The 72089-nt window shown below is 35.2% G+C and overlaps 2 protein-coding genes and 2 long non-coding RNA genes across 5 annotated transcripts; 1 reads left to right on the top strand and 3 right to left on the bottom strand.

Moving 5' to 3' along the window:
- Positions 1-32755: 32755 nt before the first annotated feature.
- Positions 32756-34751, bottom strand: LOC149612802 (uncharacterized). The gene is made up of 4 exons (XM_089858172.1): positions 34190-34751; positions 33437-34035; positions 32896-33075; positions 32756-32815 (listed from the first exon to the last, which is right to left on the bottom strand). The coding sequence occupies exons 1-4, from the start codon at positions 34749-34751 to the stop codon at positions 32756-32758; spliced, it is 1401 nt and encodes a 466-aa protein (XP_089714298.1).
- A 6197-nt stretch (positions 34752-40948) lies between these two features.
- Positions 40949-41637, top strand: LOC149612801 (uncharacterized). Its single transcript, XR_016376287.1, has 2 exons — positions 40949-41267; positions 41425-41637. It is a non-coding gene; the product is annotated as an uncharacterized LOC149612801 (long non-coding RNA).
- A 10434-nt stretch (positions 41638-52071) lies between these two features.
- LOC149612800 (uncharacterized) lies at positions 52072-52822 on the bottom strand. The gene is made up of 2 exons (XM_089858170.1): positions 52322-52822; positions 52072-52251 (listed from the first exon to the last, which is right to left on the bottom strand). Exons 1-2 carry the CDS (start codon positions 52820-52822, stop codon positions 52072-52074), a joined length of 681 nt encoding a protein of 226 aa, XP_089714296.1.
- Positions 52823-53128: 306 nt separating this feature from the next.
- Positions 53129-54346, bottom strand: LOC149612799 (uncharacterized). 2 transcript variants are annotated; one of them, XR_016376290.1, is made up of 3 exons: positions 53800-54341; positions 53480-53738; positions 53129-53416 (listed from the first exon to the last, which is right to left on the bottom strand). It is a non-coding gene; the product is annotated as an uncharacterized LOC149612799 (long non-coding RNA). The 2 variants fall into 2 exon arrangements; XR_016376289.1 differs by lacking the exon at positions 53129-53416 and having other exon boundaries at positions 53800-54346.
- Positions 54347-72089: the final 17743 nt, after the last annotated feature.

Raw genomic sequence — 72089 nt, 5'->3', positions numbered from 1 at the left:
ATAAAATGTACCCAAGTTTTTTAATGTGGGTCAACTTTAATTATAGTCTAGATTCGAAAAATGCTCTCACGTTCAAATAACACTTCTTCGGTGGGGCGGGATGACTGAAGTGTCATGTCATTCAATTGACGACAAATGGTGCATAAAAACAGCCATTCTTGGTTTCATCGGCGACGAAGCCAATTTTGAGGAAAACCTTTTGACAATGCTTCAAAATGCGCAAATCAATGTAACCGAGGTATTTTAATGTTGTAGTAATGTGAAGTGTTTTAAATGAATCTCAGAAATTTAAAGGTCAGGAAATGTTGAAATATTATATTTTGAAAATAGTTCAATTTATGGAAGTTTTATTATCCCAGATGGTATTTAGGAATTGTAGGTTAAAATAATGTTGATTAATATGAATAATCTCAGAAGACTAGATTTTTGAAAATATATCTTCTATAGCGTAAATAATAGCTTTAATAGATAAAAACTTCAAAATGCCTGTAGAAGTGTTTGACTCGTATGGCATCTATTCTTGAAGAGGGAGTTCGAACTGTGGGACAATAGATGATCATCCTCATGGAGCTAACCATAGCAGGCGGTTAAAAAAAAAAGATAACTGGCTTATTCACGTTATGGTAGATACCTTATATCTCTTGTTTTCGATGATATACACGAAAATCTAAAACTTCTGAATTGAAATAACGCATGCAACATTATTGATTTGATTATGTTGGAAACATTAATATTTAGACACTTCTTGCTTACTGTTACGGGTCTTACTTTGAGTTTAAATTTGAACACAATATTTTTACAAAAAATTATTTTCATGCGTTCAAAGGTTTTTGCAGCACTGGATTTCGATGCATCGCGCAGTTTTAATTTAAATAGGCCTTGGCCATGTTTTGGGGGTTTTTTTAGCCGAACAGGGTAAATGCAAATGAACTTTGAGAGACTACTGTCTCTGTCGCTTAACTTTGACATTTCAATTTCAAAGAAACACAAACCATGGAAAATTTATTTAATCTTGGCTGTAACGACACCGAATGGGAACATGCCTGGAACGTGTCACTTTGCCTACCATCAGAGGTTTTTAGAGCCTTTTTCGAAAAAGTTGAATTATCGGAGGATGTGGTTTTAATCTTAGAAAAGGTTGAATCCTGGATAAAGTTCCTTCAAATTTCTGGAAAATTGGCCAAAACGTTTGTGACCAATGCTCCTGATGGAGCTAAATTATTGAAATCAAAGGATTTTCGAGTAACAACTCTTTTCCACGGAATTTACTCTGTAGTTGAGGTAAGAATTGTGAAATATAATTCAGTTCCCGAAAATCTGTAATAGCCTTGCTGTTTAAACAAGGTGTTCCAGAGGGGGTGGTGTAAGGCCGAAGCGATTTTGAGACGAGTTTTACACATGACCCCTTAAATTTCATTCAGAAGAATAAAAGATAATGATATTTAAGGAGTCATCCATAAAACACTCTTTAGGGTGATATCCCATTGTCAAAATCGAACATACAATTTATTGTACTTCGGTCCTACCACCCTTTTCGGAACACCCTGGATTGAACAGCCATTCACCGAAATAAGATGCATAACCGTTGATTTTTCAGAATGGAGACGTTATAGACTCTTTGAGGTCAATTCTGATGATGGCTAAGAGCGACATTCCTCTGCCAGAGGATGATGATATGGAAAAACTGAAAGAACTAAATGAGTTGTGGAAGGCCTTGAGAATAACAGTAGAGTCATTGTGCTCCGAAGGCCCAACTGTCTCCAAAGTCATCGGCTTGCTAATGGGATTGTTTAACAATCTTAAAAAAATAAAATCTATTTGGTTTGAAACTTTTCGAACCAATCTTTTAAAAACTATGGAAGAAAGGTTTTCAAATCTTTTAATAGGAGAAAGGTTTGTGGTAGCGGCTCTACTAGATCCAAGACAAAAACATTCATCTTTAAAGGTTAGATTTTTCCGTAATCGTATCTTAATTTTCAATGCCAATTGTCTAATAATAAATGGAATGGTCACAGGCTACAGTTTACCGGTATGGAGGGATGGATATCCAAATTTTTGCACTGTCAATGAGGATCAAGCTACGCTCTTGACCAACATGGTTCAAGATTTAGGAGACGAGTTGGAGGAGACTAGCTGCTCCCTATTTGAAGGCTTGGAAAGCCCACGAGAAATGTGCTCTATTTCATCCACAAAAAAGAGCTTCGACGAATATTTGAAAGAGCGCCTAGTGTCGACTAAAGAAGCGCAACAAAACAACAACTTTGTTGTTGACTACTGGAGAGACAAAGAGCAACGATTCCCAGAGCTTGGAAAAATTGCTAGGAAAGTTTTTTCAAGAACTATTTCATCTGGATTTGAAAAACTGGCAATGGAAAGGGCAACGTCAATCAAAAAATATTTGAACTCGGGTTATAAAATAAGCGACATCGTCTCACTCTTGACCCTAAAAGTTAAATTGCAATAGCTTCAGCGCGCTTATGATAATTATTTCACCACTAACATGTCTTGAAACCAAAAATTAAATACAGATTTATACGTGAAACTCAAAATCCAGGGTATAGACTATTAGGGAGACAAAAGGATCATACAAATCATACATCGAATAAATTTAGTTTCGATAATAACGCCGCCACTTTACTCTCGAGACTAAATTAACTCGATTCTATTGTACCTCTTGGGTTGACGTGGAAACAATAGGTTGAAATGATAGAGTTGTTCTTGGAGGGTTACATACCACTTATCTATTTTAGCGTTCTGGACAATAAAACTCTCGCAAATGTCTTGTTTAACACGCCTCGAGTAGCGCGAAAAGCATGGTTCATAGAATAAGTGGTTCGCATTGGAAATTTAGCAACTTCGAAAATCACCACCAAAATTAAGCCGCGTTTACACGAGCTTGCCCGAACCGTTGCCAACGCATTGGAAACGATTTGAAACCATGTGTAAACACAACCGTTTTTAAACGAACCGATTCCGAATCGCATTATCCAAACCGATTCGGGAAGCGATCTGAGTACGGTTTAAAGCGTTTTGACTCTTTTGAGAGTTGAGGTCTCGTGATTTTTTAAAGGTTTGCGGTGGTTTTGTTTGATGAAATTGTTCGCTCTTTTTTTTGAGTATTTTGAAAGAAAAACATGTTGTTTCACAACTTGATAAGGTGAGAATAAATGACTGACATAAGTTTATTAAAAGATTGCATGCTCATACGGAAATCTTGTAGGAATCGTATTTCCGTGTAGGTGCTCAATACTCGATCTTCCAAGAAATCTACATGTATAGTCGAGGCCTAGACCAAACTGACCAAGGCTTAAGCTCAGTATTTCTCATAATGAAACTTATCATAAACAGGAAGTATTTTCTAATTCATTTAAGAATAATAATAACCGTGGCATATGTTTTTTCCGATGAGCGTTATTTTTCACTCTTTTCTCTTTAATCATCTGAAAAGAAGCAAAATAGCTTCGAGTTGACGTTGATCCGCCATCATGAAGCACTCGGTGCCGGTGGAACTTTAAACTTATACTAGGTGCGCATGCGTGAAAACCCAAAACGCTTCGAATCCGATGTCGTGTAAACAAGTAGGTATCTAATCGGTTTGAAAACGGTTTCGGGAGAACCGTATTCGAAACGGTTTCGGCTTACGTGTAAACGCGGCTTTAGGGAGGTCGATTATAGGTTGCTGGAGAGTTAAGTATGCCGCGGTCTCTGAGTATCACTCACCAAAGGAAAAAGGCCACTTACAATACTCCTCTATTTTTATAGAAGATACATTCAACGTACCCAAACAAGCCAGTGCATTTCTTTGCCTTTGTTATGTCTGCCAGCGATATTTATTGCACGGAAAACGATGACTTCTGTCAGCTAGTTAACCTAGACAAAGGTTTTAAACTCACGTACGATAAAATAATTCTTGATCAAAGGGTATGAAGGCTGTATATACTATCACTGCTGGTCGCTCTTGAGTCATCCATGATCAAACTTGTACATGATACTTAACACATTCTACTTTTTTTATTGTACCTTTTTACTACGCCGACACATTAACCTTAGTATATGCACGGGTAGTTAACTTCCAAGTTAAATTTGTCGCCACCCCGGCTACGCGTTTCTTTTTTATTATTTTTTTGTTTAATTTATTTTGGTAAGGGGGCTCTGGCGTGTAACCAGGTATAACCTGTCAACACCACATTTGTTTTATATAATTCAATTAATTTTAATTTAAAGCTGTATGCTTATTTTAATGTGTGGTTTCTCCCGGATGCGTTCAGTCTCGGTCTTTGTTTAAAAATTAATATCCCCCATTGTACTCGTTGCAATCTCAATGATAAAAGTTTCAATAGCCAAATGCCTCGTCATCTAATTAGTGACGCGCATGAATGGATTAACGAGATTCCCGCTGTCCCTCTACACATACGGAAGTAAATTCGCGCCATTATGTGTCTACAAATAAATTTAAATATATCAAAATCAGCAACAGCACAATAGGCTCTATTATAAAAATTTTTGGTCTTGTCGAACTTGTTGAAAGTTTTCAGGAACACGGCCAACTTAGATGCTCGTAAAGTTGGCCGTGCCAGGAAATACGTCATAAATCGGTTGTACATGAAAGCCAACTTCCTAGTTCGTAGGGGCCATCTTCACCAAGCCTAGGTTAAAGACTATGAAAACTGGAAATGGAGTAAATTTACAATTGAATTTGATACCTTCTTTTCTTATAGATATTGTTCACATTTTAATAGAATTCTTTTGCTTAGCAAAGCTAAAGCTGTTAATAAGAAATTTAGTGTACCAAAAGGGAACTGGACAAACAGTTAAAATTTGTACCAAAAACGTTTGATGAAACTGTCATTACCAAGCATCATTGTGATTCTTTAGCTAAAATACACTTAACACTCGTCTATCGGAGGTTTAAAGCACATAAAGTGAATGAACTATTTATAAACCCAGGAGAGAAAGTTTCAGATGGCTTTAACATATTTATAAAAGCTAAAGTTGAAGCTTCATTTACGATATCATTCTAGGAGAGCGATGTATAAGGAGGGTTTTTTGTTTGGATGTAACTTTTTTATATTGTTTCAACTGTTTTGAAAATATTCCACAGAACTACAATTCGGGCCCTCAATATGTGGTTAAAATTTCAAAATGATTCACCCATTAGTTAATTTTATAAAAAATAAAGTTGCTAAGGGTGGTTTTCATTTCCATAAAATGATTCAGCCCTTTTGGTGAAAAAGTTAAATTTTCCCATAGAAATAACATGGAGTTTTTCTCAAATTTAGGCATTTTGTGGCCACCCTTTGAAATGAAATATTCGTTTGTTACGTTTGGGAACGGTTTTATATCAAAATATAAACCTTTTTCTAGGACCATTTTTAAGTTTTTTGAGAAAAATTAAGTTTAAGTGCTAAATTTCATGTTTTTTAATCATGCTTTGACTTACGTTGTTGCACCCTATATGTCATACTGTTGGATTTACGGCGTTTTACCGTGGATAAAGCCGAGGAGAAAGCCACTCTTGCACATACGCTGTTTTACCGCGGACTTTAATCAGATTTTACTCTCTTTCGTTGCAAAAAATAAATGATTTTAGGTAATTAAGCTAGACTAACGTTACAGGTAATTAAGCTAGATTAACGATTACAGGTAATTAAGCTAGATTAACGATTACAGGTAATTAAGCTAGATTAACGATTACGGGTAATTAAGCTAGACTAACGATTACGGGTAATTAAGCTAGACTAACGATTACGAGTAATTAAGCTAGATTAACGATTACGGGTAATTAAGCTAGATTAACGATTACGGGTAATTAAGCTAGATTAACGATTACGGGTAATTAAGCTAGATTAACGATTACGGGGAATTAAGCTAGATTAACGATTACGGGTAATTAAGCTAGATTACCGGTGGCGGGTAATTATGCTAGATTACCGGTGGCGGGTAATTAAGCTAGATTACCGGTGGCGGGTAATTAAGCTAGATTACCGATGGCGGGTAATTAAGCTAGATTACCGATGGCGGGTAATTAAGCTAGATTACCGATGGCGGGTAATTAAGCTAGATTACCGTTGGCGGGTAATTAAGCTAGATTACCGATGGCGGGTAATTAAGCTAGATTACCGGTGACGGGTAATTAAGCTAGATTACCGATGACGGGTAATTAAGCTAGATTACCGATGGCGGGTAATTAAGCTAGATTACCGATGGCGGGTAATTAAGCTAGATTACCGATGGCGGGTAATTAAGCTAGATTACCGATGGCGGGTAATTAAGCTAGATTACCGGTGGCGGGTAATTAAGCTAGATTACCGTTGGCGGGTAATTAAGCTAGATTACCGGTGGCGGGTAATTAAGCAAGATTACCGGTAGCGGGTAATTAAGCTAGATTACCGATGACGGGTAATTAAGCTAGATTACCGTTGGCGGGTAATTAAGCTAGATTACCGTTGGCGGGTAATTAAGCTAGATTACCGTTGGCGGGTAATTAAGCTAGATTACCGATGGCGGGTAATTAAGCTAGATTACCGATGGCGGGTAATTAAGCTAGATTACCGATGGCGGGTAATTAAGCTAGATTACCGATGGCCGGTAATTAAGCTAGATTACCGATGGCGGGCAATTAAGCTAGATTACCGGTGGCGGGTAATTAAGCTAGATTACCGGTGGCGGGTAATTAAGCTAGATTACCGTTGGCGGGTAATTAAGCTAGATTACCGTTGGCGGGTAATTAAGCTAGATTACCGTTGGCGGGTAATTATGCTAGATTACCGTTGGCGGGTAATTAAGCTAGATTACCGATGGCGGGTAATTAAGTTAGATTACCGATGGCGGGTAATTAAGCAAGAGTTCCGTTGGCGGGTAATTAAGCTAGATTACCGTTGGCGGGTAATTAAGCTAGATTACCGTTGGCGGGTAATTAAGCTAGATTACCGTTGGCGGGTAATTAAGCTAGATTACCGATGGCGGGTAATTAAGCAAGAGTACCGTTGGCGGGTAATTAAGCTAGATTACCGTTGGCGGGTAATTAAGCTAGATTACCGATGGCCGGTAATTAAGCTAGATTACCGATGGCGGGTAATTAAGCTAGATTACCGGTGGCGGGTAATTAAGCTAGATTACCGGTGGCGGGTAATTAAGCTAGATTACCGTTGGCGGGTAATTAAGCTAGATTACCGTTGGCGGGTAATTAAGCTAGATTACCGTTGGCGGGTAATTATGCTAGATTACCGTTGGCGGGTAATTAAGCTAGATTACCGATGGCGGGTAATTAAGTTAGATTACCGATGGCGGGTAATTAAGCAAGAGTACCGTTGGCGGGTAATTAAGCTAGATTACCGTTGGCGGGTAATTAAGCTAGATTACCGTTGGCGGGTAATTAAGCTAGATTACCGTTGGCGGGTAATTAAGCTAGATTACCGATGGCGGGTAATTAAGCTAGATTACCGATGGCGGGTAATTAAGCTAGATTACCGATGGCCGGTAATTAAGCTAGATTACCGATGGCGGGTAATTAAGCTAGATTACCGGTGGCGGGTAATTAAGCTAGATTACCGGTGGCGGGTAATTAAGCTAGATTACCGTTGGCGGGTAATTAAGCTAGATTACCGATGGCCGGTAATTAAGCTAGATTACCGATGGCGGGTAATTAAGCTAGATTACCGGTGGCGGGTAATTAAGCTATATTACCGGTGGCGGGTAATTAAGCTAGATTACCGTTGGCGGGTAATTAAGCTAGATTACCGTTGGCGGGTAATTAAGCTAGATTACCGTTGGCGGGTAATTAAGCTAGATTACCGTTGGCGGGTAATTAAGCTAGATTACCGTTGGCGGGTAATTATGCTAGATTACCGTTGGCGGGTAATTAAGCTAGATTACCGATGGCGGGTAATTAAGTTAGATTACCGATGGCGGGTAATTAAGCAAGAGTACCGTTGGCGGATAATTAAGCTAGATTACCGTTGGCGGGTAATTAAGCTAAATTACCGTTGGCGGGTAATTAAGCTAGATTACCGTTGGCGGGTAATTAAGCTAGATTACCGATGGCGGGTAATTAAGCTAGATTACCGATGGCGGGTAATTAAGCTAGATTACCGATGGCGGGTAATTAAGCTAGATTACCGATGGCGGGTAATTAAGCTAGATTACCGATGGCGGGTAATTAAGCTAGATTACCGGTGGCGGGTAATTAAGCTAGATTACCGTTGGCGGGTAATTAAGCTAGATTACCGGTGGCGGGTAATTAAGCAAGATTACAGGTGGCGGGTAATTAAGCTAGATTACCGACGGGTAATTAAGCTAGATTACCGTTGGCGGGTAATTAAGCTAGATTACCGTTGGCGGGTAATTAAGCTAGATTACCGTTGGCGGGTAATTAAGCTAGCTTACCGATGGCGGGTAATTAAGCTAGATTACCGATGGCGGGTAATTAAGCTAGATTACCGATGGCCGGTAATTAAGCTAGATTACCGATGGCCGGTAATTAAGCTAGATTACCGATGGCGGGTAATTAAGCTAGATTACCGGTGGCGGGTAATTAAGCTAGATTACCGGTGGCGGGTAATTAAGCTAGATTACCGTTGGCGGGTAATTAAGCTAGATTACCGTTGGCGGGTAATTAAGCTAGATTACCGTTGGCGGGTAATTATGCTAGATTACCGTTGGCGGGTAATTAAGCTAGATTACCGATGGCGGGTAATTAAGTTAGATTACCGATGGCGGGTAATTAAGCAAGAGTACCGTTGGCGGGTAATTAAGCTAGATTACCGTTGGCGGGTAATTAAGCTAGATTACCGTTGGCGGGTAATTAAGCTAGATTACCGTTGGCGGGTAATTAAGCTAGATTACCGATGGCGGGTAATTAAGCTAGATTACCGATGGCGGGTAATTAAGCTAGATTACCGATGGCGGGTAATTAAGCTAGATTACCGATGGCGGGTAATTAAGCTAGATTACCGATGGCCGGTAATTAAGCTAGATTACCGATGGCGGGTAATTAAGCTAGATTACCGGTGGCGGGTAATTAAGCTAGATTACCGGTGGCGGGTAATTAAGCTAGATTACCGTTGGCGGGTAATTAAGCTAGATTACCGTTGGCGGGTAATTAAGCTAGATTACCGTTGGCGGGTAATTATGCTAGATTACCGTTGGCGGGTAATTAAGCTAGATTACCGATGGCGGGTAATTAAGTTAGATTACCGATGGCGGGTAATTAAGCAAGAGTACCGTTGGCGGGTAATTAAGCTAGATTACCGTTGGCGGGTAATTAAGCTAGATTACCGTTGGCGGGTAATTAAGTTAGATTACCGATGACGGGTAATTAAGCTAGATTACCGATGGCGGGTAATTAAGCTAGATTACCGATGGCGGGTATTTAAGCTAGATTACCGATGGCGGGTAATTAAGCTAGACTGCCGATAAGCATATGACTTGTGTTGGTGCACAATTCTTTGACATCTGTTGGTGCTCAGATCTATGGAATGCTCAGGTCTACTTAAACTTTTTGTGGTATAACTACCGCTTGCTCTGTGATTTGCATGTGAAAATGACGGGAAAGCAATTTTAGTTTGACTGGACGTTGATTGTCAAGTCAAACAGTGAGGTTTGAAGTTATGTAATAGATGCTTGGTCAGTTCAAAAGCTTTAACCAATGTAAGTGCAACGCCCTAAAACGTTTTGTCTCCTAAGGTTTCTAAACTATTTTAATTAATATTAAGACTGAAGTAACAGATATTAATAAAAACTGTCTTTGTAGACAAAGACGGGAAAAAGTAAGAGATAAGTGTAGAAAATTAAATGCCTGAAGTACAGATATTAAATTTTCACTTTTGAACACATGATTATAAAACATCAATTATTTGAAAAAATTCTTATCTTAGTTTTTTTCACCAAAATTTCATATGCGGAAAATTTTTTTAACATTATTTACCCTAGTATTTTGCTCCCATATTAGCTCTAGAAAAAGGCTTCTTCAAGAATTTTTTAAAGGATACTAGCTTGATACTACGATTTACCAGGGAGGAGAGACTGACATAGTCTTTAAGAAGGTTCAAATACTTGCATATCTGAAAAATTGAGATTTACGAGTTTAATTTTTATATTTTTAAATGACAAATATTGCGAAGCGGAAAGTAACATAGGCAGTTTTATTGTGATGTTGATATTAGTGTCGAAAAGATCTGTAGATTGATCGTGATCTTTAGAGAGCTATACATTACGTAAATTTTTGAAACTTCGAAAACTTTAAAACTAACTAACACTTCTTGTTTTGATACGGTTTTTACTTTATCAGCTATTAACGTTTTTCAGTCCATTTTATTCTCCTTACAGGGCTCAACCTGATTGGAATATTTGAGAGAAAAAGTGGAAAACGCGTATTATTTTTAAAATGATATATAAGTGTCATATTTAAGTATTTTTACTAAAGAAATTTTGGTGAAAAAAACTAAGATAAGAATTTTTTCAAATAATTGATGTTTTATAATCATGTGTTCAAAAGTGAAAATTTAATATCTGTTACTTCAGGCATTTAATTTTCTACACTTATCTCTTACTTTTTCCCGTCTTTGTCTGCAAAGACAGTTTTTATTAATCCAAGTATGATGTGGCAATAAAGCTGAATGTTATTGGACAAGTTAACGTAGCCTGGTGTGCTTGTAAAGCGTAGTGTGTTTGGAAGTGTTTCCCCATATCGCAAGGCAGTAAGTGAGATTGGGGTAGATAAACTAATAGTATAATTGAGTTCTGGTTTTTTTGTTAAAGATATTTCTGTTCTGACTTAAAGTGTAGAAACCATATGCTACTTTTTTCGCTATATTATCTACATGGTCGTTCCACTTCAAATGCGGGTCAAACAATTGTTACGTATTAGCGATTAAGGTGACGTCACTCGGTAGAGGGCGTCATTGTCAACCAGAGTTGTAATCTGGGGCAAAACAATCCTTGTAGGGCAGAAGCCTCTAGGAGCTCAATAAAGCTAGTTCTGCTTTTTCACTTCATGAAGTCGAATCAATATATAATCAGGACCCAAATCAATACGCAATAGAAGAGCCCGATTATCAAGAGTATTCACAGACCCAGCAAGCCGATACGAGACAGTACTACTCACCAACTTGTACCACAGAAGACGAATACCAAGATACAGAACCCTTCTTCATCAACCTCATAACGATAGATGCTACAACGGTCACGAACACAAATCAGGACTAAATGACAAGGGTAACAGTCCACAACAAATCAGTACTCTTTAAAATGGACACTGGTTCGCAAGTCAATGTCTTGCCGCATTAACTGTACAAGAAGCTCTTCAACCCATCACCAATCATACCAACATCTAAGAACGTTATGTCATATACGGGCCACAGAGTCCCGATGGTAGGATCAACTAACCTCGTCACCACCTCGGAAAACTGTCAACGAGTCTGCGAATATTACATCACCAGACAGGACACTATCCCGATTCTAGGCGCAACCACCCTACGGCAACTTGGTCTTATTCAGCGTTTGGACTTGAAACACCTGGAAACCCACAGCTTACAAGTAACCCATGAAGTCACACCTCAGAAGATTATAGAAGAATTCAAGGACGTATTTGGGCCTATGGGATGCCTCCCAGGAATACATCACATCACTCTCAAGAATGATGCCGAACCTAGAATTGCACCAGCTCGGACCATACCTCACGCTCTTCGGGAACCACTAAAAAGGGAACTGAAGCGAATGCAAGAACTGAAAGTAATCACTCCGGTTACTGAACCCACGGACTGGGTGCACCCGCTGGTAGTGGTTCCCAAGCCCGAAAAACCACTGAAACCTGATCAACTGCCCTCACCAGACAGCCTCGGACACCCCAGAGCTCCAGAAATCCGTGTCTGCCTAAATAAATCCATCAAAAGGGAACACTACAAAGTACCAACATCACAGGAGATTTTTAGTAACTTCCAAGGCTGTACAGTATTCACCGTAGTCGATGCAACAGCAGCCTTTTGGCAGATTAAACTCGATGAGGCCAGTTCTCGTCTATGTACTTTTGCCACACCCTATGGACGCTTCCGGTTTCTACGCATGCCCTATGGTATCTCCAGCGCTTCCGAAATATGCCAGCGAACAATGATGGAGATATTCGGAGACGTGCCAGGGGTTGATATTTCCACTGACGACTTGGTGATAGGAGCACCTAACATGACGGAGCATAACAAGAGGCTATATGAAATCCTTAAACGAGCAAGAACCGCTGGAATCACCTTCAATATAAAGAAACTTCAACTGGCTGTCCCCATCATCACCTATTTGGGACATAAAATATCGCGACATGGAATTCAAATTGATGAGAACAAGATCAAGGCTGTTAAGGCGTTGAAACCTCCAACGAACAAAAAAGAACTGCAAAAATTCCTGGGAATAATTAACTACTTGAGTAAATTCATCCCATATCATTCAGAAAAGGCAGCTCCATTGCGGCAACTTCTTAAGGAATCCGTAGAATTTACATGGGACTCGAATCCCCAGAAACACTTCGATCAACTCATAGAAGACATTCTGCACGCCCCGGTACTGAAATTCTACGATCCGAACAAACACAATGTAGTTTCTGTCGACGCCAGCCAATACGGCATAGGAGCAGTATTGCTACAAGACGGACATCCAGTACAATACGCTTCCTCTACTTTAACAGAGACTCAAAGACGATACGCTCAAATTGAGAAGGAGCTCCTAGCCGTTGTCTATGCCGTAGAACGCTTTCATTACTACCTGGTGGGAACCAAGACAACTGTTGAAACCGACCACAAACCCTTATTGGCCATAGTTGAGAAGCCTCTCAACGTCCTTTCACCACGTCTTCAGCGTTTAGTATTGAGGTTGTCACGATATGACCTCACACTGAAGTACGTCCCGGGCACGCAAATGTACATTGCGGACGCACTCTCGAGATCGCCACGGCAACTCAGTGAAATAGATACGGACGACCTAGAAGGTACATCGGCGTGTCTCCACTCGATGACTCTACTATTCGAACATAAACTAAATCAATTCCATCGAGCAACCAAAGAGGACAAAACGATGCAGCTTCTACGCACATATACCGATAATCACTGGCCAAAGAAGCAGACAGCTATTCCGCAAGAGGTTAAACCATACTACCCATACAAAGATGAAATTCACCAGGTTGAAGGCCTGCTATACAGAGGTGAACGTCTAATAATACCCCCAACGCTGAGACCTGAAATTATCCATCAATTACATCAAGCTCACCAAGGGATAAATGCATGCTTACGAAAGGCTAGACTACACGTATACTGGCCGAGCATGACTTCTGAAATAACAAGAACAATACAAGCCTGCACTACATGTCGCACAAGAGATAGAGCCAACTCTCATATTACAACTACGCCACATCCGGTGCCTTCGAGGCCGTGGGAAACCATAGCAATGGATTTCTTTCACGATGATCAAAAAACCTTCTTGCTAATAGTTGACTATTATTCCAAATTTGTGGAAGTTGATGAATTGAACTCAACATCTGCCAGGGCACTGATAAAGGTTATAAAACCACACTTTGCAAGACATGGGATACCCCAAAAACTAATCACGGATAATGGGCCCCCATTTAATTCAATGGAATTTGCTGGATTTCTAGCTGACTGGGGAGCGGAACACGTTACATCGAGTCCTTACCTGCCGCAGTCCAATGGAATGGCCGAAAGGCATGTACAGACCATCAAAAACTTACTAGTGAAGGCCAATCAAGCAGGTGAAGATCCCCAAAAGGTTCTGCTGGAATACAGGGCAGCCCCCCGGCAAGATCTTCCGTCGCCCTCCGAAATGCTCATGGGCCGCCTTATCAGAACCCCTAATACAATGTCTACCTCAACATTGAAGCCAAGGTTCTCTGTCAAATCCATGGACGAATCGCTTCAGGCTCGCCACAACCGAATGATGCTAAGCAACCAGTCACAACACCAACAATACACGGCAAAGACATATCGAGTTGGATCTCCTGTTCGCTATTTCGCTGACTCAAGAAAGTGGCTACCAGCGACAGTTATTTCCGAATCAAAGGAACATCATTCGTATATAATTAAAACGGAAAACGGCGCCTGTTATAGACGGAATAGGATTCATCTACGACCAAGGATAATTGCTCCATCAGCAAGGACGCCAGCCCAGTCCACTTACCAGCAAACTCTTATCCAACAAACTCCCCGAACCATAACTCAAAACGATAATATTCTAGGAGAGCGGTCGCTCTCTTAGATAAGACTTGATACTGCCTCTAATGCTAAAGGAGGGTTCTTTGATTGGCCGTAACTTTTTTCGTATTGTGTTTGCTGCTTTGAAATTTTGCCAGTGATCTAAAATTTGGGCCCTAATTTTGTGGTTAAAATTTCAAAGAGATCCAACTAATAGTTAATTCTATGAAGAAAAAAGTTGTTAAGGGTGGTTTTAGAATCCATAAAATTAATCCGACATTTGGTGAAAGATACAATATTCTTCCATAGAGATAACATGGGATTTTTTTGAAAAATGACCTTAATTGGGATCGTGTATAAAGAAAACTATTCATTCGTTACGTTTGGGAACCATCTTAATTGAAAGATAACAGTCCATAGATGTGCCTTCCCTTAGTTTCATAAAGATAAATTAAGTTTAAGTATTGATTTTTATCATTATTAACACATACTTTGACTTACGTTGTTTTGGGTATTGGAATTACGGCGTTTTACCACTGTTAGAGACACGCATTTTAGTACTCAATTTTTATATTGGACTTGCGGCGTTTGTGTCGTGATTCACGCCGCTAGCTGGATATTAAACAAGAAAAACATGGCGTTTGAGCTCTCGGTTAAAATTAAAATTTTGGAATTGGAATTAAAGTGCTGGCTAATTAGGTATGATTTTTATTGTTTTCACAACAAAAAACGTCAATGAAATTTACTAAAATTAAATTTAAATTTAAAAGCCAACAGAATATTTTATTATTAACCAATTTCGCAAAGCCAATTTCGCTAAGCCTCGGTCAAAGTAGCGTTATGTTGATGTTATAGGAATAGGCAACATTAACTTCGGTTGAGATAAAAGCCAGACATTACGAATACTGTTGGTATGTTCAAATTAATTATTAATCTTACTGGTAGATCAATTAATTACTACATTATTATCTGTGACAGCTAGGAGACATCAATCAGCTGTAGGGAACTAGGGATAAATTTTACACCTTGATGATGAAACCTCCGTTGGCTGAATGCTAGCGACAACTTTTCAAGGGAAATAATGACAAACAGAACTGTATATAGTCTTTCATTTAATAACATTTTATATTTGCATTATATAAATTTAAATTTCGTATTAAACGTGCAAAAGATTGCTGTTCATTGGTTCTCTAACATGTTTTCTTAATTTTCGACATACTAACGTAGCTTTTGTATTTTGAGGGCGAGTTTTTTTAAAGGCGCTTATAACACGATGTATAGTTAAAATTATATTTATTTTGGTTTATGTTTTATGTATAACACACTGTTCAGTGTTACAGTGGTTCTGCAACTAAACCTTGAAAGTCTGAAATTATTGTAGGTAAATATCAAAGAAACGAAAGTGTTCATTTTCAAAACTTCTTTCAAACTTGGTTCTGGTTTTAAGGGGATCTATTCTCAGGCTCTTTATTTCTTAACGTTTTTTTGTTTGGTTAATTAACATAAATTTTGGTTAAATATGTAATACACTAGTTTTTGGTAAGTTTCAGAAATTAACGGAGCCAAATGACAAAGAGATGGATTTAATAGCTTTCATTTCAACATAATTATAACCATATAGATTTATTCATTTAATAACTTTTTTCGATTGAAATTAGCCTGCCTAAAAAGTCTGGGGAAAGTCTGGAAAATTGAAAATGGGCCTAAAAAGTCAGGGGAAAGTCTGGAAAATTTAAAATGGGCCTAAAAAGTCGGGGACAGACAAGTCTGGGAAATTGAAAATGGGCCTACAAAGTCAGGGGAAAGTCTGGAAAATTGAAAATGGGCCTAAAAAGTCAGGGGAAAGTCTGGGAAATTGAAAATGGGCCTACAAAGTCAGGGGAAAGTCTGGGAAATTGAAAAAGGGCCTACAAAGTCAGGGGAAAGTCTGGAAAATTGAAAATGGGCCTAAAAAGTCAGGGACGGACAAGTCTGGGAAATTTAAAATGGGCCTAAAAAGTCGGGGACAGACAAGTCTGGGAAATTGAAAATGGGCCTGAAAAGTCAGGGACAAGTCTGGGAAATTGAAAATAGGCCTAAAAAGTCAGGGACAAGTCTGGGAAATTGAAAATGGGCCTAAATAATTCGTTCAAGCATCTTCAGAATTTATTAATGTCACATTGACTTTAGAAGTAATAAATATTGGGGGTTAAGAGTTTCAAATTCAATAAAATTCAAAAAATGTTTTTTAAATTTCTTTTACTTTTAAAGAAGCATTAAAACAAAATGAAATTAACTTTGAACATAAAAAAAAAACAGTTTTTCAAAAAAATCCAGGGTGTTTTTGAACCTACACAAAACATAATCTCAACATTATTATTTTTGAAATAAAACTGAAATGGTATTCAAGTAAAAATATTAACCATGACTTACATAATTTTTTTTTTTTAATTATTTCCATTTTCATTTTTTTCACTTTCCACAGTGGTGGTTTCCTCCATTTTTTCATCTTTTTTTTCATCCTCTTTTTTATCGCCCTTTGGCTGTTTTTCGTCTACTTTTTAAACAATATAACTTAATTAACATGACCTTAGATTACTTTCCTAAAGCCCAGTATATATATAAGATTGCTGAAAACTACACTAAAGTTGTGAAAAACTGGGGGAAATCTAATAATTTCAACAAAGTCAGGCAATTTTAATCATTTAACAAAGTCAGGCAATTTTAAGAATTTAACAATCTTAAGCATTTATATTAAGTCAGGTAAAAGTCAGAAATCACGCAGCTCTTACGTATACTTCAAAAAGTTTTACCATGGATAAAGAATGTGAGCGAGGAGATTTGTTTTCACGCTATAGGATAGGCAACTCCCTATCTCGAAAGATAGCTTATTCTGTATATACTCTGTTACAACATCGGTTGTCAGAACGCGCAAAGCTAGGACTATATGTAACCTAGTTTTGTGTGTGCTGAAAATAGACGAAAAACTTGAGGATTTTAGCGAGTTTTTTTAGCTCAAATGCACGGACCTCTAGGCCTTTGTTTCAAATACGTCTGAAATTGCTTACAGGCTACTACACGTAGTATTGTCAGCACACACAAAACTAGGTTACATAGAGTCCTAGCTTTGCGCGTGCTGACAACCGACGTTGTAACAGAGTGTATACAGAATAAGCTGTCGTTCGAGATAGAGAGTTGCCTATCCTATAGCGTGAAAACAAATCTCCTCAATCGCATTCTTTATCTATGGATTTACGTTAAACATTCATAAAATGGGTTTTAAACGCGATTGTCTACTAATATAACCAGAAGTTTATAAGATATGTTCCCTTAAGTATATTACTTCATATACTTCGAAGTGATAGAGGTTTACTGAGAGGAAGCTCGAGAAGGACGCGAAAATTTACTACATGCGCTTTTGCACTTCAACCTCCTATTTAGTCTGTACTAAGCTTTTGATAGCGCCTCATTAGGCGTCGCTTTATCTATGACGTTTCACCTCCGTCTTTCATGAGAAGCTCTCAGTAACTAGTGACAAACTTATGGAACATATGTTATGAACTTATGCTATCAGAAATGTTTATATTTAAATCATTAACAGTTGCGTCTAAACACGTGAAGAACCACAGGAAAATCCATATAGATATTTTTTTAACCTACTTTTTTTGTTTCTGCAGTTTCGGGCAATATGCCCGGGTTTTTTGCAAACGTAACAAATTCTTTTGCCCCGGGCCTTACCCCCTCGCCCTTTTCCACCCCGACCACCACCCCTTCTGCCGCGTCGTCCTCCATCGTGACCTCCTCCCCCATAATAGTTCGTGATTTTACAATTTTTGATAATGTTGCCACCTTTTTCCATTTTGCTAAGCCTAAATCAATAAACGAAAAATGATTTATTTGAAACCATTTAAAAATGTCTTTATTTCTCATATATTTTTAAACTCGGCAACAAAATTAAGTGTTCTAAATTCTAATTTTAGGCCAAAGTTTAAAAAAATGGAAAATTATGACATATTAAATAAGTTATATGTAAGAGCTTACTTTCAATGAAACAGATTATTTGAAAATTAGGGCTAAATAACGTCTCCCTCATGATATTATCTTATTGGCTGTCGACAAAGACTCCCTATTGGCCATCGCCAAAGAGTGACGCGACATCTAGCAGTAGTTGTGGTAACTGCTTTAACGGAGTAATTTATGTATTCTAGGAAGGCGAACCTGTATATTTCGTTAGGCTTAAGATATTATAGGATCATATTCGTAATGGCGCCTAGCAAAAAGTTTTGTTGTGTCCCACAATGTAATTCTAGATTAAAACTAAATATCCCAGGGTTAAGTATGCTGTATGCATAGTTTCCCTAAAGAAATCAAGTGGCGTATAAAGAATGGCAACGCGTCCTAAAAATTGGAAAAGATATTTCAAATCACATGGTTTTATGCAGTTTACATTTCAAGAAGACTGATTACTTTTTTCCTGGTAAGTGCGTTTTTTTAAGTTTTAAAAATTTAAAACCACGATTTAATGTACTTGTTACTTCAGATATGCCGACAGGGAAAAGAAAACTAGGGTAAATTGAAGAATAGCCCCTGCTCTTCCACACTTAATAAATCATATACCAAAAGAAAGCTTACGTCTTCCTCTATCCATTGCATATCATTATAGTGAGCGCAAACAATAATTAATGCGAATAATTAATAATATTTATTTAGCCTTGTCGAAGGCACGGCTTTATTGAATGGAGGGTTAAATAAAAAAAACCTTGATATAGGGGCAAGTTTTGAATGGCCGAAATTTTGGCTTAATTGCATATGGTTTTCTTTGGAAAAGGAAATAACAAAAACATGTGAAAATGGTTTTCAACCAAGAAAACCATAAACTACCTCCTTTTCCAGAAATTTGCCTTATTTATTTCGTAACTAAAGCTTGGAACTTGCCCTTCACAATGTTTGCCTATATTGATCCACGAGAAAATAATTTTTGAAGATACCAGAAAGAAAGTTAATGGAAGGAAGAAAAGGGTTGATAATCGACAAAGAAACTTTAAAAATGATACAAAACCTTCAACTTATAGCCAGTTGAGTTCGGAAAGAGAATTAGAAGATGCCCCAGAATCCACAGACAAACAAGCAAATATTGAATTTGGTTTGAATGCTCTCGAAACTGAGGTTTGTGAGCCTTTGCACCAAGAGAGAAAAGATGTTTCAGTGCAAGTAAACACTTACTTTTCTGAAACCTTTAGTATTATGAATTCAGTTAAAACTGACACGTATTTAAGCCATATGACCGGAATCTTCAATTTCAAACAATTTTCCGCCATTGTGGAATCTATGACAATGTTAATAAATTTTAAAGCTCAGATCCCAATAGAAGGACTTTCTCTTCTCGTTTTAATGAAAATTAAACTAAACTTGAAGTACGGGGTTCTTTCTACTATGTTTAATATGTCTGATATTAGTTGCCGGAGATACTTTAAACAAACAATGTTTATTGTTGCGTGTGTTTTTAAATGCGCAATCAAATGACCCTCAAAGGAAGAAATCATTAATAGCATGCCCCAATGTTTTAAGGGCTTTGGAAAAACTGTGGTGCTTTTGGAATGTTCTGAAATTCCATTCGAGAAACCTAATTGCCTTAAATGTAGAATTTCTTCTTATTCTTATTATAAATGTAACCACACTCTTAAAATTTTGGTTGGCATTTCTCCTGTTGGTTTGATTTCTTTTTTGAGTAGAGCTTATGGAGGAAGACATCTAACAAAGTTATCACTTTGCACAGTGGAGTATTTGACAAATTAACAACCTATGTAGACGCATGCATGGTAGATAAAAAGGATTCAGAATAGAGGCTGAATGTTTAGAAAAAGGTATTGAAATTTTCATCCCTCCATTTCTGAAAAAATCTAAACAGTTTACGGAAACGAAATCACTCGATAACTTGAAGATAGTAAAAGCAAGAGTGCACATAGAGAGTGTGATACAAAGATTAAAACTTTTTTCAATCTTTAGTGAAAAACTGGATTGGGAGATGTCTTTCATTAACCCAATGTTTTTAATTGCAGCTGGTATTGTAAACTTGTCATCACCAATATTAGATTAAGTTAGATTTTAATAAAATGAATATTTGGTTTTTAAAAAATTATTTTAATTGTAACTCAGTTTTACAATTTTATAACATTAAACATGTTTTAACTTTTTTGCTACAGTGACTAGTATGTTGTTGTGTTTCTTGGTTCAAGTGACCAAGACATTGTTCCAAATTTAAAAATGCCATAATCCGCCCAAATGTTCCTTAAAATAAAATTATCTCCTTACGCTTTTAAATATGGAATCTGCGCGTTTCATTAACTCAGCGATTGAAATGGTGCACGGCTCCTTTTGTGGTGTCTCAAACAGAAAATAAATATCAATATGGCATCACCTTTCTTATTATCGCGAAAAAAATAGACTTAAAAGGAATAATTCTTGATTAAGTCTTGCTTGAGTAGATCTGTTAGAGGTGATGACAGATACAAAACTTTCAAGAACTGGATCACTTGTTTACTCTTCAAAATAAATGACTTTCCAGTTTGCCGCTTTTATACACTAGGCACAGTTTGAACATCTACCTTTGATGTTTTTCCTATGCGTTATTGTACATTGTTGTTAAACTGTTGCTTCCTTATGCACAGGGTTGACTTCTTTAAAATGGCAACACTCTTGAAATGGTATGGGTTCATGATAATGTTCACTTTGATTTTAGCACATTGTTACTTCAAATCAGTTACTCTTGCGTCTTCAAGACTCAAGAGACGCTACGCCTTCATTAATTATAAGTAGTAAAACAGCCAAAAAGTGTTTACATTTTCTGCTTAATCCTGCATCACAATACCACTAAGTAGTTAATTTATCTTCACCTTTCAATTGACCAATTATTTGATGAGGCTAAGCTCCTTGAAGAGAAGTAATAAAGCTATACGATTGTTAAACCTCGGTCTTCTCTACTTTGGCATGCTTGTCTGTTCTCCTTGTATTAGACACCGTTTTCCGTCTCCTTCGTTTTAATGCGCGAATTTATAAATTTCAAACAATGTTACCTTAAACTTGTCAACATTCAACATTATTAATTTTTCTATTGCAATATTGTGACTATTATCGATCGATAAACAGCATCGTACGTACCCCGTTGAAGCGGCCATTTTGAAAACACTTCAGCTCCCAGTGACGATAGCCAATTAGTTCAGTTCAGATCTGCCCCATTCGTAACCAGTCCAAGTCAGAAAAACCAAATACTGTAGAAAACTTTGCGCGAGATTCGGCCAAATTCACGTGGCCGCGTGGTTCACCCATTAAATTAGCTTTTAAGCCTAATTTTGTACTGTACGTTTTGTCAAGGGATTTGGGTTGTTAAAACGCAATCTCATAGTAAGTTTAAATATTCTTTTGTTTAAACTTTAGAAACGTATTAAGACTTTGATTATCCTTTTTTTGGTACATTAATTGTACCAATTACATTGACTTTGACTCAAGTGTCATTCTTCCATTTGAGTATTTCATTCGAGTGTTTATCATTGCACTCGAGTGTATTGTATTTATAAGTTTTTTTAAGTATATGTAATACATTGTATTACGATATTAAAACGTAATTTTTCCTTTGTTTTGTAGTACATCATCTAAATCTGAGTGTACTTTGGATTCACAGTTTTGGGTGTGAAGCGTGCACCCATTTATTTTGAATCTTTTGCAGGTACAAAGTGTTCTTTGTGAACCAATCTATTGGATATCTTTGTGTTTCCAAACTCTACTGTGGGAACCATCTAATTGGATTCAATATTCAAAATGGTTTCTCGACAAAGAGTTAAGAAACAAAAAAGGCGTCAAGAATTTTTAAAGTTGCAAGTTGCTTTGAAAAAAAAGCAAGCTAAACAACTTGTCGATATGAAATACTACTTGAAAAGCAAGGAGTATTATCAGAAAAGAAATTCAAAAAACTATGCGACACACATATCTCTGATTGAGAGAGCAAACAAAAATAAGAGAACTATGCCACCAGGTGGCGCCACTAATGTTCAGGCAAAAAAGAAAAAGCCCAGTAAGAAACATTTTCCGTTGGGTAAAAAGGGTTTCCCGAAAAAAACCCTTAATAAAGGAATTTTTAAGACAAGGAACAAGAAAATCATTGCCGAAAGTTTCAAACAATTTTTAGTGACAAGGCTCACTGAAAGATTGTCTGCGACAAAATCTTTGGACAGCTTGACTAGAGAGGGGAATTCAAAGTTACTCTCTCGAAACCTAAAATGCCAATTGTTAGCGGGTAGAATTTTGCATTTGAAAAGGCAATTATATACGGCATACAATTACCATCTTACAAGGACTATTAGTGAATTTAAAGATATTGCCGAGAAAGTCCAAGAAATTGGGTCTGTTAATCAAGACAATTTCACAGTAGTCTCAAAGAGGCCTATTTCCATGAAACCACCTATTACCCAATTGGAAATAATGGAAAAATATTGAAAAATGACCACGAATTACGCTATGCCAAAGTTATCCAATTGGATGCTGATGGTCATGTACGTAAAGTGCTGAGAGACCGCGTTATCAATGGCAATAAAGAATTGTTCGTTGACAATATGGGCAATTTCGTTGACATTAAAAATAACAACAAACCTGATGATGTTGAGAGAGTCTTTCAAGTAAATAATTCGGGAGTGGTTACGAATCTTTTAAACATTGTTGAAACTGAGGAGAAGAATCCGAAAAGAAATTTCGTGATCAATGAAAGTGGTCTTATTGAAACTAAACCCAAAACCGTTTATTGGGAGTGCAGTGATATTTGTAATGTTCGAGTTCGAGCCATTGCGAAAGTGCTAACTTTCATAAACACGGTTGCAAATGCGAATGAAAAATCAGTGACTAAAATTTTTGAGTCGGGTTTGGACCTTTGCGATTTTGGAAATAAATTTTGCTCTAAATCCAACGTGTCTATAACACCAGATGGTGCTGAGATCGTGGTGAGAATAGTTCCTTTCCTGGGACACACGGCTTATTGCGCTGATAGTGAAGATTGCCAAAGCTATTTACGTTCTTTTGCTGAACTGGCTCCTCATTATTCGGGAATAAGAACTATTTTGAATAATATTTATCACGTGAAGGCGTTGCTTAACGCGTTAACAAAGATTTCGAATGAAATTGAAAGTGGTGATTACGATTCTCTCACCAAAATCATGGGGGAATTGGGAAAAATCCTTGCCTCACGAGGAAAAAATTTAAATAACGAGCAAAACAACGCGTCCACAGGGAGCGAAAACGCTCCAAGACCGAGTCTCGATGAAAGCGAAATCTTGAATCTTTACGAAACTCAATTCGTTCGAGCGGCGCTAAATAATAAAGAATTTCACGACACTCCCTGTGACTGCTGCTTAAGATTGTACAAAAAATCGGATTTGAGATCAATAGAAAAAATGGTAGACAGTGCTGTTTTCGATAACGAGGCCTATCTGATTTTAAGAGCTGGCTGGATAATAAACAATTCAGAAACAAGAGAAGCAGAGAAGCTTCTATGTCGTTACTGCTCTACGGATTTACGAAAGGGAAAAGTTCCCATCAGATGCTTCCTGAACAACTTGTTGGTTGACAATCCTCCGACAGATGTCACTGACTTAAACATGTTTGAGAAAGTTTTAATTCAGCTTGTGAAGCCCTTCCACACTGTGGTGCGGTTAGGTACTAAAACCAATTCCAACATGCAGTTCGGTACGGTTAAAGCTTTAAAGGGAAGAGTAATTTATCTTCCAATACCAGTGGAGAAAAATTTGAAGATGATTCCCAAGACTTTGCCCAAAAATCACGAATTGCATATCCTAGTGAATGGCGTTCCGACTGCGGACAAAAAGGTTTGGCAACAGGTTGTTTGCCTCGAAAAAGTGTTGAAAGCGTTCACTGTGCTGAAAAAAATTAATCCTTTGTATAAGGACATTGATATTTCGGCAATGAGCGAGGAATATATTTGTGGAACGCAAGATATTGATGGAAATGAAAATTCATTGACTCCCCATGAATTACTGAGCGAAACAGATCCACTTGCGTTGCTTAACGATGGATCTGATGCGGTGACACGCGCTTCCGCTGCGGTTCCAACAGAAGGACCACCGGATAGTCCTCACGACGGTTAAGGTGACCAAAACGCTTCTAACATGCAGGAGCAGGATGAAAATCAGTCTAGCCTTGCACCAGGCAACGTCTACAAAATTTTAACACAGCCCGAGGCTTTGTTGCGAAAACTTTCTGAGGGAGAAGCCAATGATCTGTACGATCACTACTCTATTCATCCGGTGAACGTCCAACCACCGAAAGATTTATTGGCCGCTTACCAAATGAAGCGCGTCGAAGCCGCGCCGATTAATACTTGGGACAAAAACTTGGAGTACTTGAGCTTCGTTCATTTGTTCCCCAAGGGTCGCTACGGCAAGCACGATGATAGACCATTTGGGAAATTAACTGAAACAGAGTATCGTTTATCTCGTCTTTTGAACAAAAGTCCAATTTTCAGACGAGATTACGCCTATATGTTTCATTCTTATCAAGAATGCGAAATGAAGGCGATCTCTAGCAGTTTGAACTACGTTCTTCGTGTTAAAAAACCCCATGAGCAAAAATTTGACGCAAATTTTCTCAACTAAAAAGTCAGTGTTAGAGTCGTCGTTATTCGGTTCGCGATCTACTCTTAGAAAAATACCAGTAACGGTTCGTTTTCTAGCCCTTGCAGTCTCCTGAGAATGTTTTTATTCATTTTTCTGCCATAGTCAGCGAGTCTATCCTGACAAGGAATGACTTCAACTTTCTGGCCGTTTTTTCGCAGCATATCAAAGTTGAATTTTACGCACATGGCTAATTTAGGCATCAAACAAATTGGGTGAAACCCTTCATTGGACAGCTTAGTGAAAAGCTCCATAGCCACCTCGATGTTTTTTCCTCTAGCAACCAATCTAGTTAATAAGGTTGCAACATCAGCTTCGGAAATATTTCCAATTCTAACTCTGCTTAGAATGTCGCCGTAACTTTGGTCGTTGGCTTGTCTAACATTTTGCGTTAGTTCATCGTATTTAAAAAACTTCCAAAGATCACTTCCTCCGATGCAATTGAATCTAAGTCTGGCTTCTTCGGAAGTGATTTTGATAAACGCGGGATTTCCTTGAACCGGTGGCAATTGGAAAAAGTCTCCCAAAACAAGAATAAATACAACTCCACCAAATAGTTGGTTCATTTCCCAAAATTCGTTCAGCCTCAAGTGAACGTGAGTCAGTAAAACCGATGAGACCATAGAAATTTCATCAATAATTAACATTTTTAAATTACCCAAAGTTTCTTTCATAATGCTTATATTCTCAGAACTCAGGGAATGGTATTCGGCGATACGCCCATGATCTACCGGCAACATTAGTAATCTGTGTAACGTTTCGCCATTAACATTCAACGCTGCCAAACCCGTTGGCGCGGCAATGGCCACGCTAGCAGGATTTTGAAAGCGTCGCCTTACGGCGTTGGCGAGAGTGTCGATAAGAAACGATTTGCCAGTTCCACCAGGTCCCGACACAAAAAGGCACTTGTTTCTAGATTTTTCTCCCTCTTGGGAGAAGTGATTCATTATCTGATCATAAATTCTCTTTTGATCCGAGTTTAGTGACGCCACATTGTCAACATCAGTCTCGAAATTCATTTCCATGGCAGCTTCCACATCAGCCATCGATAACAATTTCTTTCCCTTGCAGCGCATTTTCATCGTCCTCACTTTCTGCCTCCGAAATTATGGTTTCTGGCTCTTTCGCCTTTTTGGAAGCCTTCCGTTTCTTTTCAACTTCTTTGGAAACCGAGAGTTTCTCGTGATATTCTCTCATGTCCTTCAACACCGAAAGCGAGTTTTCGAAAGCATCGGCGTATGTTTCAAAAGCGCCCAATAGCTCAGTTTCAGCACGCCACGGTTTGAAGAGGATCAATAGAGCGTGACAATACTGTTCTTTCTCCTCTATCGGGTCGTGAATAAAGTGCTCTATTATGTAGGGCTTAATACTCTTTCTCATGAAACCCGGATTGTTTTTCAACTGGATTACATTCGCATTTTTCTCGACACCCTCAGAGCGCATCGCATAATCGTAAAACTGACCAAATTCTCGCAAACTAAGATTTTCCAAGCTGTCAGGACGATTCGGATATTTGTCGTCGACGAACCCTTTTTGGCAAGTGTCCTTGCTTTCGGGGTCAGTTTCCCTCAAACGCGCGAGTTCCTTGTAACCTTTCAAAACTCTCGATCGGTTTTCTTTTAAGTTAGTGTTAATAAATTTAGTGCTGTCGGACATCTTGTAAAGGTCTTGGCCCAGCATCATATCGAGAGCTTCATAAATTCCTATTTGCTTGCACGTCAAAGATTTCAATCTATAGGCAAAAAATTTTTGGGACAAACTTTCGTTGCCTAACTCGGCAAAAGTTTGGTCCATGTCAGCCCGGTCTCCCTTTGTCACGTAAGCCGTGACATAGTTTGCCACTATTTCCGATTTGTCAGCGACAAATTGCAAATCCATGTTGGCTTTGGAAGCCAAAAGTAGCGTGGGATTGTAATCATTGATTAAAACTTCGTGCTGTTTTCTCGGCAAGTCGTACAGTCGTTTCTGCACCTTTTTCATTTTAAGGTGACGAGTAACTGATCTAACAGAATTCATAGTGGCAATTTTGTTACGTTTCGAGGGAAACCGTAACGACACACTTTCAATCCTTTTTTAGAATTTTTCACCTTCTTATAACAACTGGAGGTGCATTTGTGGGTTTGGAATTTTTTTACCAGCCGGTGTAGTTCCGGACTTACCGATGCTCTTGGCATCGAACACGTGATGTGTTTTTGCATGTAATCCAAAATAGTCTCGGTCGAAGAAGTTCCAATCTTTGGAGCGTCCTGGGCCCACAAAAGCATATGGTAGTGAGGTAAACCCCGAGATTGGTATTCAACCCTCCAAAAATGATGTTCTATCATGCCAAGAACTGGATTTTGCTTACACAAGACGAAGTTGTTTAACAGCGACCGCACTTTGTTGTGAAAGTGCAAATTGACGCTAAGTGGGTCTAAATTCAACAATTCAGCCACCGTCATCGACTCTACTCCTGGAACGTCTGAATTCACTTTTCTCAAGTGATCGTGCAGTTCCATATCATCGTACTCGGCCGGATTAAAAGTTAAAAGCCAGGTGGGAGGACCAAATTCCCGAATCATCGCTAAAACGTCCCTAAGAACTTTATACCAGTAGTCCTTCGTTCCTCGAATATGACAAAAGAAAGTAGCTAAATTACTCTCAAGTTCTTTATCGCCAGATTCAACTCGATTGAGCAAATTTTCAACACCAATTGGCATGAGTTTTTTAACACGAAGCACGTAGTTCAAACTGCTAGAAATCGCTTTCATTTCGCATTCTTGATAAGAGTGGAAGAGATAGGCGTAATCTCGTCTAAAAAATTGGACTTTGGTTCAAAATACGGGATAAACGATACTCGGTTTCCGTTATTTTCCCAAATGGTCCATCATCGTGCTTGCCAAAGCGACCCCGAGGGAACAAATGAACGAAGCTCATGTATTCTAGTTTTTTGTCCCAAGTGCTAACCGGCTCGGCCTCGACGCGCTTCATTTGGTAAGCACCCAATAAATCCTTCGGCGGTTGGACGTTCACCGGATGAATAGAGTAATGATCGTACAGATCATTGGCTTCGCCCTCAGAAAGTTTTCGCAACAAAGCTTCGAGTTGTGTTATAATTGCGTAGTCATCTGCTGCATGGGTCAACTGATTTTCACTCTCAACGGTCATATTTGAAGCGTTTTGGTCAACTTGCATGTCATGATTGCAATCCACTGGAAGCACAGCGGAACCACGTGGCACCGCATCACAGCCATCGTTGATCAGCGCAATTGGATCTGCTACGCTCAGTAATTCATTGGGAATCAATGAATTTTCCCCGCCATCAATATTTTGCGTCCCACAAATATAATCCTCGTTCATTGCCGAAATATCAATGTGTTTGTAAAAAGGATTAATTTTTTTCAGCACAGTGAACGCTTTCAACACTTTTTCGAGGCAAACAACCTGCTGCCAAACCTTTTTGTCCGCAGTAGGAACGCCATTCACCAAGATATGCAGTTCGTGATTTTGGGGCAACGTCTTGGGAATCATCTTCAAATTTTTTTCCACTGGTATTGGAAGATAAATTACTCTTCCCTTTAAAGCTTTAACCGTACCAAACTTCACGTTGGAATTGGTTTTAGTGCCTAACCGCACCACAGTGTGGAAGGGTTTCACAAGCTGAATTAAAACTTTCTCGAACATGTTTAAATTGGTGACATCTGGCGGAGGATTGTCAACTGCCAAGTTGTTCAGAAAACATCTAATGGGAACTTTACCCTTTCCCAAATCCGTAGCGCAGTAACGACATAGAAGCATGCCCGCTTCTCTAGCGTCCGAATTATTCATTATTCAGCCAGCTCTTAAAATCAGATAGGCCTCGTTATCAAAAACAGCACTGTTTACTAGTTTTTCTACAGCTCTTAAATCAGTTTTTTTCAGTAATCTAAAACAGCAGTCGCAAGGCGTGTCGTGAAACTCGTTGGTATTTAGCATTGCCCGAGCGAATTGATTCTCGTATAAACTCAAGATTTCACTTTCATCGAAAGTGGGCCGAGGAGCGTTAACGCTTCCTGTGGGAGCATTGTTTTGTTCGTTACTTAAATTTTTCGCACGTGTGGCTAGGATTTTTCTCGATTGCACGATAACAATCGTCAGGGAATCGTAATCACCACATTCAATTTCAGTTGAAATTTTAGTTAACGCGTTGAGCAACGCTTTGACTTGATACATCTTATTCAGAATAGTTCTAATTCCCGAATAATGAGGAGCAAATTCAGCGAAAGAACGCAAATGACTTTGACACTCTTCGCTATCAGCGCAGTAAGAGGTGTGTCTTAGGAACGGAACTATTCTCACCATTACTTCGGCTCCATCTGGTGGTATAAACACGTTTGATTTTTTGGAAATTTTTTTTCTTAATTCGCAAAGGTCCAAATCAGACTCAAAAATTTTAGTCAAAGATTTTTCATTCGCATTGGCAACTGTGTTTGCGAAAGCTAGTACTTTTGCAATGGCTTGAGTTTGAACATTACAAATATCACTGCATTCCTAATATACAGTTTTGTTTTGGTTTTCAATAAACCCACCTTCATTGATCACAAAATTTGCTTTTGGATTCTTCTCTTCAGTTTCAACAATGTTAAAAAGATTCGTAACAACTCCCGACTCATTAACTTGTAAAACTCGTTCAACGTTACTAGTCTCGTTATTGTTTTTTATGTCAACGAAATTTCCCATTTCATCAACAAACAATTCTTTTGTCGAACTGGTAACACGGTCTCTCAGAACTTTTCGTACACGACCATCAGAATCCAATTGAAAAATTTTGCTGTAATGTGACTCATCGCCATTTTTCAATATTTTTCCATTATTTCCAATCAAATAATAGGTAGTTTCATGGAAATAGGCCTCTTTCAGGCTACTGTGAAGCCTTTTTCCACCCACAACGTCTGCCAAATTGTCAGTATCAATGGACCCATTTTTTTTTATTTTCTCGACAAAATCCTTAAATTCACTAACAATACCCGTTAGATGGGCGTGGTAAGCGGAATACAATTGCCTTTTCAAATGCAATATTCTACCAGCTAGCACTTGGCATTTTAGCATTTGAGAGATAGACTTTGTGCGTCTATTTTTAGTCTCACCGTCAAAAGATTTCGATGCCGTCAGTCTTTCTTAGGACTGTTCACGAGCCGAGCTGAGCGAGCTTTTTAAAAGCTCGGCTCGGCTCGAGTCAAAAAAACGGCGGCTCGGCTCGACTCGAGCCGAGCTGGGTCTTGGCTCGGCTCTAGCTCGGCTCGACTCGAAAATGATCGAGCCGAGCCGAGCTGGCTCGATTAATATATACATGTTTAAAAAAATTGCTTCTACGAACGTCAACCTTGAGAACGACTATAAATGCCATCCCATGTTTAGAAATGTAGTGGTTCAATAAAACCCGCTCTTAAAAATATGCTCAAGGTCAGAGACGAGAGATTTTTCCCACGCTTTATTTCATGTAAAATTACAACGGAACGCTATTGGTGGAGAGAATAAAGACTAAAAGGAAAGCACTATATCAGTGACTAAGCTCGCGAGCCGGCTCGCGAGTCGTAGTGGCTCGATGCCTGTCGGCTCGGCTCGGCTCGACCATAAAAAAGCTCGCTCGTTAATTAATCGAGCAGCAAAAGTGGCGGCTCGGCTCGGCTCGAACTCGGCTCGCTCGTCACGAGCCCGAGCTGGCTCGAGCTCGTGATCAGTCCTAGTCTTTCTGTTAGACGTTTTACTAGAAACCTTTTATAGCTTTCGGCTATAGTTTTTTTGTTTTTGGTTTTGAAAATTCCCGCATTGAGGAGCTTTTTCGCAAAACCAAATTTATCTTGTTTAGTTGGTCTATGTTTGGGTTTTATTTTTTTAGAGCAAAAATCCACCTGGTGCCATAGCGCTTTTACAACCTTTTGCTGTAAGAGGCGCAGATTTACGCAATACATAGTTATTTGCATTTCTTTTCTGCAAATTATCTTTGTTTTTCAAATAATATTCCTTATTTTTAACTCGCTTAGCTTCCTTTTTTCGCAAAACTTTCGTTTGAAATTTTAATTTCAACTTAGCTAGCGCTCTCTTCTTTTTCTTTATTTGAGTGGCTAATTTTCGATTAGCTACTTCTCAGGAAACCATTTGAAATAGTCAAAAATAGCTATATTACAATAGATGACTCGAGTCAAATATTTATGTGACACAAAGATTTGAAATTTGGATCCACAAAAAAAAATCTAATAAAATTATGCACAAATAACCCTTTGAATTTGTAAAGGTATGCAAACAACCCTTTGATTTTGTAAAGGTATGCAAACAACCCTTTGATTTTGTAAAGGTATGCAAACAACCCTTTTAATTTAAAAAGATACTTGCAAAGGTACACAAAGAACCCTTTGAAATTGCAAAAGTACACAACGAATCCTTTGAATTTGCAAAGGTACACAAAGAATCCTTTGAATTTGCAAAGGTACACTAAGAACCCTTTGAATTTGCAAAGGTACACAAAGAGCCCTTTGAATTTGCACAGGTACACAAAGAATCCTTTGAATTTGCAAAGGTACACAAAATATCGTATGAATTCAAAAGTACACAAAGAACCCTTTGCAAAACACTCAGATTTCGATGATGTAAAAAATAAAAAATAGGCTTATCATTAATATGAACAAAACGAAAACTGGAAAGAAAAAGTATAACTAAGCAGAAACTTTGTAAGAAGTTAGTTTAAATAAAACCTATTAACCCTTAAAATACTTCTAAATATATAATTTGAAGTAATATAAATAAGGATATACAGGTTTTTTAAGAAGATAATACGAACCTTAAGCCTGCATCGGAAAGTTGCTGCCTAAAAGTGAACTTTAAAGAGGGCAAAGTTCGAAATTGTGAAAAGTGAACTTTAAAGAGGGCAAAGTGCGAGGGGGCAGGCCCTATTAAAAATCAAGATGGCGGCTGTATCACAGTTAAAGTTGGTAGCAGTCATATAAGGTTTTTAAAAGTTTTTAACCTACAAAATTACATTTAAATCATGGATTTTGAAGTTGGTAAAGAAAAGTTTATTTAACATTTGTAATTCTGTGAAATTTTAGAGTATGCAGCGTTTGTAGAAAGAAAGTGACAGAAAGAGATGTTAAGTGGAAGGTGACCAAGTCTTAAAATGTAAGCAGAATATTGTAAAGTCAATAATAGGGCAGAAAACGTTTGAAAAGAACATTGTATTTGAAAATAAGTGACCTAAAAGAAGATCCACACGAGCTGACATATTTGTTGAATGTATCTGTAAGTTTCAAAATATCATGGTCCCAGAAATCTAGACTTTTGAAAAAATGTAAACACTGTATTGGAATTGGATTGCTCAGGACTAGGTGATTTAAGTTGTACTAAAGTGACTCAACAATGCAAAAAAATAAAGTTGATGGAAATTTTGCCAAAGAAATGTATGTTCCAATTCCATTTGAACAAATTTTCCATGTAAAAGAGGTGTCAATCATACACAGAGAATTGACAATTGAAGAGCTATGTAATTTTACATTGAAATTGATAGCTAGCGCCCTAAATTCTGCTCTTAATTGCTTTACACAAGAAAGGTAGAATCAAAGTTGCTCTTAATATTTACACAAGTGATGTTTTATCACAAAGTGACTATAATCAGTCATCAGCTAGGGATGAACACATTCTGGCTATTTTGAAGAATAGTACCTGCACCCCGAAATATAATGAAATATATACCAAATGAAAGCTCACATACTCTATTCATTGCATGGTTAGGTTAGTCCTAAACAATGCTTTTCAATGTAATGATGTGATAGATAGTATTAATTTGTACACAACCATGAAATGGAAAAAGACTTAGCATTCTCAAGAAACTACATGAAATTGGCATAAAAAGATATATTTAGAATTTATCAAGCCAAAATTGAAGTTTCAAAGGAAAGAAGAATTTTAATATGCATCACTACCGCCCAGCAAAAATTTGTAAGAAATAAACTGATTTGGGTTGACCTAAGAAAGTAAAGAATAATATGATAAAGAAGCTACACACTTTTCATTTATACTAGAGACTGTAAGAAAAACAGATATACATCTAAAATGTTTCCAGGACCTGAAACGGTACCGAGTCCCAATTTTAAGCCCTTGCCAATACCCGCTGAGTCTGTCAAAATCTCCATTGAAAAATCCTCACAGGTCAAGTTCATGACGTTATTGCATATGCTCACCAGAACTATCCCTATACGCACTGAGCGAGGCGCCACGTTCGCCATCTAGCGTATTTTAGAAGAACAAATTGGTGGGGTAAAATTTAATATTCCCTGAAGTTTACCAGACACCCAAAAATGTGCCTTATGGGAAAAAAACCTATTTTTGTTTTGAGTGTTCTTATTTTTAATTTCGTATGCTTTAAAAATGTGACGTGAAATGAGCAGCACAAAGAACAGAATTATATATATATTTATATAAGGGAAAAGTACACTTATTTTACCAAAAAAAATACATTATTGTAAGCATTTCTTAGCTTTGTTACTAAATTAGGTTAGACAAACAACAACAAAGAATGTAAATTTTCTCTAGCATAGGTGACAAAGCCCTGGGTATATGTCCCTTTAAAATTTGGAATTCTTTGACCTTCCCAATACCCTGTTGTTTTAGAAAGTCAGGAATAACAAGTTTAACATTTCTGCATGCTAGTTCTTTAGCAACATCAAAATTACAGTTAGACATTATAGCGTCGCCTTTATCTAGAGTTTCTAAAACACCACACTGTAAAAACAGCTTCTTTTCAGAAATATCTCCCGCATAGAGGTTAGAACAGAAATTTATGTCTCCAGAGGGCGCCATTCCAATAAGAGCTTTCATTGTATTAGCCTGTTTATAATTTACTTGGGCTTCTGGTCCTGACAGCTTTTCCAGTTCAAATTCTGCACTATCAATAATTAGTCTCAAGCCAGGGTGCTTTTGTTTCATTTTCTTAATTTCCAGGGCATTAGCTAATTTTGATGTTTGGCATCTTGGCAAATTTGGGATGCACTCAAAAAGAAACAAAATCCATGTACTTAAGATTATAGACACATAGTCTTGTGATAAATTGTATAAATAGGCTAAATATTGTTCCTCAGTTCCTCGCCTGAGTCGTACAAGCGTCATGAAAAATTCTTCCATTGGATTCAGTTTTCCTGGTCCCGCAAATTTCACAACTTTATCAAAAACTTCTGTACTATTAGTCACTTGAGAAGAATCTTGTCGAACATAATTTAGTTTAGTACACTCTGGTAGCAAAAGTTGATAATATGCCCAAAACATTTTGAAAGAAGGAAAGCCAGTAAAATATTTGATACTGTTATTGTCATTTATAAGTCTCTCAAATGTAAATTTTTTTACTTTTAACTGTTATAAGGTCAATTTCTTTTCTCATAAGTTCAATTTCATTTAATGTATTTGAATTATGGAACAATTTTGGAGATATTTCACCAAAACTGGGTTCACCTTGGGGTTGCTTATCAACAACAGATAATAGTGGATCTTTCACATTACAGTTTGATGCAATGTCATACTTTCTTTGATAAACACGTAATGGTTGCATTTCTTCCGAAAAATTTATTTGTTCTTTGATAATTCTACGTGAAAAGGCACATTTTCTTTGAGTTTGACTGGCGTCAGCTAGCTTTAATGCATCGGACATTTTCGTGTTTTCAAAAATAGAAGGAACCGCAAATTTTTTAAGGTGTTTGCGACGTAAAGCCCCAGTGGGTAAATAATCAGTTTTCAAAAAATGTTTTGAGCATAGAAGTGAGACTTTAGAATCAGCTGGTTTGGTTCCTAATGCCACAGTTATGGCATGAAACCATTTCCGTTTCAGATCCTTATCTTTAGGTAATGCGTGATAAGTGAGCGATGAATCATTGTTTCGGCAATTTTCTATAATACAAGTACCTTTTCCCATGTTCTAAACACCGTGAGTGACTATAACACTAACCTAACAGTAACAGACGTACACACCACCCATAAACAAACGTATACCAAGGCTTAAGGAATAAATATTTTTAAGTTTTTAAGAAGCCACAAAAAATTACTGTTTCCTTTTGAAAATTTTGAATATCGTAGAGAAAATGTTGTTAACACTATCTAATCCGATATCATGAACAAATTAAATAAACAATTTAGTTATACGTGCGTTTCTGTCCCAAAAAACTAAAAAAATTATGCAAAGCAGCAAAAACAATTTTGATTGGTCGGTTACGAAAGTTCTAGAGTTTACCGCTAACCTAGCCGGCGCTAAAGACGTAACCTAGCCGGCGCTAATAACGAATTATTGGCGTCCTTTTATTAAAAATTTCATAACCGTCAGAAAACTTAAACTAACCTCATCTAAAGTAAGTTGTATGCAAAAATTATTACATTTTTTATAGATTTTATTATAAAATAGACTTATTTTTAAGAATTTGAATGATTAATAATATAAGCTAGTTCAAAAATGTACTGTGAGCAAAATAATTAATGTTAAAATATTAAATTTGTGAATTTTTTGGGTAGAAAATGTCTGGTATGACTTTTAATGGTGCCGTGACTGGCTTAAAATTAAACATAAATTATGATAACGGGAGTCGGCGGGAAGAGGGGGTCGTCAAGGTGACAAAAAACCTTATGGGCGCGGTGGCAAGCCGCGCACCTGCTACAAATGCAGAAAACCTGGGCATTTTATAAAGGATTGCCCAGAAATGAAAAGTGAAACATTTTTTTTTAATTATCTGTCCTAGCATCCTTTTTGTAACATCGTGTATTTTTAAGATGGAATTGAACAAAAAGAAATCGATGTAGCAACTTTGGCCACAGATGTGGCCAATTTAACTGTTAGGGCTTTGGCCATGGATGAAGCGGCTCCGGCCATGTAGTGGAAGAAGTAGCAGCAAATGAAACTGTTCCGTCTGCAGGTGGAACAGTTTTGGAGGAAAATGAAATAGCGATAGAAGACGAGACAAGCGTTTAAAAATTGTTAAAAAAATTTTTTAAAAAAAAACTTCATTTAAAATGTTTTATTCCGTTGGGGGGGTGGGTGGGGGGGGGAAATTAAAAATAAAAAGCAATTAGCTCCTGGCTCATTCAAATGAATGAAGTTCCGTTTGCTAGATCATTTCTGTTTGCTAGATTTTCATTTAGCTTGAAAAATATTTAAAATTTTATAAAATAAACCAAAAAATATTTAAAATGAAATAACTAAGAAAAATTCAATTTAAAATTTAATAAAATAAACCAAAAAATATTTAATATTTCATAAAATAAACAAATTTTTTTAATAAAATATATAAATATTTAAAATGTAATAAAATAAACCAAAAAATATTTAAAATTTCATAAAATAAACAAATTTTTTTAATAAAATATATAAATATTTAAAATGTAATAAAATATATAGAAAATGTATTAAAATTTATAAAAAATGTATTAAAATTTATAAAAAATGTATTAAAATTTATAAAAAATGTATTAAAATTTATAAAAAATGTATTAAAATTTATAAAAAATGTATTAAAATTTATAAAAAATGTATTAAAATTTATAAAAAATGTATTAAAAATGTATTAAAATATATAAAAAATGTATTAAAGTGTATTAAAATTTATAAAAAATGTATTAAAATATATAAAAAATGTATTAAAAATGTATTAAAATATATAAAAAATGTATAAAAATATATAAAAAATGTATTAAAATATATAAAAAATGTATTAAAATATATAAAAAATGTAATAAAATGTATTAAAATAAAATGTATTAAAATTTATAGAAAATGTATTAAAATATATAAAAAATGTAATAAAATATATAAAAAATGTAATAAAATATATAAAAAATGTATTAAAATACATAAAAAATGTATTAAAATATATAAAAATGTATTAAAATATTTAAAAAATGTATTAAAATATATAAAAAATGTATTAAAATATATAAAAAAATGTAATAAAATATATAAAAAATGTAATAAAATATATAAAAAATGTATTAAAATACATAAAAAATGTATTAAAATATATAAAAATGTATTAAAATATTTAAAAAATGTAATAAAATATATAAAAATGTATTAAAATATATAAAAAATGTAATAAAATATATAAATATTTAAAATGTAATAAAATTTATATAGAAAATGTATTAAAATATATAAAAAATGTTTTAAAATTTATAAAAAATGTATTAACATTTATAAAAAATGTATTAAAATATATAAAAAATGTATTAAAATTTATAAAAAATGTATTAAAATTTATAAAAAATGTATTAAAATTTATAAAAAATGTATTAAAATTTATAAAAAATGTATTAAAATTTATAAAAAATGTATTAAAATTTATAAAAAATGTATTAAAATTTATAAAAAATGTATTAAAAATGTATTAAAATATATAAAAAATGTATTAAAATATATAAAAAATGTATATGCCATCTCCGAAGTAAACTACGAGAAGACTCTATAAATCTACCTTTCATCCCGAGACCATTAACAACTCTATCCTTCGCTGATGACCTCAACACTTTTATCACCACAGACCAAGGCTTTACGATTATTTCAGAAGAATGTGCAAATTACTCGAGAATGAGTAACGCCAAGTTTAACCTAGAAAAAAGCAACGGATTATGGCTCGGAGGGTGGAAAAATAGAACGGATCTCCCGATAAACGTACAATGGAACAATGATCAAATAAAGTCCTTAGGCGTCACCTTCTTCACGAAAGAAAATATTCTAAACAAGCACGCAAATATGGTAGCAGACGAAATAACAACCTCAATGGAAAACATTTCTACCTCAGTTTTTGGCCTGTCATACAAAAACAGAGCGCAGTTATGCAACATCCTCCTCAGCAAACTATTCTACACCTTACCAGTACTGTTCACACCGAAAGAACTATCCAAGAGACTATTACACGAATGCGCCAAACTAATCTGGACTAACGACAGACACTGGTTAAATATGGACGATATCCAACAGAAGATAGGCCAGGGAGGTTTCGGGTTAATAACCCTAACAAAAAGATGGGAAAATTTCGCCTTTAATAAGTTACAACGTCACATTGAGGGACTTTACCACCCCATAGAAGGAGCCTTTCTAGATCATTATTTAAAACAAACGAACATATATAAATTTGGTTTAAACGTTCTTAGCTTCCCAGACATAGAATTCAACTATGATTTTTGCCCAAAATGTTACAAGGATTTATTCATGTTTTGGAAAACGATCCCAATACGTTTAAAAAAACCCACAAACATACAGAGTTTTTTAAACTTACCTATTTTAAATAACCCTTTGATTAAATTGGACTTTTATCATCCAAAATGAAAAACACCAGGCTTTCAACTTATCAGGGATATCTACGATCACCAAAAAAATTGTTTTAGAAATCCCTTTATTGATATAGGACTAAGACCTCAAACAGAGCGCTCCCTTACCAATCAGTTCCTTAAGATTTCAAAATTATGTAAAGAAAAGATAGATCTTTTTTGTCTGCCGAGCAAAACTAACCCACCCCAAGAAAAGACAATTTGTGAGATGGAACTTTACTTGGATGATAAGTATGTCAGCCTTGAAAAAATAACAAAAACCCAATTTAAAGAACTTACCAACCCACATTCAGAACAATTAAAAAACAGATTTCTCGCGATTTTTGAGAGTCCAAACAATATTAAACTTAAGTTAAATCCCATATGGCATCCGTGTTTTTTCCCAAAGGAAAACAGTATTCTTTGGAGAATAACCATAGGCAATATAACGTTACCAGTTTTAGCATCTAGATTGTATAATCTTAGTCCCCAATGTCCATTCTGTGAAAAAGAGCAAGGAAATATCAAGCATATATTTTTTAACTGTGGGATAACCCAGAGCTTTTTAACAAAAATTACAACCTTTATACAAATATTCAATCCTAATTTTAAATTAATAAACAAAATGTACTGGCTGTATTGTGGTGAAGAAATAGCATATTTTAAAATCATAATCATTATTTTAAATATAGCAAAACTTTCAATTTATTTTACGTATCAAACTAGAATGAATATAAAAGAAGTAGACCCTGAAATTATGTTAGTTAACTATTTTAACAAGAAACTATTACTATGTATTTTAACCGAATATGAATTTTATGAAAGAAATGACAAAATAGCTTTTAAACTTTTTATAGAATCGGGAATTTGTAAATTGGAGGGTAGGAAAGTGAAAATGAAAGTAACCTTGTAAAAGTAGCTTTATAATAAAAAAAAAAAAAAAAAAAAAATGTATTAAAATATATAAAAAATGTATTAAAATATATAAAAAATGTATTAAAATATATAAAAAATGTATTAAAATATATAAAAAATGTATTAAAATTTATAAAAAATGTATTAAAATATATAAAAAATGTATTAAAAATGTATTAAAATTTATAAAAAATGTATTAAAATATATAAAAAATGTATTAAAATATATATTAAAATATTTAAAAAATGTATTAAAATATATAAAAAATGTATTAAAAATGTATTAAAATTTATAAAAAATGTATTAAAATATATAAAAAATGTATTAAAATATATAAAAAATGTATTAAAATATACAAAAAATGTATTAAAAATGTATTAAAATATATAAAAAATGTATTAAAATATATATAAAAAATGTATTAAAATATATAAAAAATGTATTAAAATATACAAAAAATGTATTAAAAATGTATTAAAATATATAAAAAATGTATTAAAATATATAAAAAATGTAATAATATATATAAAAAATGTATTAAAAATGTATTAAAATTTATAAAAAATGTATTAAAATATATAAAAAATGTATTAAAATAAAATGTATTAAAATTTATAGAAAATGTATTAAAATATATAAAAAAATGTATTAAAAATGTATTAAAATATATAAAAATGTATTAAAATATATAAAAAATGTATTAAAATATATAAAAAATGTATTAAAATATTTAAAAAATGTAATAAAATATATAAAAATGTATTAAAATATATAAAAAATGTAATAAAATATATAAAAAATGTAATAAAATATATAAAAATGTAAAATGTAATACATAAAAAAACTAAAATGTAACATTAAAAATAAACAAAAAACTTTTCGAATGTAATAAAATAAAAAATATGTAAAAGCAATAATAAAATAATATGTTGTGAATAGTTTTTCTGTGAACTTTATTTAAAACAATTAATCCTTGAAAAATTACAAAAAATTATATTAAAAAATTTAAATTCTATGAAAAATTCAGGATGATTTCTTCAATTTTTATAGAATTTCTTGAAGAATCTATTTTTAAGAATCAATTAATGAACTGGTCCCGAGGATCAGTAACCCCATGCACTTCTTAGATTTAAAAACTAGTCCATGCAATTAATAAATAGGTTTTGATCTAGAGGGATTGTGGTATTTTCATATAAATATAATAAAGATATCATTTTGTTTTACCAGTGGTCCCTATGGCAACACCAAAGGTATCAGCTCTTTAAAACGGACAATTTTGGTGTTCACAAGCCCCTCCTTTTTTTGGTGTTTATAAAGGCCCGTTCAGACGACACTCTTTTTCCCGCTACGCTCGCTGTGCTGGGCTCATCAGATTTTCTGGGTTCACCAGCCTCTAGAAAATGCGCTGTTCACACGGACAAATTTTCTCATTCTTGATCTCGGAAAAGCGAGAAAAAAAGTTGAAAAAATTCAACTTTTTTTCTCTCTTTGCTCGGCACAGCCAATAGAGTACTTCCGATAATGACGTCTTTTTTAAAATGATTAGCTGTTTTCCTAACATTCACTAAAATTTTGTTTGTGAACAATCACAACCTAGGAAATTTTTAAGAACTATTCGTTTTAAAACTTTACACGATAATTTAAAACCCTTCAATATACCTCTCACTGAAATTTTAGTGAAAACACATTTCCACAGAGTAGCAGAGTGTCGTCTGAACGGGTCTTTAAGCCGGACCGCCGCTATTGGACAGGACGACTGTTGCTATGGTTTCCTTTACCCAATCCCCAGTGTCTCTCTTGTTTACATTTTTTTTTACCGTGTTATTATTATGTCGAGCGGCTCGAGCCAGAGGGGTAATCTATTCAATATTTGATCTAGTTCAATTAATTTTAAATGAGTCCGAGTCTCCTTAACACTTAGAATCATTAGAATTACAGACCTATTTATATCCTCAAAAACCATTCTGATTACAACAGTATTGCTTATTTACCATTCAAATGTCGTTGTCGAAACCACAACAACGGGTTTAACATTAAAGGTGATTCAATCTGGAGTCTAGCTGTCTAAGACATTCAGTAAAGAAATATGAAGCCTGTAATATGTAACACTATTATGAATACGTAAGGAGTATTCCTACTAACATTAACGGTGAATCAATCTGATTATGACAACAAGGACATTCAGTAATGAAAAGAAGAACGTAAAAACACCATTGTGTAAAGGTAAGCATTGTTTAATACAACGTTTACAAAACCACTGGTTTTTTACAGACATTCACGATGAATCTATGCATGGCTAAATTAACTAACATTAACATGTTTTTCTACTAACGGTAATGGTGAATGAATCTGATTATGATCGTATTAATTAAATTCGTAGGTTGGCTTAATTTTCAACTAATGCTGGACAACATAAAATTTCATCTTAAAATATATGAACCTAATATCTGAAAATATGAATTTAATAATTCCTTTTGGACTTGGTTGAATTTTTTTAAATTTTCAAATCTCTGTGAACTCAAATTAATAATGTGAGCTAGAAAATGTTTATGTTGGAAATCATTAGTCTTTAAATAAATAATTTCAATCGTTATGACATGAGTAAGATATTATGTTTCTTTTAAATATAAAAAGGCTAAACAATTACATGGATAAAGGATACACGTGGGAAAGTTTGTTTTCACACTTAGAGGATAGGCAACTCCCCTAGCGACTTATAATTATTTAACTTTATATGAATATGTTTCATTGACTTAAATTACATTGCTAAAAATTATTAGGTAGGTAGCGCTTTCAATTTTCTAATCTAATTGCAGAGTTGAATTGTAAACTCGATCAAAATTTTTCAAATATTTTTTAATTAACCATAAATTTAACAACGTGTGGCAAATTACTATTAATTTAACTTTGAAAATACGTTTGGTTAAAATAAGGACGTTAACTTAATAGAATTTTCTAGTCAAATTACAGATTTGAATTGTAAAGTCGATTAAAATTTGTCATATATTTTTTTAATTAACTAGGAACACTTCCTACCATGATTAAACTGAACAACGCGGCTAAACGTTTCTAGTCCAAAATACAAATTCAGTTTCCTAGTATTATAATTGTAGTTCCTTAAAACATAGCCCACTCGATCACGCGCGTCCGTGAGTGCGAATCGAGTGGGCTATGTTTAAAATAATTTTTTCGGGAGCCGCCCTATTTCAAAAGGGTGTATTTTATATACGGCATCACTAAACCTAGGTGAACAATGGCGGGGACAATTCCAAATTCAGTTTCCTAGTATTATAATTGAAGTTCCTTAAAATAACTAGGAGAACAATGGCGGGGACCAGTCCGGGGACCATTTTATTATTTCGGACACTAGGGGGAGGGGGTCTCTGCCGCAGGCTGGGAAATAAGGATATTTTTTAAACTAGTCCTTGGGACCAGTGACCCCCTAGTGTCTGAAATAATAAACTGGTCTCAGGACTGATCCCCACCTTTGTTCTCCTATAGATTTGCAATTAATAAACTGGTCCCGAGGACCAGTAACCCCCACTTTTTGAATTAAAAAACTAGCCCAAGCAATTAATAAACTGGTTTTGGACCAGAAAAAATCTGCTATTTCCCAGACTGGTCTCTGGTCCCAAGGACTAATTTAAAAAATATCCTTATTTCCCAGACCGATTTGTAACGAAAAGTTTCACTAGTGCCACCGTGCGGAGAAAACGCGAAGCTTGATCTAAAGGAAACAAATAATGGTATAGCATAGCAACAACGGCAGAGTATGTGACGTTTAAACTTATAATTTAGTGCCAAATGATAATTAGTACTCGAAATTTCTTGGAATGGATGAACCACAATTTTCAGGAGAGAATTTGGTCAAAAATGGTAAGTGTTGAAAACTTAATTACCCTAATATTAACCAAATTAGACTGTAAACACTTAAGCCTTGGTCATAACATGAAGTTTATAAAAATTGGTAATACTGTTTTCGCTTTAATTAGTACCTGTTGCTCTCTCTCTCTCTCTCTCTCTCTCTCTCTCTCTCTCTCTCTCTCTCTCTCTTGTCAAAATTATGGACTATATTGGAAATGGGAAGAATTGCTTAATACAAGAAGAACAAAAACTAAGAAAAAATCATATTAATAGCTTTGGCGTTTCTGGAAAATCAAAAGAATTTTTAACTAAGTTATATTGAAGCGCTAGTTCTTAAAAAATTCAGGATTATCGGGAAGAACCGCACAAGGTTAAGTTGGACCTGAGTGACAGCAATGAATTCGTGGTAATTTGTTCTTGCCCAGCAGGAGGAGGAGGAGGAGGAGGGTTTTCCAAGCATTGCATAGCTGTCCTACTAGGTTACTACTCGTAAATAGGGAAGATAACCTTCCGACGCTAACCTGCACTGACGTAAAACAAACTTGGGGCTAACTAAAAAATCAGTTCAAGAAAAGCACAAGGGCGTTTTTTTTTGGTTCCTTTCAAGTTTCAAGTGACGAGCTTGGGCTGAAATAGCCTTACAGCTTCGAAAATATATATTCTCATTGATAAACTGTGTTGCATTACAGCTCCCACGTACAAACTAGTGCATTTTGAAAGAAAAAACAAGACCAAATCCGTAAATCACTAATGGGAAGTACAAATTACGAATCAGCCTTACAAAAGCACATAGAACCCAGTGAAAATGTCTTAAGTCACGTCAGAAAAAGAGCCCAGTGAAAATATCTTAAGTCACGTCAGAAAAAGAACCCAGTGAAAATATCTTAAGTCACGTCAGAAAAAGACAACAGGAAGAAGGAAGCGAGGAAAAACTGTAAACTGAAAGCCCTATCAAGAATGATAAAAATAGATTTCAATGTGGTAAGAGAGACAGCGTGATGTTGTTCTTCAATATTATGCTGGACAAAGTGGATTTCACGCAGCTCAATTTAGATGCAAACATTGCTATTAGTTTAAATTCACTAACCGATGAAGAGAAAGATTTCTCATGGAGCGGTGAATGAAATGCTAAGTTTTAGTGGGGAAATGTAAAGCCCCGCCCATTGACATGGGCGGTAACCACTGGATATTTTACTTCCAACAGCGACACGTAGATGGCGCGAAAATCTACTCTTTGGCGCGAAATTTAGAAAGCTTTGTTTTAGAACATTGGTGTTGCTATAATGTTAGTTCAAATCTTCATAAAATAAAGACTAACAGTTTTCTAGTAGCTACTTTGTTTCAGGGATAATTTTTCTCTGAATTTTTGCAGTTAATTACAGGATGAGGAGAGTAGTCTTTGTAAAGTGCGGCGCTTGGAGTCATTTTAGGTACCAAAAATGTAAATAATCACGATAATGAAACGGACTGAATGCATGTTAAACTAGTTTTATTATGGTCTTAACTTTGCATTAATATAGCCAAAGCAAAACAAGTTTAACATACATTCATTGTATTTCGTAATCGTGATTATTTACATTTTTGTTTTTGTGCTTGCCTTCTTTTGGCAGACAAAAGGTATAAGCTTATAAACGGACAATTTTTTTCCCTCTTTTCTCCCTTTTCGCCCCTCTTTTTTCCCCTTTTTGTCGTGCAAAAGCCCGCCTTTTTTTGGTGTTTATGCGTTTAACCGCTATAGCGCCCAGCACCATAAGAAGCTGTAAAAGAGACCCACATTAGGCTTGGGATCCTAGAAAAAGAGACCCACATTAAGCTTAAGATCCTAGATAAAGAGACCCATATTCGACTTGGAGCCCTCCATAAAAAGTGTTCCAGATGAAACTAAAAGATCAACACTAAGTCACTTTACTTATAATAAAGCACCGACACTGCAATCGGAATTTTCATAAAAGGACGCAAGGGGATCGGATCCTAGAAAAAGAGACCCACATAAGGCTTGGGATCCTAGAAAAAGAGACCCACATTAGGCTTGGGATCATAGAAAAAGAGACCCACATTAAGCTTAAGATCCTAGATAAAGAGACCCATATTCGACTTGGAGTCCTTCATAAAAAGTGTTCCAGATAAAACTACAAGATACACACTAAGTTACTTTACTTATAATAAAGCACCGACACTGCAATCGGAAATTTCATAAAAGGACGCAAGGCCCCCAGTCCACCGATGGACCTTAAAGAAAGTCGTTCAAACTTCATTCGTTTCAAAGTGAAATTTACAGACGTATAATTCTCCCTTTTAGCAGTATATTTTATATCTATTGTATCAACTCTGAAGTAAAAATATTGCTGTGGGGCTAATTCTAGGCGGTGGTTGTATATTTGTATATGAGTACAATAATTGAATAATTTTAGTTCCAGTCACATATTATTCTACAAGTATCAATTTTGCATTAAGAAAGCCATTTATAGTAAATGTCCCATCCCGTTGGATAGAAATTTATTTTAATTACTTGCCAAGCACCAAAGCGTAATATGGCCGGGGCCATCTTGTTGGTTTCTACCTTTAAAATTAAGGTCCCTATTTTAATAATAATAATAATAATAAAAAGCTTTATTGGGATATGCTCATCAGTAATAAATTACTCGTTTGCGTGAGCGTCCTAAATTAATTTAAAATTCAGATTGAAATAATAGTAAAATTAATATATGAAATTGATTAGAAATCCATCAAAAATTAGGATTGAGTTAAAAGATTTGAGAATGAATTAATTTAAAATTCAATTGAAATAAGAATTGAGTTGAAAACATAAAAATATGTATTGATTACAGTACGTTGTAAAGTATAAACGTTATAAAGTATAGACGGAAACTAGTCATTCATGGCTCATTTCCTTTTTTATGTGCTCTGAAATTCTATCTTTAAAAATATTTAATGAAGTTAAAGTTATTAAGTCCGTTGGAATTGCATTCCAGAGTTTAGTTCCAATGGATTTGATGGATTTACTGGTCCATTTGTTTTCCGGTTCTCTTACGAAGTTGACAAAGCTACCTTTTGTTGGGTACTTATGGTTATGATTTCCGGCTTGCTTGAAACAGGTCTAGGATGTATTCAGGTGCTTTACCATTATATATTTTAAACATTAGGGTTAGTAAATGTATTTTTGCCATTTGTTCTAGGTTGAGCCATCCTAGTATGTTTCTAGATATTTTTATTGTGAAAAGTCCCTTTTTGCCCTATTATTTTTGAGATTTTGGTGGGAGCCCAGTTATTGGGGGAAAGAAAAATTCGGTCTGACAGAAAAATCAGGAAATTTGTCACAAAAATTAAAAAATCTGCATAAATACAAGAAAAACAATAGTAACTTGTAGAAATCTGACATCTTTGAGAAAATACTATACCTGTTTGAAAATCTATATGACCCCTTTATGAAACCCAAAGCACTTGACATTTAACTTTTATTTTTTATAGTTAATTTTTGTAAAAATTTTATCACCAGAAATATTTTTGTGGAATTTTGTTTCTTCAACTTTCAATTGTTCCTCCTTTAAGATTATCTCTTATGAATTTGTATTTATTTTGTTTCCTCCAACACCTTTCCATTATAATAATCTACTAACTCTATATGTCAAAGGGATTTATGAAGTACTGGTACTGCTGAAAAAGGCTGACGATTATACATTGCTTTTGTGGGTAACGTTGGTACTGCAACTAAAAATTGTACTGACTGCAGCTTCATCTATCAATAACCATCATTTATAAAACATGTTAAAAGTGGGTCATCAATTGTAGTCCTTTGAATTAAATTAAAATAATTGTGGACTATTAATTTAAGAAAAAAAGGTATAGGCCTACTGTTAATACTTTACTTGGCAAATCACCGTTGACGACAGTGTTATTTCTTGCGTTTAATAGCTATCAATTTACACAGAAATGTTACGTTGGGGAGGAATGTGGATATCTGCTGTATTAAACGTGGTCTTTTTTAAAGCATTACCTGATTTAAGATTTTATTCATTTGGATAGAAATGCCAATTTCTAATTAATACAATGGAGATATCAAAATAAAAGTAACAGATAAGCACATGTGTACTAAAGAACACAACTACATTGTTAACACTATATATATTTAAGTGACTGTGTTATTCTCTATTGCTATTCTCCCTTGATTTGACTATATTAGATAACAGTATTTTAAATTATTATTTAGCGGTACTGTTACCTTAGTTACCAGCAAACTCGATTTTAAAACTTGGGTCCCAACTCCCAAGTTTTGTTTTGACCAAGGCTTACCGAAATAAACTAATTTGCAAATTACCTGATAAATCATACATATAAAGTGTATTATATTTTTGAAACGAAAGAAAGTGAAATCAAACCTTATTATCCACCTATCTCTACCAAAAGTAAATAAATGAGGTTTTAACCGTCTTATCGACACTCGACAGCGCGTGGATTCATTCAACTTTTCAAGCTTAATTCACCCTCAATGGACCATTTCATCCATAATGCTTTAAGAAGAAACGCTGGAGTTATAATAAGGCAACTAAACCCTAATAAAGGCTAGTTCTGATCGCGCTGTCATTTTTCAGTAAATCGGTGTATGCCTAGTATAATATCGCAAATCAAGATATGTCGTAAATATTGTCAAAATGAATACTTAGACTTAATTTTTATCCATGAAAATCGCTCAGCGCCTAGTAAAATGTTTTACCTTTCATTAAAAACCGTTTTTAAGTCTAACAAACGTATATTTAATTCTAAAAGTGCCTGGACAAAATCGTTGTTTTCAAAAAAATCCCATGTTATTTCTAAGTTTTTCGTCAAAAGGGCTGATTAATTTTATGCAAATGAAAACCACCCTTACCAACTTTATTTTTTATAAAATAAACTTATGGATGGATCTTTTTGAAATGTTAACCACATATTGAGGGCCCGAATTGTAGATCCGTGGAATATTTTCAAAACAGTTGAAACAGTACAAAAAAGTTTCATCCAAACAAAAAACCCTCCTTACACATTAAAGCCTCGTTCACACTTACAGGAGAAACCGGTTCAAAGCGACTCAAAGCGCTTCCAAAGTTCAGTGTGAACAAAACTGATAGTCTCGAAACGAGTTACAAACTCGGTTCCTGGAAGTTGGTTCGCGAACAAACTTGAGGCGCGTTTGGAGGCTGGTTTCTGACGTCAGTTCCGTCTTTTAAATCACGTGATCCGCGTTTGCGCAATCATTCTTTCATTTTCGTCTTTCTTCACTATCGTAACTTCATAAGTGATCATGGCAGCTCAATGGCCACACGCTAGTGTGAGTACATTATTATTTATTTTAAAAGAAAAACGTATAGTTGAACTATTATCCTCGAGTAAACGAAATGAAACTATTCTAGGAGAGCGATAGCTCTCTTAGATAAGACTTCATACTGCTCTTAATGTATAAGGAGGGTTTTTTGTTTGGATGTAACTTTTTTTGTATTGTTTCAACTGTTTTGAAAATATTCCACAGAACTACAATTCGGGCCCTCAATATGTGGTTAAAATTTCAAAAAGATCCACCCATTAGTTAATTTTATAAAAAATAAAGTTGCTAAGGGTGGTTTCATTTCCATAAAATGATTCAGCCCTTTTGGTGAAAAAGTTAAATTTTCCCATAGAAATAACATGGAGTTTTTCTCAAATTTAGCCATTTTGTCGCAACCCTTTTGAAATGAAATATTCGTTTGTTACGTTTGGGAACGGTTTTATATCAAAATATAAACCTTTTTCTAGGACCATTTTTAAGGTTTCTGCGGAAAATTAAGTTTAAGTGCTAAGTTTCATGCTTTTTAATCATGCTTTGACTTACGGTGTTTGCGTAGGAGAAGGCCACTCTTGCACATACGCTGTTTTACCGCGGACTTTTATATGATTTTACTCTCTTTCGTTGCAAAAACTGAATGATTTTAGGTAATTTAGCTAGACTAACGATTACAGGTAATTAAGCTAGACTAACGATTACAGGTAATTAAGCTAGATTAACGATTACAGGTAATTAAGCTACATTAACGATTACAGGTAATTAAGCTAGATTAACGATTACAGGTAATTAAGCTACATTAACGATTACAGGTAATTAAGCTACATTAACGATTACAGGTAATTAAGCTACATTAACGATTACAGGTAATTAAGCTGCATTAACGATTACAGGTAATTAAGCTAGATTAACGATTAGAGGTAATTAAGCTAGATTAACGATTACAGGTAATTAAGCTAGATTAACGATTACAGGTAATTAAGCTAGATTAACGATTACAGGTAATTAAGCTAGACTAACGATTACAGGTAATTAAGCTAGATTACCGGTGGCGGGTAATTAAGCTAGATTACCGGTGGCGGGTAATTAAGCTAGATTACCGGTGGCGGGTAATTAAGCTAGATTACCGGTGGCGGGTAATTAAGCTAGATTACCGGTGGCGGGTAATTAAGCTAGATTACCGGAGGCGGGTAATTAAGCTAGATTACCGGTGGCGGGTAATTAAGCTAGATTACCGGTGGCGGGTAATTAAGCTAGATTACCGGTGGCGGGTAATAAAGCTAGATTACCGGTGGCGGGTAATTAAGCTAGATTACCGGTGGCGGGTAATTAAGCTAGATTACCGATGGCGGGTAATTAAGCTAGACTGCCGATAAGCATATGACTTGTGTTGGTGCACAATTCTTTGACATCTGTTGGTGCTCAGATCTATGGAATGCTCAGGTCTACTTAATCTTTTTGTGGTGATTTGCATGTGAAAATGACGGGAAAGCAATTTTAGTTTGACTGGACGTTGATTGTCAAGTCAAACAGTGAGGTTTGAAGTTATGTAATAGATGCTTGGTCAGTTCAAAAGCTTTAACTAATGTAAGTGCAACGCCCTAAAACGTTTTCTCTCCTAAGGTTTCTAAACTATTTTAATTAATATTAAGACTGAAGTAACAGATATTAATAAAAATTGTCTTTGTAGACAAAGACGGGAAAAAGTAAGAGATAAGTGTAGAAAATGAAATGCCTGAAGTAACAGATATTAAATTTTCACTTTTGAACACATGATTATAAAACATCAATTATTTGAAAAAATTCTTATCTTAGTTTTTTTCACCAAAATTTCATATGCGGAAAAGTTTTTTAACATTATTTACCCTAGTATTTTGCTCCCAATATTAGCTCTAGAAAAAGGCTTCTTCAAGAATTTTTTAAAGGATACTAGCTTGATACTACGTTTTACCAGGGAGGAGAGACTGACATGGTCTTTAAGAAGGTTCAATTACTTGCATATCTGAAAAAATTGAGATTTACGAGTTTAATTTTTATATTTTTAAATGAGAAATATTGCGAAGCGGAAAGTAACATAGGCAGTTTTATTGTGATGTTGATATTAGTGTCGAAAAGATCTGTAGATTGATCGTGATCTTTAGAGAGCTATACATTACGTCAATTTTTGAAACTTCGAAAACTTTGAAATTAACGAACACTTCTTGTTTTGATACGGTTTTTACTTTATCAGCTATTAACGTTTTTCTGTCCAATTTATTCTCCTTATAAGGCTCAACCTGATTGGAATATTTGAGAGAAAAAATGGAAAACGCGTATTATTTTTAAAATGATATATAAGTGTCATATTAAAATATTTTTACTAAAGTAATTTTGGTGAAAAAAACTAAGATAAGAATTTTTTCAAATAATTGATGTTTATAATCATGTGTTCAAAAGTGAAAATTTAATATCTGTTACTTCAGGCATTTCATTTTCTACACTTATCTCTTACTTTTTCCCGTCTTTGTCTACAAAGACAATTTTTATTAATATACAAAGATCTTGTTGAGGAGTTAAAATCAAATGGATTACATTATACAATTAAACAAGTACGAGCAAAAGTTAAATCGCTTAAGGCATCATGGAAAATGGTTAGGGATAATAACAATTCAAGTGGAAAGGACCGAATAACATGCAAATTTTTCGAAGAGATGGACGAACTGTGGGGATATAGGTACTTTTACTTTAGTTGTTTTAGGAATTGTCCATTAACTTTATGTTGCTTGTTAAATTAGACCAACAGCGCAACCATATTTTCATCTTTGTACTTTTAACGAAGATGCCGTCAACAATGATGGTAAAATAACTAGAGGAATAACTTGATTTCATGTAATTATTAACGTTCTTGCTATTGTTTTAGCAAATGAAGCTTTAGTCGCTGGACAATCCATACTCAAAAGCAAAGAGGATAAAATTAGTTCAGACAATGAAGCGACAAAACTGTTGTCACATACGCAAGAGGGTGGTGAATTATTGCTTTCAGATTCTGAACCCAGTGAGAGTAACCGACATTCCAAGAAAAGAACCAATGGTGGGTTAATGGGGGTGACATATCAATCTTTTTCCCAACAATAATTACCTTTAAACTTTGAATAGATGATGAAAGCCCAAATGATGATGATACAAGTGAATGTGTGATGAATAAAAGTGAGCTTATCATAAATGCAGGTGCATCAACTTCAAAGAAAAGTGGTAATTATTCCTAATTATTTGCCTAAATATCATTGAAATATTTATTTATTTGGGTAAACATAGATACTGTCCTGAGTAGCCCCGAGAATAGCTTAGATAGCTCGAAGAAAACCAACCTTGGTGACAGTGTTAGCAATACAAGTATAATATACAGAGGGATGTTCGAATATATTACTGTTCTTCTAAATATGAATTTACTTTCAGTGTCACTCAGGAAAAGAACAAAAATTAGCAAAAGTGAAAACATGTTAACAAAGGTTTTAAGCCAGTTTCGCGAAGATGCTGCGGTGCAACAAAAAATATTTATTGAGAACGAAAAAAGACACCAGGATGATTTTTTGGAAAAATTATTTGTATTTGAATCAGCTCAAATTGAAAAGAGTCAAGCTCATTAATTGAAAATCCTTGAACTGTTAATGACTGCCCAAAAAAAGATCTAACTCGTATAAAATGTAATTAAGGCTTGAAAATTGTAATTATGTTACAAACATAATAGTTTTTTGAAGTTTCACGACGTGAATACATTTGTTTGCTAGCAATAACGTCACAGCTACAGAAAAATTAGGTTTTTTTATTTGTTATTAACTATCGATCAGTTCAAAAACAATTTTTATTTCATTTGATTTAATTTCATAAAACAAGTTATTTTTCTGCCGCAAAGTCCTCAGGACCTATGATAGGAATATGACAACCGTCAATAGCTCCTGCACATTGGGGGAATCCATGGTGTGTTAGAAATCCTTTGACAATTTCATTAATTTTCCCTTCATCACTTGGATAGCTGATAGCAGGCACCAAAAGTTTTGTAACGGCTTGACAAAACTGTAGATTATTATTATTTTATTACGTTTAAAATTATCACACAAAGTATTTAACATAAAATATTGCGTACTTCATGAAAAATTACGCAAACTGTATTGCGAGCTACGCCAAAGAGATTTCCAATAGTACGATATTCACCAGGAGTTGCAAGTTTGTAAAGTGATATCGCAACTCGTCTCTCAACTGATAATGGTTTCCTCATGTAAGTTTCCTTCTTTTCCAGTTGAACCCTCAGCAAATCACAGAGTTTCAGAAACGTTTCCTTTTTCATTCGAAAATCGTTTACGAATTCAAATTCTTCATAGGTATTTAGAACTCTATCTTGCCAAAAATCTACATGACTCCTTGGACGACTCCAAACTGACCTAGGCTTAGCGATATTTTGGACAATTTGACTTAAAACTACCTCCATTAGAAGTCTATTTTCCTTCTGCTTGCGTAAAAACACATTCAGACGATGACGTTGCTCTTGGCTGAATTTCGCAATGGCTAATTTACGAATTAATTTAATCTTCCTATCGAGATGCTTACGTTTAGCGAAACCAAATTGAAACACTATGGCCGCCGACATTTTTTTCTTGGACAGACGCTCTAGCAGACGACACCAACGGCCACAAGCGTTTTAAGTAGAGTGGGATATAGACCGAGTGGGGAAAGGTGAAGCCCCGCCCATTGACATGCGCGGTAAGCACTGGATGTTTTACTTCCAACAGCAACACGTAGATGGCGGGAAAATCTACACTTTGGCGTGAAATTTAAAATGCTTCGTTTTACAACATTGGTGTTGATAAAGATAATGTTAGTTCAAATCTTAATAAAAAGGTGAATATTTGTGTTAAAATATAGATTTTAAAATATATTTCCCACCATGTTTTAAACACAACATACATATTGTTTATTACTAAACAATAAAAGTAAATATGTTTAAGTTCATGAGTTTTGCAATGTTAAATGTATAATTATGGGAGTAGTTTGTCTGTAGGATTTAAAATTATTTGTTAAATAAACATGGGTTGTAAATGCCCATTTTCGAGTTTCAGAAACACAGAAATGAATGCATATTTCCCAAATAATCCCAACGTCAGGAAATTTATCAGTGGACCGAGCAATGATGCCTTAAAAAGAAAGTACCGGCACTTCCGTCTTTGCATGGTAATGTTTTTTTCTATCAATGAGAGAAAAATAGTTTTCTTATAACCAATTCGTTTGAATGTCGCTGAACTCCTACTTAATTGACTCCTAACACATCCGCACAGCAATTCAACTAAAGATTTGGGTACTGTATTCGACGCTATGTTACATTTTTGTAGGAACGTCAGCAAGACTATTAGCTTATGTCGTCGTTTCTTAGAGATTTCGTTTAAGTTTTGTGGTCAGTTGAAATCTCTGCGTCATTTCCGCATCTTATATTTAAGCCTAGCCAGGGGACCCCTGGCCTAGCTCGTTCCAGGTTGCTGTTTGGTTGGGTTGCCTGTAGCCAATTTCTCCTAAAAAAAGTAGAAGCAGTACAGCGTAATTTTATAGAGTTCGGGCATAAATATTTTTTACCTAAAGCTATATATATAAATATGGACTATTATTGGCAATCCTTTATCTCCTCATAACTAATGACTGAATCATGTTACTTTTATTCACAAGTTAGTTCATAACATTCTCCAGCCCTCAACTCTATTAAATGCTCTTAATTTTTCTGTTCCTAAACATTTGCGCAGCCCAAAATACATTTTACAATAGCAGTATTACAATTAGGATACAAATGCAATTCCTTAACTAGCGTTTTTGATCTTTTTTCGAACAACGTATCTGATGTACATAAAATAATTCGACTTCAACTTATTGAAGGTTACTGAATGTTAAAAGAAGAGAGGGAGGAAAAAATCACTGATTTACTACTTTCTTTTTTCAAATTTAAATTTGTACTATTTCATTTATGCGTAATTCTCTTGATATTTTGTATTGAAAATGTGTATCAAGTTTATAATCTCGTGAGTTTTTTTACAACTTTTTTTATACACAATAAACATTCAATTATAATTTTTCTCTGAATTTCTTTGGTAGAAATAATAAAGTAACTCCCAAATGCAGATCAATTGAAGCCCCTATGATGAATAAAAGAATGAACAGCGGAAATGTACAATAAAATTAGATTTAATAACATATCTTGCTTGTTTGTTATCAGAGTTGTTTTTGTGATTTATTGAGGTTATTTTCGGGATGAGGAGAAAAGTCTTTGTAAAGTGCGGCGCTTGAAGTTACTTGAATTGGCCAAAAATGTAAATAATCACGATTATGCAATCAAATGAAACTTGTTTTGCTTCAGCTATATTAATGCAAAGTTAAGACAATAACAAAACAAGTTTAACATACATTCAGTCTGTTTCATTATCGTCATTATTAGTTTATGGTAACTAAATTGACTTTAAGCACCGCACTTTACAAAACTACTTTCTTCATCCTGGAATTAACTGCAAAAATTCAGAAAAAAATTATCCTTGAAACAAAATAGATAAAAGAAAACTATTATGTCTTTCATCGAAAAAAACAAGGCATGATCTTGCAAAGAAGCAATTGCAGGTATTTTCCAATTTAGGCATCATCGCTCGGTCAACAAATAATTTTAAGAATTTTTCCTAACGTCGGGATTAATAATATTACAAGTAAATCCTTTATTGTTTAGTAATAAACAATGTGTATGTTGTGTTTAAAACATGGTGGGAAATATATTTTAAAATCTATATTTTAACACAAATATTCACCTTTTTATTATTAAGATTTAAACTAACATTATCTATATCAGCACCAATGTTGTAAAACGAAGCATTTTAAATTTCGCGGCAAAGTGTAGATTTTTCCGCCATCTACGTGTTGCTGTTGGAAGTAAAACATCCAGTGCTTAGCGCGCATGTCAATGGGCGGGGCTTCACCTTTCCCCACTCGGTCTATATCCCACTCTAGTTTTAAGGTGTGAACCGAGACTGTTGAATTCGCTTCAAACTGATAGTGAAGTGGGTTTCAAAACTAGTAAAGGCAACTAGTTCTGAACCGATTCCCTCGTAAGTCTGAACGTGGCTTAAGAGCAGTATGAAGTCTTATGTAAGAGAGCTATCGCTCTCCTAGAATTTGTAATTTCTGTGAAAGGTACTACTTATGAACGGGGACAACTTGTGGTTTGGGAATCAACAGAGGATGAAATTTTATTTGGACGTATCGAGACCCTGATAGTTCCTAACAAAACATCTGATGTAGTATTTATTTGTGCATCTCTGTTTGGCTCCAAATATAATTGGGAATTACACCTTTACGAGTTATTCGAGATTAATCAAAGGCGTCTAGCAAATCTGGTTGATCTTGCTGATTTCTATCCTCTTCCGGTCTATTATATATTTGGGAAAATGTTTTTATCTTTAAAGCATAATGTTTGTCACCCCTAGAATTTTCACAGTTGGTTAGAATTCCGGATTTGATGTTATTGGTGACTACTTAATTGATTTTTTGAGAGGGATTTATGTTAAATATACTGCCAGTCAAGTAACATTACGTTTCATGACATATTTATGCCGTTATTTTAAGCTTCAAAATAATGGGGACTATATATATCGAAGTTTTAAATTGCGTTTGTTTTCAAAATTATTTTCATATAATGAAATTGTTTTATAGATGGCTGCAGCCTATTCAAGAGATGCTTCAGAAAACGTTACTGATTTTCTATCGAAAGCCTTGTCAAACTTGGATAAGGCTGCAATTAAAGATCTCACTGAACACCTTGCCAGTGACAAAATAGGCGTAGAGAAAGTTGACGATCTAAAATATGTATCATTGTCGGACCTTAACGACACGGCTCTAAAACCTATACAATCACGAAGGCTTCTGAGTTTTATAAAATCGAACCTTCTTGATGTAGCACCGGAAATAGGTTGGTGAAAAACCAAGCCCAATTTAGCATAAACTATACACAGCTACTCGTAATACTTCAAATTTTGATTATTTTAAATAGTTTCGGAGAAAGCTCTTGGTCCAACAGCTTCTGGAGCTGAAGTCAATGACAAATTATCGTCCAGGAATGCAGCTTCAAATTTAAGCCAGCGCTCGGTAATATTTAAACCACATAATATTATTTCCCCATATTTAATTTGGTAAGTTTTATTAACTTCATGTTAATATCACCCACAGAAATCAGGAACTTCATGTATCAATACTGACCAAACAATTTCGGCCTATGTATTAAATATGGATATTTTCAACAAGCAAGCTCGAAAAGCTTTAGCAACAGATGTGCAACTCTCACAAAAAAATCGGAATGCTGTTGTAAGGAATCTGGTAGATGATGCCATCAAACGATCCCCAAGGCCTAGTCGGAGCGACATGAGGATAATAGCCAGCCATTTCAACCAACGTTTCCCAAACGCTGTAAAGGACGTAATTGATGGAGAAGTGTTAGGATGTGGTTATCATAGTTTTACGGTCCAACTGTGCGTACGGCTTGAAAATCTTTCCCGACAAACCGAAAAAGTGATGCCCTTGGTAAAAAACATTAAGAAAGGAAAACAGGGTCGTTTGATTGATGTAAACAATACAAACCTTAAATTCAACCCGACAATAAATGAGGAGGAGTTGCAAACGTCAGAGGATGCATGTGAAATTTTAAAGAAAATGTTTTTTGAAATGAATCCTGATACTAATATAGTGGAAGCACGAATGAAACAGACCTACGGTCTTCAAAGACTTGATATACATAATAATGCTAGTGTTGAATATCTCCTTGAAAAGTGGCCATTTTTATTTGAACTTGTTGGCCTTAAAGTTCATTTGCAAGAGATGATGGGAAAAGACATTTTTTCCTTATTTGAAAGGTTTTTCGACTTGAAAAGCAATATTTTCTGTACATTTTTTGCTAAGAGTACCAAGGATATGTGCAAAACGACTCTGAAAACTCTTAAAGAAAAAAATATTAGAAATCAAACAGGTGTGATTGGTTCTGTGGTATTAATGATAATGAATCATTTTAATGAAGCACCTGAGAACATTTTCCCTATCTTTGAAGTAAGCCGAATGAAATCGTATACTTCTTAATCTTCATAAAGTTCAGAATAACTGATTCGATTTTATACTTAACAGCTTGGTACTCCTAAAGAAGAGGTTTTGAAAAAAGTGCCACTTCATCCTTGCTTTATTGTTTTTGGTAAATAAATTTCTATTAATTACGTTCAAAGCAAACTCCATGGACTTTGTTACTTCTTAGGTCAAAGCTTGCCTGAAGCTACTGAACTGATGCTTACAGTCGACAGAAGAATAATTAACGATCATTTACCAAGTGATAAACTTGCTTTGGCACTGGCCATGTTCTTTGGAATGTTTTATGTTTTGAATTTGAAATATCCAGAGGGATGTCCATGTACTTTGGAGTTATTTCAGAGGTAATTATAGACTTTCATAGAGCCTGGTGCTTCATGGTTTGAAGAGTGGTTTAATATAGATCCTATATTTCTTGAGACTTATACTATAGATCCTATATTTCTTGAGACTTATACTATAGATCCTATATTTCTTGAGACTTATACTATAGATCCTATATTTCTTGAGACTTATACTATAGATCCTATATTTCTTGAGACTTATACTATAGATCCTATATTTCTTGAGACTTATACTATAGATCCTATATTTCTTGAGACTTATACTATAGATCCTATATTTCTTGAGACTTATACTATAGATCCTATATTTCTTGAGACTTATACTATAGATCCTATATTTCTTGAGACTTATACTATAGATCCTATATTTCTTGAGACTTATACTATAGATCCTATATTTCTTGAGACTTATACTATAGATCCTATATTTCTTGAGACTTATACTATAGATCCTATATTTCTTGAGACTTATACTATAGATCCTATATTTCTTGAGACTTATACTATAGATCCTATATTTCTTGAGACTTATACTATAGATCCTATATTTCTTGAGACTTATACTATAGATCCTATATTTCTTGAGACTTATACTATAGATCCTATATTTCTTGAGACTTATACTATAGATCCTATATTTATTTCTTGAGATTTATAATATAACCTATAGTTCTTGAGTTTCCAATATTTTTAGAAATACCAAAATATATTTCTCGCGGCTTGCACACCATATTTCTAAAGCGTTTAGCCCAAAGGTTACAGCATAGGGTTGTACTCCTTTTTGGCTCGAAGTTCGTCTAACTAATTATCCAATTCCATTTTTTTATTTAACACAGGTATATTGCAAAATTAAATTGTAAAAAAACTAGGATATAGTTGACCGAAAGTAATAGGCCTAATAAATAAAGTTTCACAAATGGAATGGACTGATGGTAAGTTTCATTCCCTTTCAATTCAAGTTCAATTGAAATAACTGGGAAATATTTAACCATTTTTTATTTTGCCTTCTAGGTTAATGCTGATGATTTTTGTTAAAAAGTAAAAATCCTAATAAAAGCTAAAATTTAAAATGATTTTTGTTTTATTGCACCTTTTTTTGATATATTCAAGGCAGATACCATTTTTACCATAAGCATATCATACAACCCGGGTGGTATGATCTACTTCATATTTTATCTGTTGAAACCTCTTACGTATTTGAAACCAGTTTTTCATTTTAACAACATTATCACTAAAGTAAATTTTATGGAAATGATAAGTATTTTCCACGGGTTTCGCTGTAGAAATTATATTATTATTTCTGTAAAAGCTTCATGAATATTTAGCGTAAACTATACAAGATTTTGTGTTGAGACTACTTCATCTCCTCCGTAAAATTTACAGAAATTGTGACAAATTTTCTACAGAGGTACAGTTGAAATTTCTGTATTTATCACATTTTTTCCAACTAGTTTAACGGATCTAGCCATGTAATTTTTACAGGAACTTAGTCACGTAAGTTCAACTGTAAATTCCTTGTAATATAATTTTACGGGATAACCTGTTTCAATTGCATGTATGTTATGGCTACACGGGCTTCCATAACTTTCCTGTAATTTCAACAGTTTAAATTTCTCTCAGTGTACTTCTAAAAATAAGCATTTTTGTATATAAACCGTTATAAAAATAGTGTCTAATTTAGTATTATAACGATCAGAATCTAAAGTCAGTTTTGATGAACAAAAAATTAAGTGCAATGTCTGAAACACCATAAAGTTTAAATAGGGCTGTGGGAATACTAGTATTTTCGAATAGCAATCGTTTAATTCGAATCGAGTGTTCGATTCGACGAATCGAATTTGAAATTTAGATATAAACGAGCGTACTAATTACAGTTAATTGCACCTTTAATGGCGTTGTTAACTTGGTGTCGATCCCAGGGCAGGATTAAGCGAGATTTGGTGAGGAGGAACTGGCCCCCGGGCGCAAGGCATGTTGGGGCGCATTGGGATAAACCATTCCTCCTAGCAACATTACTGTTCCTTTTATTATCTCGGCCCCTGGGTGCAAAATTGCATAATCCGGGCCTGGTCGATACACTGTCATGGAAATGCCTTGATAAGATAGTTTGGTGCTCCAACGTGACTATCAGTCTCGTTGTTGGTAATTATGGATCGACCGTACAAGAAAAATTATGTATTTTATATCACAAACGAAACATCATTTCCCAGTTAATTGCCTACAACTTTCTAGGAACACAGTTAAAATAGGATTTATAAACTGCGCCATGAATAAAGACAACAAAACCAGGAATATAAATTTCAGAAGATGATTTATGCACCGAAAAAAACAATGAAAAACGATATCTCACCGAACACTACATTCCTTGTATTAAAGCATTTACATGAATTCCTCATTTTGCGAGGTTTTCAAACCTTTTATGTTTTGAACTATATTCCAACTGCCGTTTAATTACATCTAGAATTACACTATATCGACCGTTTATGTGTTATGTAAAGAGTTTTTAGACAAGGAATCAGAAACTCTTCGCCATTTTTTCAGTCGTATTCGGCGGACTCTACCTCTTAGCACAGTTCATAGGAAACTTTGAAACCATTTCAAGTACGCCATGAATTGAAGATTTTGTGGTATCTGAGACCATCTAACTTATAGGCAGGCATAATTAAAGCGGGTTAATCAAGTTAAAGGTAGTAAAAGTTTCTCCGCAAAGAAATCGGCGCGTCTTTGTTTAACCAGGAGAGATATATCGCATAATATATACTACGGGTCGAGAGAGCGTTCATTAAAGTCGTAATGTGTAGCGTTCCGCGGAAACAGCCTTGTTGAATGCAACGAAACCATTTCTAAAACCTCCTCATGTTGTTAAAGATGTGACTTTGCTTAAAGAAGAAACAAACAAGTAAACAACTTTCTGAAAAATATATAAGGTTAAGTTTAATTTTATGCGCGTAAAATTCTATGACTTTTTCTTCTCAGTAAAGATTTTTCAACTTCTTTCTCGGACAGATATGGAGGGTTTTGTTTATAACGTGTCAGTTATGAATTTTGAAGATTTTATCTTAAATTTGAATCTTGCTAAATGCTCAAAACAAACTGGATAAAATATTTTCTCTTGATAACTTTCTATTTATTAAAATGTCACGATAATTCACAAAATGAAGCTTTAATATAACTATTTATTTCAAACCGAAAACGCCGATGTCGGCCGGAAGGCTATTCGGAAATAGCTCTCTTTTTTGTGGTGACGGAGCCAAAAGTTTTAAACTAAAAACTTTACGCAATTTCATGACTCCATGTACTAACTCCTAATTCAAGGGAATGCAAAATCGTATTGAACGCGCGACACTCTCTGGGTCAGGTGACCAACGATTAGTTAGTTGCCGACGTTTACAACGCACTCAATCAAAAAATTAAAAAAATTGGAAATTGCCCTACAAGACCGAAATTCCGCCGTCAAGTTGTCTTACGCCGATGATATTTTCAGTTGTCGTCGTGAATTTTCGTCCTAATTTCGCCAAGTGAAAACCAGCCCTAAGAGTCCGTTTATAACGTGGAGAAATTTCACTATGAACACTTTAATGCATGGTCACACGCGCATTTTTCTAGCATAACACATTCTTCTAGGTGTAAGGATCGTTGGATCTATTGCGAAAGGACTTTAATTTGTTCCCCTAGGATTTGACATTCCGGCGTCACAGGCAGTTCGAATTAGCGTGGGGCTCTTTCTCTTAAAAACTGTGATTCTCATCAACTTGTTCAGCAGTTTCATGAAAGCCAATTACGCCACTCAAAAAATTAACAACGTCAACACAGTAGCGGATTTCATGAGAGTTCCAAACGTTTTGGGGGGTCCTGATCGTGTGGGATCAGCCGACAGCCATCTTTGTCGAACGGTATCGTCTATTTTGTTTACTTTAAGCAATATAATGATATCGAAAAGACATTTTCCTACAACTTTGGTAACTGTATTCTTAAGGAAACACATTATTTCTTCCCTTCATGTACGATTTTCTGGAAATATTGCGCATCACTCAGTAGCCAAATACATTTTAAATGATCCAAAAATGCTTGAATTAAGACCTTTTCAAAAACAATGGCTCCGCTTATTTTGTTAAAAAAACAACCTTTAACCTCAGAGCTTACCGTAACGTTTGTTTATTTCAGAACAACACTGACATTATCACTCTCTGCGAGTTTGTTCGTAAAAATGTACCACGACAATATGAATTCAATATTCTCAAGGATCCATCTGTGGGGTTTTGGGATCTGGAAAGCATAATGCTTGATTTGCAGAGTCAAGGCCCAATGTTTAAAAATCGGCTTTACCTTGGCTCGGCTGAGTACTTATGCGAACCGAAAGTGTTCATAACAGTTCGTACTCTACCACCAGAAGCCCTTAAGATCATCAACAGAAGGTTGGTTTCTTAGAACTATGCCTTAAATCATGATCTTGTCCAATATAACTAAAGTATCTTCAATAGACTGCGCTCTTTTGTGGAAACAAGTCAAGAAACTCCTTGGCGTCGCTCAATTGAAAGATACTTCGGCGGGAACGAACAAGGATCTGACAATGAAGTTCACGCAATTACCTGGAAAGAAATTCGAATGGCCTTTGCAATCTGGGCAGTAATGCTTACAGTCGCTTCTGTCGTGGCCGCAATCGAGCTACTGACAATGATCCCTTGTCAATCGCAGAGAACCCGTGGAAAAATATTTCCAATGTAATTTTTTGAGGAATATAAGATTTAAGTCGTTTGGCACATGTTGGTAGAAACATAAACAGTTTGCAATATAACAAGCAATTTTTATTGGAATACGTTTTAAAGAGCATTTTTTGTACCTCAAACTATGTTTTTAATTTCCAAAAAAAAATTATCTTGGGAGTAACCAATGAACGTTAAATAAAAACGTTGGATCTAGTTGAGGTTTACTTTTGATCAATGGAAATATGTTCACAGCGTAACTAAGTAGTAGATCCAGCAATATATTTCAATGACCCCTATTTGACTAAACAAATGATGTTTAAAATGTTTCATGAAAGCAAATTCAATGAGCACATATTAGACTCAATCAAAAATATTTGTTTCGTGAAAAAGATTTACTTTGAACTCAATATAAAATAATTTCCATGTAACATAGATGTATTTTTGGATGTTTATGTATCGTGAAAACAGATTCAATGAGCACGTATTAGACAAAATGAAAAATGTTTTTGTCGTAACCAAGATGTATTTTGGGAAAATTAATCACAGTAAGCTTGTATTTAACTCAATGGAAAAAAATTTACATGTAACAAAGATGTATATATATCAATAAGCACCTATTGCAATTAAATATTAATATTTCGAACGTAACAAAGATATATTTTGAAGAAATATGTTTCATTGAGCACCTACTAATGATAAACACAATGAATAATCGGAAATAATTTCAATATTCACCAAATTGGATCCAAATGTTATCTGATTAAAATGAAACTTGATGAATTTGGAGGAAAGTTTCAATGATTAAATTCTGTATTTAATATAAATATTTACATTGTAACCAAGATGAATTTTACAGTATTAATTACAATTAGCACAATGAAAAACAATATCAATGTATCTAAAATGTATTTAAAAATAAATAAATTGTGTTTCTTGTGAAAAATAATTTCATTATAACTAAAACGTGTTTCGAAGGAACAGGTTTGAATGAGCACCTATAATTTAAATAAAATGTATGGGAAATTTATTTCAAAGGACCCAAAAGAAAAATGTCTTCGGTAATCAATCACGAGCCTCCATTTGATCTTATTTAGAGGGAGCACCTAACCCTACAATTTTAAGTTTACAGGGACATTCATACTCTATCCGGACTTGGAACCCATTAAGATATATTTTCCCCTAAGGGGTACGAGTCATATATGAAGATCAATAGAATCTTATGACACCAAAATAAATTTGTGTTATCTTTTGTTATCCTATAAAAAATTAGCGACCACGACTTTATGTGAATTTCAGCAGTCAGTTCGGTTTTATTTTCGTACCATAATTAGTTAGACGTAAAAAATTACAAAAAAACATGATCAATTTCAGCGTTTGGATCAGCATCATTTTTGAATTTTATAATTTATAAATATAAAGGAAAACGTTCGGTAAGTTACGTTAATAATTTCATACAATTTCTCAATCTAAATAGATTAAAATATTGTTTCAGGTCACGTTATGGCACCTTTAATAGCGGTGATATATAAACCTAGTTGCTTACTTTGAAAATGAAAGTATATCGACCATTTGGATATGTCAAATAAACGGATTAATTGCAAGGAACGACATGATAATAATTTGAAGAAAAAATTTTTACTTCAGCGTATGGAATCAGCATCATTTTTCAATTTAATATTTACGTTAATAATTTGATCCAATTTCTTAATCGAAATAGATAAAAATATTGTTGTCTGGTCGCTATATGGCACCATTAAGTGAGGTTGTTATTTCAAGCAAAATCTTTAAATGTACAGATGTTAACTTGGTGTCGATCCACTGTCATGGCAATCGTTGGAAAGGTCATTTAGTGCATCAACGTGACTATCAGTCTCGTTGCAGGTAATTATAGAGCGAGCGTGCAACCAAAAGTATATTTCACAAAAGGATCTCATTTCCCAGTTTTAATTGCATACAACACCTTTCTAGTTTCATAATATCAGAAGTGAGATGAGACTAGAAGTGAAGGGCTCTAGCATTGGTAGTAGATCCTGGCACCAGTGAAAAAATTTGAGGATTTTATTCCGCTTCCCACGAGCCTACACTACTGAGAAAAAAATTGGTCGAGTTCCAAAAACATTTCCTACCCCCTTCCCCTCAACCTAAAGCGGCCGAACACAGACGCGGCTCCTTGAATCTAGTTCGGCCGTCTACCACCGCGAGCGTCTCACGTTTTGGAGGGAAAATTCAGAAACCGCTACTAGAGGGCAAACCGCTCTTGTGTTATCAAGAATATTCACCTTCGCCGAGTGAAGAATTTAGTTAGCTCAGTACTTCTGGTCTCATCTCACTTCTGATAATATTAGAAACACATTTAAAATGAGATTTTCAAACTGCGCTGTGAATAAGGACAACTACAGCACGAGTATAGATTTCATAAGCCGCGTTATCCACTGAGAAAACAACGCAAAACTACATTTCGCAAGGAGGTTCAACTCAATATTCGTTGTATTTAAGGAATGACATGAATTACTCGTTTGCGAGGTTTTCGAAACAGACCTATATTTTGAACTATATTCTCATGCCGTTTAATTACAACGTTAATTAAACGATATCGACCGTTTATGTTTCAAATAAACCGTTTCTAGGCAAGGAATCAGAAAATCTTCGCCTGCATTAGCTTTCGGCGGACTCCCCTATCAGTACAGTTCAAAGGAAACTTCGAAAACATTTCAAGTAAGCTATGAAGGGAAGATTTTGCAGTACCTGAGACCATCTTACTTATGGGCAGGCATGCTAAAAGCGACTTAGTAGGTAATTCCGGTGCGTCAAATTATACTGATTCATGTTTAAACAATCCGCCGAAGCAATATTATAATAATTCTACCTCAAGTTCTCTAACACTGTTTACTTCACCATTAGCACTAGCAATGACAGCTTAGAAGTAATCTCTATTGGAATATTATATAAACTTAAAGAATGTGTAGCGTTCCGTGGACACAGACTTGTTGAATTCAACGAAACCATTTCTAAAAACCTTCCCATCTTGTTAAAGATGTGACTTTGTTTAAAGAAGAAACAAACAAGTAAACAACTTTCTGAAAAATATATAAGGTTAAGTTTAATTTTATGCGCGTAAAATTCTATGACTTTTTCTTCTCAGTAAAGATTTTTCAACTTCTTTCTCGGACAGATATGGAGGATTTTGTTTATAACGTGACCACATTTGCGCTTTTTAAAGATACAGTAAATTCAGATTACAAACATTTAACACTTAAATTTGAATCTTGCTAAATGCTCAGAACAAACTGGATAAAAGTATTTTCTTGATAACTTTCTATTTATTCACAAAATGAAGCTTTAATATACCTTTTTATTTCAAACCGCAATTTTGCCATATTGCCGAAAATATTAATTTTATTCAATAACGCTTAGAATATTTGGGCATCCAACTGCTACTATAATAAAAAGCTATTGGTAAAACAGTATGTTATTCCCCAAAACGTGAACTGTAAATGGGTGGTAGTTTTCTCGATTTTAAAGTTTACAATAATTTAACAATTTTAACCATTTTACCATCTTAAATAGGTAAATGCGTTCGACCTCCGCCCCTCACTTTTAGCGTGAAGTTACACCCTTTTTATACAGCGGCTGCAATTTTGAGATTAAACACAAACCCTTAACGATAATTAATGTTACTTCAAAGTATTAGAGGTGGGCATTTTACAGAAAAAAATTAATTGCCAAGCTCGGCAAAAACGGGAAAATTAAAAAAAAAATACCAAACTAAATGGACCCTCAAAATTGCGAATACCTTTAGGGGGATAATACACGGAAACTTGATATTAAATTTTATTTGCCTGTGAAATTTCAGGTATGGTAAGGTTGAGGTTAGGTTCAATCGGGTAATTAGGTTAGTTTTCCAGCCACCAATGGGAGCAGAGATAAACGAAACATGAAAATCACCGAAATATACACTATCGCCCGATTAAATAGCCCCAACGGGTTTTTCAACTAGTACTTAAATATTTCAATGTAATTTCTAGGATCCAGGGTTGCTACCCTACGATTCATTTGACAGAATGATGTATTACATTTTCGATAACAACAAACGTCTCAAGTATATTTATATAGTGACGAATCTGAGGTAAATAATGATACTTGCACAGGCCTAATACCTATTTAAGAAATATGGATTTAAAATATTTAAATAGAAAATATCTAATATCTCTTACATTATTAATTAATAAAAACTGTCTTCGTAGACAAAGACGGGAAAAAGTAAGAGATAAGTGTAGAACATTAAATGCCTGAAGTAACAGATATTAAATTTTCACTTTTGAACACATGATTATAAAACATCAATTATTTGAAAATATTCTTATCTTAGTTTTTTTCACCAAAATTACTTTAGTAAAAATATTTTAATATGACACTTATTTATCATTTTAAAAATAATACGCGTTTTCCATTTTTTCTCTCAAATATTCCAATCAGGTTGAGCCCTATAAGGAGAATAAAATGGACAGAAAAACATTAATAGCTGATAAAGTAAAAACCGTATCAAAACAAGAAGTGTTCGTTAATTTCAAAGTTTTCGAAGTTTCAAAAATTGACGTAATGTATAGCTCTCTAAAGATCACGATCAATCTACAGATCTTTTCGACACTAATGTCAACATCACAATAAAACTGCCTATGTTACTTTCCGCTTCGCAATATTTCTCATTTAAAAATATAAAAATTAAACTCGTATATCTTAATTTTTTCAGATATGCAAGTATTTGAACCTTCTTAAAGACCATGTCAGTCTCTCCTCCCTGGTAAAACGTAGTATCAAGGTAGTATCCTTTAAAAAATTCTTGAAGAAGCCTTTTTCTAGACCTAATATTGGGAGCAAAATACGAGGGTAAATAATGTTAAAAACATTTTTCGCATATGAAATTTTGGTGAAAAAACTAAGATAAGACTTTTTTCAAATAATTGATGTTTTATAATCATGTGTTCAAAAGTGAAAATTTAATATCTGTTACTTCAGGCATTTAATTTTCTACACTTATCTCTTAACTTTTTCCCTTCTTTGTCTACAAAGACAGTTTTTATTAATATCTGTTATTAATTAAAATAGTTTAGAAACCTTAGGAGAGAAAACGTTTTAGGGCGTTGCACTTACATTAGTTAAAGCTTTTGAACTGACCAAGCATCTATTACATAACTTCAAACCTCACTGCTTGACTTGACAATCAACGTCCGGTCAAACTAAAATTGCTTTCCCGTCATTTTCATATGCAAATCACAGAGCAAGCGGTAGTTATACCACAAAAAGATTAAGTAGACCTGAGCATTCCATAGATCTGAGCACCAACAGATGTCAAAGAATTGTGCACCAACACAAGTCATATGCTTATCGGCAGTCTAGCTTAATTACCCGCCATCGGTAATCTAGCTTAATTACCCGCCATCGGTAATCTAGCTTAATTACCCGCCATCGGTAATCTTGCTTAATTACCCGCCATCGGTAATCTAGCTTAATTACCCGCCATCGGTAATCTAGCTTAATTACCCGCCACCGGTAATCTAGCTTAACTACCCGCCACCGGTAATCTTGCTTAACTACCCGCCACCGGCAATCTAGCTTAATTACTCGCCACCGGTAATCTAGCTTAATTACCCGCCACCGGTAATCTAGCTTAATTACCCGCCACCAGTAATCTTGCTTATTTACCCGCCATCGGTAATCTAGCCTAATTACCCGCCATCGGTAATCTAGTTTAATTACCCGCCATCGGTAATCTAGTTTAATTACCCGTCACCGGTAATCTAGCTTAATTACCCGCCACCGGTAATCTAGCTTAATTACCCGCCATCGGTAATCTAGAATAATTACCCGCCATCGGTAATCTAGCTTAATTACCCGTCAACGGTAATCTATCTTAATTGCCCGCCACCGGTAATCTAGCTTAATTACCCGCCACCGGTAGTTTAGCTTAATTACCCGCCACCGGTAATCTAGCTTATTTACCCGCCACCGGTAGTCTAGCTTAACAACCCGCCACCGGTAATCTAGCTTAATTACCCACCATCGGTAATCTAGTTTAATTACCCACCACCGGTAATCTTGCTTAATTACCCGCCACCGGTAATCTAGCTTAATTACCCGCCACCGGTAATCTAGCTTAATTACCCGCCACCGGTAATCTAGCTTAATTACCCGCCACCGGTAATCTAGCTTAATTACCCGCCACCGGTAATCTAGCTTAATTACTCGCCACCGGTAATCTAGCTTAATTACCTGTAATCGTTTATCTAGCTTAATTACCTGTAATCGTTAGTCTAGCTTAATTACCTAAAATCATTTAGATTTTGCAACGAAAGAGAGTAAAATCAGATAAAAGTCCGCGATAAAACAGCGTATGTGCAAGAGTGGCTTTCTCCTTGGCTTTATCCACGGTAAAACGCCGTAAGTCCAACAGTATGACATATAGGGTGCAACAACGTAAATCAAAGCATGATTAAAAAACATGAAATTTAGCACTTAAACTTAATTTTTCTCAAAAACCTTAAAAATGGTCCTAGAAAAAGGTTTATATTTTTATATAAAACCGTTCTTAAACGTAACAAATGAATATTTCATTTCAAAAGGGTGGCCACAAAATGGCTAAATATGAGAAAAACTCCATGTTATTTCAATGGGAAAATTGAACTTTTTCACCAAAAGGGCTGAATCATTTTATGGAAATGAAAACCACCCTTAGCAACTTTATTTTTTATAAAATTAACTAATGGGTGGATCTTTTTGAAATTTTAACCACATATTGAGGGCCCGAATTGTAGTTCTGTGGAATATTTTCAAAACAGTTAAAACAATACAAAAAAGTTACATCCAAACCAAAAACCCTCCTTATACATTAAGAGCAGTATGAAGTCTGATCTAAGAGAGCTATCGCTCTCCTAGAATATCGAAAATTAATTTTAGAACATATTTTCAGAAACTAATGATGATACTTCTACCAGCAATTTATGACAAACCACCATACAACGAGTGGCTATTTGTAAAAAAAATACCAACTGTAGAATTCTTGCATTCTTGTCATAGATTTCTGTCGGCAAAAAACACCACGTATAAGAATGGTTCAACTGGAACTTTCAACGACATAAACACTTTCTCTCAAGGGGTAAGAAACGTTTATTAAACTCCAGAATCTTTACTTCTTAGCAATGCATTTTGGTAATTCGTTTTAAAATGATTGGAAGCTTCATATGGAAGTTACCCATCGTACAGATGATTTTGAACTTTTTTTCTTGCCAGGTTTGGATCGGGTTGGTTTGCTCGTTTGCTCTCTTAACTCTGGTTGAGATAATTCAACGGAGAATCAATGGAACTCGAAACTCAATCGTAACTTTCGATTTTAAGAAAGTCTTTCTATACTTCGGAGCCATATTTTGAAAAGGTAAAAGGTCTCCTTTTATGGCTGCTTTTCACTTGACCGGAATAATGCTTGGCAGACGACCGAAGGCGTTGGCGCGAAGTTGGAAAATGCCAATGTCGGCCGGAAGGCTATTCGGAAATAGCTCCCTCTTTTGCCAAAAGTTTTAAACTAAAAACTTTACGCAATTCCATGACTCCATGTACTAACTCCTAATTCATGGGATTGCGAAATCGTATTCAACTCGCGACACTCCCTGGGTCATGCGACTCATCGAACGGTCATTGGTCAGTTGCCGGCGTTTACGCCGCGCTCGATTGAAAAATTAAAAACTGGAAATTTCTCTACTAGACCGAAATTCCGTCGTTAAGTCGTCTTACGCCGATGACATTTTCAGTCGTCGTCTTGAATTTTCGTCCTAATTTCGCCAAGTGAAAACCAGCCCTTAGAGTCCGTTTGAAACCTGGACAAATTATTCAATGAACACTTTAATGCATGGTCACACGCGCGAACGATTAGAAGTTCAAACCACACAGTGTCTCACCGCCTTTCTCACTCTTAGACTTTTCTAGCGTAACACATTCGTCTAGGCCGAGCCTCCGAAATTATCTAGGCGATTTTTATGAGGGGAAATATCCAGTTTCATAGAGGAAATATGTTCACCCAATATGTGTTCTAGATGGCGCTTTTATTACTTCTTTGGCATGATTGTTTAATAAAGGTCTTCGGAAATATTTCTAAAACGTTTTCTTACTATCCGCGACCTCGGCTTCACCGCTCTACGTCTATGCCTTGCCCTAATATTGTAGCAGTCGACGGGGTCACGAGAATGAACTTATTTTTATTTTACGATACTAAAAGCGACCCCAAGTGAGAAAACACGGCGAACTAAATTAGTTAAAAAATATTCTCGCTACGCGATAGGCACGGGCCTAGATATCTCGGAGGCTCCGGTCTAGGTGTTAAGATCGTTGGCTCTGTTGTGAAAGGACTTTAATTTGTTCCCCTAGGATTTGACATTCCGGCGTCTCAGGCAGTTCGAATTAGCGTGGGACTCTTTCTATTGATAACTGTGATTCTCATCAACTTGATCAGCAGTTTTATGAAAGCCAATTACTCCACTCAAAAATTTGAAAACGTCAACACAATTGAGTACTTCATGAGAATTCCAAACGTTATGGGGGGTCTTCTACGTTTAGGATCAGCCAGAAGCTCTCTTTGTATAACGGTATTGTGTATTTCATTTACTTTAACCAAAATAATGATATCGAAAAGATAATTTTATACAACTTTGGTAACTGTAATCAAAAATAAACACATCCGAGTGACGAATGTAACGGAGAGGTTCTGTAACGATCGTGTGTGTCTGGGTGTGTGGGTGTGCGTATGGGTGTCTGTGTGTGTGTGTGTGGGTGTCTGTGTGTGTGCCTGTCACACCCCACGTGACCGCGTTCGCAGTTTGCGTATCGGAGCAAACGTGTTCCCAATTTCCGGACTGCATTGACAGTTCACGGAAATTTGGAAAATTGTGTTTGTCTCCGCTGGCTATTCTACTTGAGTTCCCACACCACCAGTTTTTGTTTTCGTCCACTCCACATTGACACTAGTCTGTACTTGCTGGCTTCCAAGCACCACCATCTTCTGTTCTTCGTCAATTTCACCTTGACACCAGCTTCTATTCACCACCATCTTCTGTTCTTCGTCAATTCCACATTGACACCAGCTTCTATGCACCACCATCTTCAGGTTTTTGTCCATTCCACATGTACGCCAGTCAGTACATTCTGGCTTCTTTTCCTTCGTCATCGTTTGGTTTCAGGATATACGCGGCGATCGGCTAGGGTTACGAGAAACGTCTAGCCTCCCAATTGCAGGGCTTCCACCATTGGTTCACGCGAATGCGTTTTTTATCTATTATTATAATGGAAACGAATCGTATATATATCCCAAAATTTGAAAAAAGCGGGCAAGAGGGGTACCCTTCACTTTAAACGTCAATATCAGCAAAGTTTCGAAAGATAATAGGAACAACTTTATTTTAAACGATTTAACTATTTTTAAAGTTATTTACTGGCGATTAAAATAATATCATTTATATGTAATTAATTTTTTAAGATAAACTTATTTCTATGTAATGACACAAGTGAGAGTTTATATAGAACGAGTAATGAAGATTGCATCCGAATCGAAACACTACACGCAAATCAAAGTTAATATAAAGCGAGTAGGATGATTAGATCTCTTACCAAACGATAACATTTACTTTTTGCAGAGTATTAAATGAAAATATTTTAAATATTTTTCGGCATTACG

The sequence above is a fragment of the Phalangium opilio genome, unplaced genomic scaffold (genome assembly GCF_054372755.1).
Source record: "Phalangium opilio isolate 3A_F unplaced genomic scaffold, DU_Popi_V2 ptg000231l_1, whole genome shotgun sequence".
Taxonomy (NCBI): domain Eukaryota; kingdom Metazoa; phylum Arthropoda; class Arachnida; order Opiliones; family Phalangiidae; genus Phalangium; species Phalangium opilio.
The sequence above is the reverse complement of the archived record's forward strand: the minus strand, read 5'-3'. Positions and strand labels throughout refer to the sequence as shown.

Excerpts from the sequence above, each read along its gene's own strand:
- LOC149612800 (XM_089858170.1), bottom strand. The coding sequence starts at position 52,822 with ATGTCGGCGGCCATAGTGTTTCAATTTGGTTTCGCTAAACGTAAGCAT. Across the intron at positions 52,252-52,321 it reads TTTGCGTAATTTTTCATGAA|TTTTGTCAAGCCGTTACAAA; the intron begins GTACGCAATATT and ends AATAATCTACAG.
- LOC149612802 (XM_089858172.1), bottom strand. The coding sequence starts at position 34,751 with ATGGGAAAAGGTACTTGTATTATAGAAAATTGCCGAAACAATGATTCA. Across the intron at positions 33,076-33,436 it reads AACAACAGGGTATTGGGAAG|ATGGCGAACGTGGCGCCTCG; the intron begins GTCAAAGAATTC and ends AAAATACGCTAG. Across the intron at positions 32,816-32,895 it reads GTCCTGGAAACATTTTAGAT|GTCAACCCAAATCAGTTTAT; the intron begins GTATATCTGTTT and ends TTACTTTCTTAG.